General features: G+C 37.1%; 2 protein-coding genes across 2 annotated transcripts in view; one reads left to right on the top strand and one right to left on the bottom strand.

The window, feature by feature from the left end:
- LOC140240888 (caspase-3-like) overlaps positions 1–21659 on the top strand; it is a 25775-nt gene extending 4116 nt beyond the window's left edge. Inside the window, exons 2-9 of the mRNA XM_072320667.1 lie at positions 442–551; positions 2012–2111; positions 5672–5968; positions 14680–14823; positions 15889–16103; positions 18043–18130; positions 20109–20288; positions 21444–21659. Coding sequence (XP_072176768.1) covers positions 442–551; positions 2012–2111; positions 5672–5968; positions 14680–14823; positions 15889–16103; positions 18043–18130; positions 20109–20288; positions 21444–21658 — 1349 coding nt within the window. The 3' untranslated portion in view covers position 21659. The remainder of the gene's footprint in view (positions 1–441; positions 552–2011; positions 2112–5671; positions 5969–14679; positions 14824–15888; positions 16104–18042; positions 18131–20108; positions 20289–21443) is intronic.
- A 19992-nt stretch (positions 21660–41651) lies between these two features.
- LOC140240633 (uncharacterized) lies at positions 41652–69273 on the bottom strand. Its single transcript, XM_072320387.1, has 4 exons — positions 68976–69273; positions 56446–56622; positions 42585–42655; positions 41652–41873 (listed from the first exon to the last, which is right to left on the bottom strand). The coding sequence occupies exons 1-4, from the start codon at positions 69271–69273 to the stop codon at positions 41652–41654; spliced, it is 768 nt and encodes a 255-aa protein (XP_072176488.1).
- Positions 69274–72089: the final 2816 nt, after the last annotated feature.

The following is a 72089-nucleotide window of genomic DNA, read 5'->3' as shown; positions in this document are numbered from 1 at the left end:
ATTAACTTTAACGCTTAACACCATTTTCGGTGACCTCGTGCGCAGTAAAGAATAGTCAGATCTGCGCTTATAATGTATTGTGCATGTTAAGATCATAAAGTTCTTTCAATTTACAGAAAATGAGCAATGTACATGTAACTCATCTAACTTGGCTGCAGCAGTCAATCAAAAATAGCAAATTTTATTTTAAACTCGGTTGTTTTACCACGCATTGGTTTGCAGTATAAAGGGAGTCCGTATCTTAGCAACCATTTGACCTTGGGGCAAAATATTTCAGAATCTCCTGTCAGACACTTGGGGAAATATTTGGTGTTAGTTTAAAGAAAATTGAAGTGGTCGGGTTAACCGCATTGGTTGATTTGACATGGATTGACCCATATTTGTTTTGTATTCATATGCAACGGCTCATTCTGTTCGTTTTGTCTTATAATTTCTTTGCAGGGGAGATACAGCAAAAGGACTTGGGAGGTTTCGGTCCTGGTGAAATTCAACGCCATGTCACAACAATAGACGCTATGTTTGATAGACTTATAAGAAAGCAAATATTCAAGGTAAACTGAAGACTGTTGATCACATCTTAACTTCAAAATTAGTTTCGCATGCTATCATTTTATTACCTGGATCTATGTATTACATTTTGTATAGGATAATGACATTGAAGTAAGATAGATCCAGTATTGAAGTAAAACTAATCCCCTTTACTGCTGGATGGAGTGTCTACTGGTTTCAATAAGAAACCAATGAGATCCAACAAAACCAAGAGAAACTCATGGAAACCAATGAGAGCTTCTTATTCTCAGATTTTAATTGGTGTCTGTGAGAGTTTCGACCTTTGGTGTGTGGTGATGAATATCAAATTATGTGTTTGAAATGACTGGGATCAAAGGTCAAAGTTCAAAGGCTGTGCAGTCAAGAAAATTAATGAAAGTTTAATATGCTGGTCATACAGTTGTACATCCGTGTTCTAAGTCCAATGATTATGTCAATCGCAGACGTACATATATGTAGCACAAGTTGTGGAATAATTGCCTTTTCAAGATGGTTTTAAGGTCAGTCATGGGTCACTAGTAATAGAGCACCTCAACTTCAAAAGTGTAAAAGAACGGCCATATATTTTGTGCCGTTACAGTCATTGTCTGAGAAATTAGAGGCGTCCCACTCTACTGCATGCTACAGATAAATTACTTTGCTAATTAATGACTATGATAGATTATAGTGATATTGATGATTAATATTACTGGTACAGGGGCAGATCCAGAGGGGGGCGCACTAGGCACGTGCCCCTTCTTTATTTGTTGTCAAAACAAAAGAAATAAGAGATGGAACCCAGAAGTAGCACCAGAAATATTGTTTGCGCCCCCCCCCCCCCCTTTACGGAATTTTTGGATCCGCCCCTGCTTGTACATGTACATTATGTAGTTTATCATGATAGTACTAGTGCTGAACTGTTTAAATTCTTCTACTGCTACCTCGCGTACTTCACTGTTGCTGTTACCACAATTTCTGTTGTTTTCACATTTCTGTTTAGAATAGTGTGCAGAAGGTAAATTGATGATTGGTGTTTCATACAGTTTATTGTTAGTCCAATGTCAGTTCTTGTCAGTTTGATGGAATTGCTGAATTGACAGGACTCACAGAGGCTGCATTCTCACAAAGGCAGAACTACAGTGCTGTATAAGTTTGTGATGTACATGCACTTCATTTGTTTAAAACCACAACATGTGCATAATTTACGATCATATACATTTAATGTGGTCTTCATATGCAGTACTCTGAAAGATATACATTTGTACCTAGATACAGTGTACAGCAGTGTACATCAAAATGATGGAAATGTGAGAATTTTACTGTATTGAGATCACAACAACTCGGCTGGTTGTTGTTGTTGTTTTTTTCTTTCTTTTTTTCAAACATGAAATAGTGAATGTGACTGGACTCTCTTGCTTTCCATGAATTGTTATCATGAATTTGTAGCAGTGCATTTTGAAATTTTGCACCATATATTCTGCAGGTTGGAAATTATAAAAAGCTCCACAAACTCTTCAGGTTGATTGAATCCGAACAACACCGCGACACTGTAAGAGAGGCAGAGATGAAGCTTCGCTCAATAAGTAAGTACTGTACCCTTTATCATTATTTTGGGGGAGGGTGGAGGGGCCTTGAACAAAACTAGATGGAAGTGCATCCTGGACATACAATGTATCTGTGGTCAGGACATTGAGTTTACCGGTTTACAAAGAAACATGTATTCAAATTTACACAATAGATGTTTCTTCTGTTCTAATAGTAACGAGCTGTTCTATTAGCCTGTATTTCAAAAATCACTTTTTCAATACTTGGAATCTAATTTGCATATTTTTATATACATTGGTCGTTACTGTTTTGGGCAAACCTTGGGCAAGCATTTAGGTGATCAAGAGGAAACATTGTGTGAAAGGCATACATAAAATTTGAATATGTTTTAGTAGACCAGTCTGTTCAGAGTCGGTGGGCTGCAACGATTGGTGGATCCATTACAGTCCAGTTCTCCTCTTGCATCACAAAACCAACAAAATTGCCCGCCATGATTTTATGTGAGGACTCAAAATATGTTAAACAGGTCAACTCGGTCAATCTGGAGTTTTGCCAGTTTTCTGATAGAACAATTCTACATCATTCTAAAGGTTAGGATTTTTTTTTAAAGAACAGGAAATTGCATATTTAGCAGTTTAATCACCTTTTTGTGAAATAGTTTTAATATGTGTGCCTTAGAGTCCCATTTTCAGTTCTTAAAAACCCTGTACATACTCGTCACTTTCAACTCTAATAACTTTTGAAAGAGTGATGCTGCTGCTTCCAATTGAAAGTTGGTATATAATTAGTTATTGCTAGAATTATGTGTTGGAGCATGCTAAATTCCAGCTTAAAGCCCAAACAAAGTTCTGGTACGCCTGCAAAAGTTGTCAAATTTTGCTCCAAAATGTGAACGTATGCCTAGGAATAACGCTGTAATAATGAAGATATTCGATGGGTAACAACGAAAATGGGAAATATTAACCAAAAACGTTCAGTCTCAGAACTTACCCGAACGGGGTCAGGCTAGACTCGTACTCGGGGATAACTCGGCCTCGCTTTGCTTGACGGCGGGATGAGTTGTATTGGTTGTCCCTCTGGATTGTACAGTGTTGTACTATGCATATGGGAGCGGCCTGTATAAACTACATTGTAGTGTTCTGGCTACTCGCAGTAATGGTCCGAGTTGTTACAACGCGCGCATCAAAAACCTCTTTGGCGCGCATGCAAAATTAGTGTGCGCCTCTCAAGCACCTCTAAAACAATCAAAGACGCTTGATAAACAACAACAAAAACTTCAAAGACCGCGCGTCTCAGCAACTGAGGTGATGTGCGTATACTAGTAGGCTTGAGGACCGCGCGCTGTCCATTTGTTTTGTACAGGATTAGCACGCACTTTCCTGTCTGCTCAGTAAAAGGCCTCGTTTGGTACCCGTAGTATTATAGAGTACTGATGAACATGGCGATCACAAACTGTGTGTAAATTGTCTGAAATACGGTCGAGTTTTCCCTGAGACCGAGTTAGTCTGGAGCCTTCTGGAATAAAAGTCGGTCTACCGACTTTTATTATTATTCTCAAAATACTCCAAAACGACTCATCATTCTGGCAAACCGCGTCAGCCAGGTAAGTTTCTTTGTAGACTCTTTCGATATATTGCAAGCAAATATGAAATGGTGCCAGATGGGTTCTCAAGCCCTTACCAGAACTTTGTTTTCACTTTAATCTGATGATCCCATCGTTGTTACTATGGAGTCTTACATCCTGTTTTTTCCCCATTCATTGCACAGAGCACAGCTTGGCAAAATTAAGCACTTATGTGTGTGTGTGTTTATTTTTTTTCATATTGTAGTATATTTTAATTTTGTTAGACCCTGTTTAACACTGTCAGGCTGGCCTTGGGACTCCCATGCAAAAGGAGACCAAATTTGGTATTTAGGGGTCTTATTAGGCAATGAAAAGAAAAGACACAAACTAGGGAGGTAATCCTAACATTGTATGTTTGGTTGAACTACAAACCATCACAGTGTTGCTCTGAAAAAGACTGTTGAGCCTTCTCCCTATTAAGGATGTTGCAGGTTACAGTGGTAAAGAAAGCATAGAAACAGAAGCAAAGGCAGGTGTTCTTTTTAACAGAATGAATTCTAGCAAGGACTAAGCCTTTCTTCATATCCATGTCTGCAATGCTGCAACTGCTAGCTTTTGCACATACATGTATGTCTTGTATTTTAGAGTTTTGCAGCCAGATTTTATGCTCAGAAGTAAGACTTGCAGGAATACTATACCTGTTGCTTCCCTGAACTTACCAACATTACACAGTTGCTAGTTGAAAAGTAAATTGTCCTTGAGAATGACTCCATGGTAAGTCACAAGCCAGAATAAAGTGTATGTGGGTGGATGCAAGCTGTTCTCCTTTGGAAACAAAGGTTCATCCTTTAAGAATAATAATCCATGCATCTCTTTTTGTAAATAGAGCCAAAACCCCAAGGGTTGAGTGGAAAGAACAAAAACCATCAGAAATGAGGAGGGAGAAAAGAAATACCAAGTTCAGATATAGCAAACATAATATGCATACAGAATTTTTTTTTCAAGGTTTAGTTTGTTATGCATTTATGATACAATTGTACAATGTATGTTATTCAGTTGACATGCACTATTGAACTTGCAAGATAATATATCTTACATGTGAATTAGCACATGTCCAAATGAAATGTTTTGTACATTATGATTTTGAATAAGTTTTTTCTTTTCTCTTTTAGTTCAATTAAGATATCAAGGAGGGGTTTACATTCTATTAAGAAGTGAAAAAAAAAAAGTATTTAAAAAGTTTTTTTGATTAAATGGCATTCCTGAGAAGAAAAAAAATCACAGAAGAACAAGGGCAAAAAAGTTTTTTTTTTTTAATTCCTGATTAAATGGCATTGCTTTCTTGATTGTTATGAAATAAACTCATCGTACATACTGGCAAAAGAGTAAGGTTCTTAATTGTGTTGAAAAAGAATGATATATAGTTGTACATAAAAACTCAAAGAATGAAATAAATTTAGGCCATCATTGACACTCTTGCATGATATTAGTCATGTGGTTAACCAGGAACACATTTGACTTACCCAAATGATCCTTTTGTAGGCTGAAAAGACAAAATATTCACTCAGTAATTACCATTGCTGCAGTAAACTAGCAGGCCCTTTTAATTTTAGCTAAATATCATGGAGTAATTTTGCTGTGGAAATTAATCATCAACATTGAATTGGTAAATGAATCTTTCTGCATATCCTGTCCTGGTGAGATTTTTAACCGAAATTCATCGTACAATCTATCCGAAATCAGACAAATTTACAACTACAGTGAACTCCCATTATAATGAAGTCCTCGGGACTGGCAGTTTTCTTTCATTATATCAAAATTTCATTATAACCAAACAATTAATGAACAGTAGAAATACATAGAGCTGATAATGTTGCGGCCTGACTTCTTACTTCGTTGTAACTGGAATTTCGTTATCTCCATATCTCCATGTCTGCAATTCACATTTTCGCCATCTGTCTATGTTCATCTGTTTGTCTAATTGTCTGTCTGACTCCACATTGAATCTCACTCTCATTAATCTTCTGGTTATAGACTACCCAGTGGAGGAAGATGAAGGTTCTGATTCATCCCAGCAAGTGCCCCAACAAGGTCATCACCCCGCAGTATTGCATCCAGGGAGCTACATTCCACAAGGAGCTACGTACATGCCTCATGCTGCTCCGCCCCACTACGCTCCCCAGCTGCAATACATGGGTGCCTCTCAGTACGACAGTCAGCAATTTGCCGCACCAAGAGGCCCTGCCCTGCAGCCCGTTGTAGCCCATCCTCAGCCATCCATGCTAGGCCCCTATGACCTTCGCCATCCTCAAAGTTCCCAGGTTTCAATGTGTAAGCAGCTAGTTTCCTTCTCCATCATTAAACGCCTCGACACAGATCCACAAATTTCATGTGTGTACAGTCTGACCTCCCTTATCCAAACATGTTTGGAGTGGCACTCATCCTAATTAGGGATTTGGCCGGAAATGGGAGACTACATGTAGCTGCCTACCTAATGTTAGCTCTATGTAACCTATTGCAGGTAGCATACACTTAAGCACTTTCCTTGCTATCAGCACCAAATTATAGACGTTTGTTACGAAATTATATCAATGATTCACCTGCTTTTGTTTGAGTTTGAATTCCCCCTTTCCCCATAATTATTAGACTGAAGACAAAAAGAAAAGTCACAGCGAGATCACGTCTGCATAATAAGAGATCCAGATAAAGGGAGGCCAGATGAGAGAGAGGTTGGACTGTATATGGGCATGAAGAATATTTTATATACTTTTTTTTTAAGCAAAAAGTTTCAAAGTAGAAAGTGAGGTGAATATTAAGAACATGCCAGTAACCAATCAGTTCATTTTCTCACCTACTCTTACAGTATCAATTCAGAGCAAAATCACAGACCACATATGAGCACTTTGTACTTTGGACATTCTAAGAATCACTAGAGAATCGTTTCATCATTAGGCACCAAAAGCACATCTCATCACTTGGTAAAGTGACAGTTAGGAATGAATAATGATGTACACATGTATTAGCGGAATAAGATTCAGAATTACATCATTGTTCTTGTATTGCTCTAGCTTGGGGCTCTGCCATCATTGAATCATCACCTCCCTTTCATTGAATTTCTCTGGTGAAATCACTTTATTTTGATCTTTTTACTATGATTAAAATGAAGTCTAAAAGGTATGCAATGACACAAGGAAGTAAGTTTTATTTTTGTTTATTGCTGTTATGGGTATACACTATGATACCATGATTAGTGAAGACACCCATTGTGCAGTATAGACCCAGAATAAGGACTCAATGAGTGGATATCACTCCCCAGTATAGACCCAGAATAAGGACTCAATGAGTGGATATCACTCCCATGTAAATGACCAGGGCCCTGTTGATCAGTTCTGATTTGCTATACTTACCAGAATTTCAATAATTCAGCACAAGAATTGATCACCAGTTGTTCGTAAGTCGTTTGTAACTTTACAAACAGCTTTATGAAACTCCCCCAGGTTTCAACTGATCTCCAGTGGTATGTTTTGTTGTTTTTATGCTATTTTATTCCTTCTGTTTACCTCTGCTGGCTTCAAAGATGGAGTCCATCATAAAGGTAAGCTGTCCAGAAAACAAGAAACGACACTGATCCCTGATGACAGTGACAAGCTACTACCACAAATTCATCCCAAATTGTCACATGGGTTCCACCAGGGTCAAATAATCATGTATGCCATTTACTGCTGTTTCAACCAATGTGAAGTGTTTGTTTTTTAACATCACTATGAGCCCACCATCAGTGGACGAGGGGTTTACAAACGTGACCGCGCATCACAAAACCAACAAAAAGTTGCACACACTGATTTTGTGTCATGGCTCAAAAATAGCTGAGATGGATTAACCTATTCAATTTTAAGTTTTTCATATTTTCTGAAAGCAAAACATCCTCTACATCAAGATAAAGTTTGGGATCATAAAACGAATGGGAAATTGTGTTTTTCATAGTTTTTCTCCAACACTTTTTTTTTCTCTCAGGAGAATAGTGTGATTAGATATGTCTTATAGTCCTCTTTTCATTCCTTGAAAACCCTTTACACACTCTTCACTTTCAACTCTAATAACTTTTGAAAGAATGATGTTACTGCTTTGAAAGTCTGCATTAGTAATGGATAGAATATGTTAATAAAGCATGGTCAATGTCAACTTAATGTAATAACCTCCGCCAAGGGGGGAGGTTATGTTTTCGTTACCGTTGGTTTGTTTGGTAGTTCGTTCGTTAGTTCATTCGTTTGTCCGTGTGCAAAATAACTCAAAAAGTAGTTAACGGATTGGGATGAAACTTGCAGAAAAGGTTTAGAATGACACAAGTAAGAAACGATTAACTTTTGGTAGTGATCCGATAACTTTGCGGGAATTTATGAAGGATTTTTGATATTTTGGCAGGTAGGGTCAATGAACTTGGGAGTTCAGGCTGCGCGTATTTGAGGTTTGCCTGCGCGCACTAAGGTACGTGCTCTAGTTTCTGCTAGGCCGAGGCGCGCTGTGCAGCTGAGGGTTTATGACGTAACAAAGGCTTCTATATTGGGAAATCGGGCAATTTTTCAGCATAAATAGACCTATGGGTGGAAATCACTAATCTCTATGGAAGAGCCCAAAGAGCTTTTCCCCATTGGTAGAGAGGAGAAAAAATCTCTTAGGGAAGAGCAAGATCATCGGTGGAAAGTAACTGCTTGGCAGAGGTCTGCGCTCTCAGAGTGCTTTTCTAGTTATCATTTCATTTGATGCTGCCAAGTTTCACATCCTGTTTTTGTCCCTTTCATTGCACAGCTAGTATGGCTTGATATCAAAGATTTAACACTTGAATAGGCCCTATGCTTAAGAGCCTCTTTTCTCAGTAAACACTTTTTTTCTGACTACACAGGGGGATTTTGTATTTTCTTTTCAGTATTTAGATAGGTTAGGAGAGTTCATTTGAAATGAGTTATACATCGTTTTAAAGTCTGCTCTTTCAGAATCTGCCCTTAAATAGAAATCCATGTCTGGCAACTTTATGTTGGTTTTGTGGTGCAGGGTCACAAATACCCTCAATCACTTTGGTGTATATCAATTTGCTTCCTTATCACAGTCCTACACTCAGTCTCCTGTTTGCTGTTGTAACTTGCACTATTTTAGATTCCCCAGACCCATATAATGTTGGATACCTCAAGATCCCACAGTTTTTGTGGCATCCTCGCATTAAGGGTCCATCTATCACTATCACTCTCACTACAAATGGTTGTAGATTTTACGGACCCTCCATAGTTATTTGAAACTAATCACTTAAAGGCGGATACTGGGCCTCACTAATATTTGCCTGAGAATTACCCTCATTAACAGCTTCTTATTGCACTCGTAACATTTTACACAGAGGAGAGTAGCAAACCCAGGCCAGGAATAAGGAAGTTACAGCTCTTCTTTTGATTGAATGATCATTCACGAAAAATAACCAAATAGGATGCAAGCTGTGGACAACTTTCCATTCATGCTGTAAATTAAAGGGCAAATTCGCCTGCTTATAAAAGTGGAGTGAGGGACTGCAGCAATATTTAGTAGAACACAATAGTGAAAGTTTGAGGAAAATCAAAAGAGCTGTTCAAAGGTTTGAATTTTTTTTTTTATTTCTGCACAGTCACTGCTGGATGAGAAGACTACTACAGTGCATGATGTCACATGCATAGAACGTTACAGGGCAATTCCATAAATTTGGATGTATATTTTGGACGATAAGATGCCATAGACACAAAGATTATTAGAATATGAAACTTTTATCTGGCCACGATATGACAAGTGTAAGAAGAAAATAAGTATAGCAAAAAAAAGCTGCTGAAAACTGCTTATCCAGTAATGGCAAGCCAATGGAGTCAAATGGAGTCAAAAGGGGCCTGAGCTTACGACCCTAGCAGAATCTTCATCAGAGGCAAAAAGACAAGTAACAAAAAACAACAAACAAGTAACTGAAAAATAGTATCAACACCTTAATGACCTTGGAATCATTGGAAAATAGCATTTGTCTGGACATACACAGAAAAAGTCTGATTTTATTTTTTTTTTACTTCATAAGTTGAGTCACAAATGATGTTGAAATGTAAAAATTATTAGTAATTTAAACTGTCAACTTGGAAATAATTACGGTATATGTTTGTTCTTTGTTTCGAACATACAGTTTCAGATGTACACTATTTGTGTCCAAAATAACACTTATAAAAGATGTAAAAAGAATTTTTTTTTCTTACAGAACTATTATTCATCCTTGGCCCTTCTCAGATTATAACACTTGTCTATCATGTCAACAATACCAGTGTAAATCAATAAAACAGCTTAAGAACACAGGGCCTGTGCATTAACCCGTTGAGGACTGGCTGAGTTTGCAATTTGACCCCCCCTTCAGATCTCGGCCGCGATCGCGCGATCGCTGCAAAATTTTGCCTGAACATAAAGCCGGATGTCAACTACAAGATTACGTAGTCACACGATAGAAAAATGTTGGTTTTATATTTTTTAATAAATTAATTATGCAAATTTACGCATGAAATCATATTTTCACCCATAACTCCATCAAAAAGACTGAAAGATTGCTAAATTTTTGTGTCAGAGTTCCTCAAGACACATCAAACAATTTTCTTGTAAAAGAATAACGCAATCAAAATCAGTTTTTTTTTTGTTTTTTATTGTTTTGTTAATTTCTTATGTATTTCATTGTTTTTTTCAACCTTTTGTTTTCTATTGTTTTTTTGCCCAAATTTGTTGCAGGCACTTTTCCAAGCTTATCTACCTTAGAATTGATTAATTTCAATAATTAAAAGTTGAAATAATCTAATTTATATCAATTAAACAAAAAAACACAATTTGCATTGGATTCCCACACGAAATCATGAATTTGAGCTGTTTTCGGGTTGACATGCATATGCCAAACATTGCGTAACTTCAGAATGGTGTACCCAGACGTCGCAAATTTGGTCTCAAAATATGCGGGAGACTTCAATGAAAAAAGTCATGTAACGACGCGGCGAAATCTTGGCGCGTCGCAGAATCGTGGCGCGAAATGTCGAGGGGGGTGGTCAAATTGACCCCCCCCAGTTAGAATAGGGTTAAACCTTGGTCTATTAAAGTATGGTGGAGTTGTTAACAAGGACTTTTACAAATACAATTAAAAAAAAATCAAAAGAAACCATTTGCTGATTACTCTATGATGGTTTAACAGTTAGTATGGGACCAAAAAATTATCTTTTTTTTTTTACTCTGTTCTCAATACTCTCTGAACTTACAATGAAGTGAGCAAAGCAAAAATTGCATGGTCACATTCAATTTATCAGTGATTTTGTATATCAAACACAATTCAGTCAGTGTAACTAGAACATTTTGGGTTCCTTTTTGCAACGTCAAGTTCACAAAAACATACATGGTAATGTATATACTGACATATGGGGCACCCAACAGTTCTGCATTATGCATCGGATATTTGGGGCATCAACATCTTCAATACAGTCTAGTTTTTGAAAACCTATTGCTGTGACTGTCAGGAAAACAGGGACACTTTTACTATGCAATCTCCAAAAGGCCTTTTTTAACAGAATATTTGATTTAGTGAAATATTATTGAGTACCCGCAAAGCAATGGGCTCTATGTAGGGTATTTTGTTGCATATGGCAAAATCTTATTCACTCAGTGAATTGCTTTACACCTTTACTTTGTGCTGAACCAAAAGCTTCTTTGTCTTGTACCTTTTTCAACAATCATGTTCTTCTGAAGTTTTCCTCTTTTTTGTTTTGTTGTATACAAATTATGTATCTCTTTCAGTTGCATGAATTCATATTCCCCCTGTCTCGATTTCTCTCCCTTTGTTGTACCATTGTAGTACAGTATTCACCGCATAATCGGGACAGGTTGGGAGTAGCAAACACGGCCCCTTTAAGCGGGGTGCCCGATTTCGCGATGAGCACTCACCATACACTAACGGCATACGACATGTACATTATGTAATGCACACACACACACACACACACACACATGCATACTGACGTACTGTACATGTACATGAATACACAACCACGCTACCCCTCGGCGCGACCCTCTAGCTGTCCGTGCATTCTCGCAATGATGTAGAGTAATCGCAACCAGGTTCTTCTTCTGTCACCTCTCTTCGAACGCAAAATATGTGGATTAAAAGCTAGCACTTTCTTAAACATTCGTAGAATTCTTGGACACGTAGGGCGTTCTGTATGAATACATATCCACAACCATGGGAAATGATTACCCAGAACTGATGTGGGAACGTCAATGAAAAGTCCTTCAATCATTCAATCATCACGGCTTGATTGTTTACTTGCCGCGATCACTGCACTGTACATGTGTTGTATCGATCTAGCTCGCCATATATACACATGTACAGAAAAGCGAAGGCGGGCAGCGAGCTGAAATGTACGTGTACTGGATGAGTATGGACGGGGGTCAAAACACACCAGTCCGAAGCTTGCATTGTAAGTTCGATGTAAACGACAACTGATAGGGAATCTTCGAAATATTGTTGCGGTATTTTGGTAGATTTTTTTGTGTAAAATATCAACAAAATCAAAGATCGCTTGAAGAAAAATTATCCCGTTTATCAGAGGTCCCCGCCCAATTATCCAGTGAAAATAACGTGCATTGGAAATGTTTCTGGGAAGCGTATGTCATTTAAGCGAGGTTCCCGATTATCGGATGCCCGATTATGCGATGAATACTGTACTTTTAGTTTCTTTCCTACCTTGAAGTGTCTTAATCAATTTGCTTCAGCAATCATACAGTATTTGCATTCTGTTCCTCTTGTGCAATTTTCTTTCTCTTCCTGTTATATTATCTTCTTGGCTTTTGTTTTGTTTCTTTTTTGTTGTTTGTTTGTTTGTTTGTTTGTTTGTTTGTTTGTTTGTTTTTACATTGGTTTTGGCCAAAATTGATCTGGGTTTTGAAGGAAAGAAAGACAGGTATTCAAAATTATTTGTGACAGTTGTTTACTGAAATTAAAGCAGAACAAGCACAGACAAAACTTTCAACATCTGAAATATTTACAATTATCACTAGCACTATCATAACCATTCTTTTGGCATCACCCACTCTAGTACTCCTTCAGCATCAACATCAGTCTATTATTTTTTATCATTATTACCTGTATCAACTTTCAAATGAATGTTTATAAATGCATGAAGATAAATCACAGGAATAGGATTGTAAACACAAGCTGACAAAAATGGCAGGGAACAGTACAATACATTGTAGTATTGCAGTGTCATCTAAAGGTGATTAGGTGCTAAAATATTCAGTCCTAGGCAATTATGAAATTGTAAAAAGGAATTTCTTAGAACAAGCCACCTACTGTATGTGTTAAGAAGCAAGTAACATCATCACCTATCCTGAAATGTAAAGACACATTGTCTAGCATCAGAGTGTCTCAGAAAGTTGACATGACCATTCCCTTCTGTATATTTGTAGGTGGTCTTCATACATTCCACAATCAACTTCAGACCACACTTTCTGTTCAACCTAACTTGTTTGTGCATACATATACATGCACAGAGTTGGTTTATTTAAGAAATAATTATAATTTTATTTAGTAACCCTAAACCTACATATATATATAAGGATTGGATACAGAAATGTATTCTTTAAACGTGTAAACTCAATACGATTGCTTTCAAAGGGCTCTGAAGTAAGGCAAGAAGTCAACATGAGAACTGTTTTGGATGTACAGTAAAAAGTGCATATCCCAGCACACATTTTTCATTGATTAGAGATAATTACAAAGTTACACGTTTGAAAAGCAACAAAACCTACTTTGCGTTGAGATTTTACAGTTTACTGGAATTCGAGTTTTTATGTAGGATTTCTTTTTTTGAAGTTTTTTCGGACATACATTGCACTAATGCATAAAATAGAAGTAGAGAATGCAACATAAATTGTAATTTCACTTTCTCTTCCATATGGATACGGAAAAAGTGATACACTACCTTCATATTCAATGATGTAGTGACTTGAAAAGTTTTCTTTTCCTTTACAAAAAAAAAAAAAAAAAATAAGCTAGAAAGTGCATTATAAGAGTAGTTCCAGAGCATTGTGAAATGGCTTCATTTAAATCACTCTCGTGACCTTGACCTTGGTTAAGTGCATTTCTGATTTACATTTTCGAACAGTTTGAACAATACCCTTCAAAATTATAAATGCATGTAATATGTGCTCATAATTTCATTTTGAAAAAGTGACCCTCTAGTTGACAAAGTTATGGAATTGCCCTATAAGCAAAATATAAGGAGAATTCCACAAGTTTAACTTTTTAAAGAAAGTACACATTTCCTCGACTCGCTACTGACATACGTGAAGGGTAATATTCTCCCTGTCTTCTGAAAGAGGCGAGTCAAGTGCTCTTTTATTATGCGAGAAAAGTGAAAAATATGTTGAATTTTCTTTACATTTTCTGTATACCCTTCTACACATGTGACATCACAAGCTGTAGTAGTCTTCTCATGTAGTGATGGCAGCATTAAAATTTCAAAAGTTCATAACTTTTGAACAGATTGTCTGATTTTCCTCAACTTTCACTGATGTGTTCTACTAATATTGCTGCATTCCCTCAGTCCTCATGTATATATATGACTGGTGAACTTGTCCTTTAAATAACATATATAACATATAGCATAACAAAGAACATATTCATTTTACATGTTAATGGGGGGGTGTCACATTTTTGCATTGGCCGATTTCACGTCTTGTGTACATGCTTTGCCTTTGTTCAAGACAAGGCTGTGTGAAGATAAAAAATGGAAAACGAAATACAAGTATATGATGTGGAGAGTTGCTGCCACCTCATCAATTAAGTTGACTGAAACACTCAAATACATATCTTTATTGTGTGCATGATTTTGTCCCAAATTTCTATTGTTCATTTAGATTTTTTAACTTTACTGTATGACAGAAACTTAGCATCAGGGCTGTTACTTCCTTCAAACAAGAAAGCAATGTGTTGTATCTTCATTCTTTTTTGCATGGATATCTAGCGGATAAACTTCCGCGGGGCTCATCGATGGAGGAAGATGTCTTCCGGAATGTGGAGTTCGATCACCGTGTATTCTACGAGCCAGGGAAGTGCTACGTCCTTTTCATCAACAACCTGTTTACAGGCAGGTCAGGCTATCGTGAAGGTGTGTATGGCTGTAATACGGATACCGGTAACTCGAAAGGTGGGGCTATCAAGGCAGATGTGTGGGCAACTTTCTGAGAAAAGTTTCCTTTCATGATTGAATGCTGAACAGTCGTGTATTCCTCATTCTACATAAAGCATCCTGAAATCATCAACAATTCTCTCGATGGGATAAAAGAGTAATAGTTATATAAGTTTAAGAAAAAAAAAAAGAAGAATTGATTCAGAGAGTGTCATATTTTAGGCCTATGTCTAAGACAAAGCTTTTAAGGTCTTTGCTAACAACATCAGTCATACAATACATACAATGTATCAACAGCCATGTTGTATGCCCATAAAACAAGACAAAAGACAGGTCACTGAGCTTTCACAGGCAGAAAGTTTTTATTAATTTGTCTAATTTTGCTCTTGTTTCTTTTTTTTTTCTTTTTTTGAAGCAATGGAAGTGTTTTCTTGTTTTTGTTTTTTTCCCAAGAGGACTGTAAAAGTGGTGAAAAATGAGGAGTTTTGTACCAGGGACAGCACAGCCACAGCCCATATGAAAGTAGAGATAGAGTAACAGGTTCGATAATGTCATCAGCATTATCGTCATCTTCATATACATCAGATTCTGCAGAAAGTTGAGTGTGTGCGAATGAGAGTGTCTTTGTTTTGTTGGTTAGTTTATAGTTTTTTTGAGGGATGGGGATGTGGCACTGCTTCTGATCAACATGAAATTCCATCCAGTTTGACTCCTTTAATTGGCAGGCTCACTTGACAGAAATGCTGTAAGATATAACATCAAAGTTTGAAATCTGAAAGGGATAGTATAGTTACCAAACGATACTATGAATCAATGGCAATTTGGAATAGAAGGCTTGGATTTCTGCAATCTTTTTGTTATAAAGAAGCATGCATTATGAATGTGTTCAGAGAACGTGTTGCCAACCAAAGCTAAACAGGAGAGAGTGCCAGCCGGTAAGACAAATGTCTCCCATCATTTTTTTTTTTTCATGTTTTCGTGCCATTCTTTATATTTCCTTCTTTTTGCTCTCTTGTTTCCACATCAAAAACTGTGTCATTGCAGGAGCTGAGAGGGATGAAGACAATATTCGGAGGCTCTTTAGAGACCTTGGAGAAAATTTCTACCTACAGTATACGAAGGATGTAACCAAGGGGCAGCTGGAAAGCTACCTGAGTGCTTTACAAAGCACTCTGGGAAGTGGATTGTACAAGAGTTTTATTTTGATCCTTGGAAGTCATGGGGAACCGCAGTCATCAAGGACTGGTGGACCAGAAAAGGTAATCTTGATTTTTCATATTATCCATGCCAGGGTGTAGCCTAATATTGCATTTGACAGAATTTGTGTAAACACAGCTAATCAGGGACAATATATGTTTATACCCCTGCATAAACAAGGTGTAAAAGGGGGTATGTAGGAATCAGGTGGTTTGGAGGTTGGGTGGTCAGTCGAGCAGTCCGTTGCAAAATCTTGCATCATGAACACCAGTCATGGTTTTGAAACAATTTAGATGAAACGTAGGGTACATGATGACATTGAGGTGTAGATATGCAAGACATGTTTTTTGTGTGTGTTTGTTGGTAAAAGTGTTGCCTTGGCAACCACAGTTTTCAAAAATCTTGTTGAATGAAATTCTTTCACAGTATTTAAGCAATGTATTTAAATTTGATATGTATAATGATCTGTAGGTGTAGTTATACAAGTCACTCTTTGTGCTTGTACCTGACGAGGAGTTGCTGTGGTAACTGCATATTTTCTTGAAAATCTTGTGGAGTGAACTACTTCCACAATTGTGCAGCAGTTGAAATCAAATTTGGTTGGCATGGCATTGAGGTGTAGATGTAGACCTGTGTTTTTGTGTTTGCCAGACAAAACATTGCCATGGTAACAATAATTTTACCAAAACCTAGTGAATTGTATTACTTCCACAGCGTTTCAAGCAATTTAAGGTCAAATTTAGTATACATTTTTCAGGCGTAGATTTGCAAGATAGTATGCATCAGAAAAAAAGTTTTGCCTTGGTAACCTCACATTTTTGCATCGAACTGAAGCATTAAAGCTATTACAGTCAAATTTATAGTGTGTATGAAGATCTACAGGTGTATATGTGGGTCAATCCACTTCAAATCAACTAATTTTCAGACATTTTGTAACCCGACCCCTTCGATTTTCTTTAAACACGCACCAAATGTTCCCACAAGTGTCTAATGGAAGATTCTGAAATATTTTGCCCCAAGGTCAAACGGTTGCTAAGATATAGCCTCCCTTAGCAGCTAATGCGTGTTCGAACAATCAAGTTTAAATAGAATTTGCTATTTTTTATTGACTGCTGCAGCCAAGTTAGATGAGTTACATTGCTCATTTTTTGTAAATTGGAAGAACTTCATGGTCTTGACATGCACAATGTAGTACGGAGCGGATCTGACAATCCGTTACTGCGCAAGAGGTCACTGAAAATGGTGTTGAGCATCAAAGTTAATGTTTTTGGGTGCATGTTTGGAAGCTGATAACTTCAAAATTCAAATAGCTCAGAACCCTATATTATGCATATTCAAAGACTCTCACTTGCTCTTGAGACCAACCAAAAATTGGTTGCTAAGGGAGGCCATATCTTAGCGACCGTTTACCTTGGGGCAAACTATTTCAGAATCTTTCATCAGACACATGGGGGAACATTTGGCATGAGCTTAAAGAAAATTGAAGGGGGTCAGGTTAATAGCATTGGTTGATTTGACAATGATTGACCCATGTGCAAAATGCCCTTTGTATTTGTACTCAACAAACCCTGGTCCAATTCTTTTTCATAGAAGTCTGACCTGCTGGAGCGGGGGTGTTAATCACCTTCATTGATAGTTCTAGTTAATGTCAGACATACTGTCTAGTATTTCCATGTCTATGAACGGAGGACACTGTAGAAACATAGATGTATAAATTGATAGATTGTATTTTATGCAAACATTGTTGCCCCAAAGAGACAAAATTGCATCTGTGCTTATGGAGTATAGAGCTTACAAGCTGAGACCAACACGTCTATTAATCTTTACAAAATAATGCTTCAAGAGAGGAGGTTATACAACAACAATTGATTGCAGACTAAGAATTCTGGATCCACATTGTGTTGTAGGAGAGGAGTTGTGGATGAGGAAGATTTTAAACCTTCTGTTTCATATGGGTTTTCTTGTTCATTTATCATTCACTTATCATACACTGACCATTAGGATGGAGTGCTAATGGCTGATTGCAGATGGATGTTGGTTGATGACATCATAAAGCATTTCCATGGCGACAAGATACCAGCAATGAAAGGTAATAGATCACTGACCACGTGATGTGAGAATACAATGTACATGTATTATGCTACATATTGTCCTCACGTACCGAACAAAAGGTGTGATTTCACGGACCATGCGAACAATTTGCGAAGGACGCAAATGGCAAAATCCAGCATTCGTATTTTAGTCTGCAAAAGATGGCCAAACGAACGTGAGGGATCGAAAGCATCGTCAATTGTTCGCGAATGTCGTTTTTACTTCGGCAAAAATTTCAAAAAATTTTGAAATTTTGTACAAACCTTTTCCGCACACTTGGTTGTGATTTGCTCATGATTTGTTCTCGAAAGTGTCTTTAAAGCCTCGTCACATGCGCAAGACCTTCACAAGACATGCGCTATGTTTGCAAAATGTTCATGAAACCCCAAACAGACCGCCAAACTTTGGAGAATGTCTCACATAAGTTTCGCGAAAACTGTGAAGTTTTTACGATCATTTTACGACGTAACCGCAAACTGTTCACTTACCTTTTGAGACATTCTCATGAACGTTCAGCGCACATTTGGGGAATGTTTGACCTACGTTTTCTACAAGTCAAAATCATATAGCATACATCTAGACATCAATTATTAACAACTATATAGTAAAAACGAAATTACAGACTAGCAAAGAGAAAGAAATGTTTGATGTACAAAAAATTGCAGAATACACTTAAAATGAATCTAAAGTATGCCCAAATTACATTTGAAACTAGAGATTATTTGTCGGAGAAAACTGCAAAAAAAATATAATCAAATGCTTTACTAGTGGAGATAGGTCCTAAGAAAAAAACTTTAGGCACACACACAACTGTAGAGAAATGAGAAAAAAAGAAAGGACAAGTACAGGAAAGAAAAAAAGACAGCTCCCACCTCTCCTTGGGTACATTTTCTCCCATGATTATTGAAAAATTTGTGTTGTTTCGCATTTCTGTCACGTGTTCTTCGTATACATACCATGCTGTACTTTAGCAATGATACACACGATATTTGCACATACGTCGTGAGAACTTTACACAAATTGTGCAAGAAAGGTTTTCAGCTTCATTGTCGGAACACATTCGGAGAAAAACTTTTCTGAATATTGGATTTTTTCCATTCGCGTCCTTCGCAATGCTGTGGGTGAGACAACTTGTCCAAAAATAAAACATATTTGGGATTTCCTTTTCTCAATTCCATCAATGTACATGTAAGTGATGATAGTGACTTCAACCACTCCAGAAATTGTACAAGTCTCACATTTGCAAAATATTACTCGTGAAATATTATATGTCATGAGCAATGATGTTATGTCACAATCAATGAATGCCATACTGATTTGTTGAAATGTTTTGGATCTATTGCCGGTGGATAGCACAGTCATAGTTCAGATAAAGCTATCATGTGTGTCCTTACGTTGGTAAGTTGCACATTCTGTGCCTAGGACCGCCATTGAACTGTCACAGTGTTTAATTCTAACTAGGCCTGGCTATTTAGATAGATGATAGGGCCGGGCTCGAGGGCCCCCCCCCCCCCCCCCCTTCAGATGTCAGCCATCAACCGCCCGATCGCAATAAAAATTGGCACAGACATTGCCAGTGACGTAATCTAAAGAATCATCATTCATGCTAAATAACAGTAATTTTTGCATAATGATGCATGAAATTAAATTATTTGGTATAAATCACTACAGAAAGCTCAAAACAGGCACATTTTTTTGTGTAAATATTCTTTATAACTAGTATCCTTATCAAATTTAAGAGATAAAAAATTGTGCCATCAGAAAAAATTCTTAGCTTTTTGCAATGGTTATGCATCACACAGAACATGGGGGAGGGGCCTCGGAGGCCCTCCGGCCTTGTTAGGGTTAAGTTTTCTTCAAGTTTTTATTAGTACGTATATTTCCAAGTTTGTCTTTCACACTTTTCTGACAATTCTAAATATAGTACTGTTTTCTTTCTGATGAAATAAGAACTTTCATTTATTTTTCCTTTCCAGACATGCCAAAGATATTTATTATCCAGTCTTGTCGTGGCAAAGAGCATGCGAGATCAGTTAGCTACTCTGATGCCCCAGCGGAATTATCTACCCCAGGAATGCTTCATAGCGTGGAAAATCCCGACTATCTGACCAGACCAGTCAACTCAGATGTTTTAATAGCTTATGCAACCACGGAAGGTGAGATGTTTGATGCTTTGTTCGAGGTTTCTTCAGTAGACTTGAAAATTTACAAACTTGAGGGTGGGAAAAAGAATAGAATTATATATATATATATATATATATATATATATATATATATATATATATATATATATATATATATATTTATTTATATAATAGACATGGGCCAGGACACACACACACAAAGAGCCCTTAGGGCATAAAGTGCTGAAAATGAGTTTGGTATATTGTAAAAGGAATTCTGACGTATTTAGATATAGTTTTCTGAAATTCTGCTCCTAAATCCCTCTATATATGTATATAATGTAATGCCTGTATATATAATGCCTGTATATGTGACCCGCTACAACAAAAGGATCCTAAAGTTGCTGACGGCTGAGCCAAGAAAATCGAGTTTGAAGTCACATCGTCAAAATTGGTCAAAACAACCGGATTTTCGTTTTTGGCATAATTTTGTAGTCTAATGTTTTGTCTATCATCAGCCGAAATTTCGAAGCTAAATGATCAAACGAAAGGCAAGAAATGAGCGTTTTTCTGGGCCATGATTTTCTGACTTTCAACGTAACAGACACGTGTCCGAGGATTTGGATTTAGTGCCGCAACTAGACTCCGCCCCTAGCAACGAGGGAGTAATCTTATTGGTCAGTGCGTGGCATCCTGATTACTGATTGGTGGTGCGTAGACCGCTCGTGCTAAAGCTTGAATGAACATCATGGAGGTCGCTAGGAGCATTCCTTCTATCGTCAAGCGGTGAAAACTGTTTTGCCTCCCCTTGATCATGTTAGCGTCAGTAGGAAAACTTTCAAGGCGTTTTTCTCGAAACTCTGATTTTCTCAACCACTTGCCATGCGCTAATAAAATCATTGACATCTCTGCAACGGAGTACTTTTATGAGTTGTGTTATATATGAAATTAAAGTGGAAGAGTAAGGGAATAATGTCATGTCATTTTCAGAAAATTCAGAAAATTGTCCTCCCGACTTTCGGATCGTTTTATTGTAGTGGGTCACATATATAAGGATACAAGCATCCATAAGGGGAATATGTGTCTGAATATGAGGTATCTTAAGGGGAATATAAATAATAATAGACTCATTCCATTCCCTGCAAGAGTACTGGATCGGCCCTTAAACCTGACTCTTCCAACTTGCAGGAACGAAGGCGTGGCGCAATTCAGATGAGGGTTCCTGGTTTGTCCATGACCTGTGCGACGTCATCGCCGAGTTCAAGGACAAGGAGCACATCCTCGACATCCTCGTCCGGGTCAACAACAGGATGGTGTGGAGGGAGTCCTCGGAGGGGCGGGCCAAACAGATGCCATGCTTTGTTTGCACCTTCACCAAACGTTTCATGTTCAAGTACAAGTAGGATGGGCCATGGCACAAGCACAGGTGTGAGATTGTACATGAATATTCAAGAAGAGAAAGGGGTGTGAAGGTGCAAAGGGGGTGGTGCAGGGAGGGGAGAGTGGGGATGAGGTTTAAAGTGTGGTAGATATAATTATTTGAGGATGGATGGCTATTGTTTAATTACAGTTGTTTGTGGTTTCAGAATGGATAATGTCTTTAACCCTATTCTAACTGGGCTATTTGAGACCAAGTTTTTACTGGGGGGGGGTCAATTTGACCCCCCCTTCAGATCTCGGCCACCGATCGCGCGATCGCCGCAAAATTTTGCCTGAACATAGAGCCGGATGTCAACTACAAGATTACATGGTCATACAACAGAAAAATTTTGATTTCATATTTTTTAATAAATTAATTATGCAAATTAACGCATAAAATCATATTTTCACCTATAACTCCATCAAAAAAGACTGAAGGATTATTAAATTTTTGTGTCAGAGTTCCTCAAGACACATCAAACAATTTTCTTGTAAAAAAATAGCGCAATCAAAATCATTTTCTTTTGTTTTTTATTGTTTTGTTAATTTCTTATGTATTTTATTGTTTTTTCGATCTTTTGTTTTCTATTGTTTTTTTGCCAAAATTTGTTGGAGGCACTTTTTCAAGCTTATTTACATTAGAATTGATGTATTTCAATGCTTAAAAGTTGAAATAATCTAATTTATATCAATTAAACAAAAAACCACAGTTTGCATTGGATTTGCACACGAAATCATGAATTTGAGCGGTTTTCGGGTTGACATGCATTTGCAAAACATTGCATAACTTCAGAACGGTGTACCCGGACATCGCAAATTTGGTCTCAAAATATGCGGGAGACTCAAATGAAAAAAGTCATGAAACGACGCGGCAAAATCTTTGCGCGTTGCGGAATCGTGGCGCGAAACGTCGAGGGGGGGGTCAATTTGACCCCCCCCCAGTTAGAATAGGGTTAAACTCTGTATGAATTGTTTGACTGATGGTGAAGATTTGGAAGATGCCTGTTCCATGGTTACTATGGAACAGAAGACGAAAAAGCTGCATTGGTAATTAGTTTGTGCTGCAATGGAAGGGAACTTTGGAGAATACATGATAAAGATGTATGGGGCAGTAGTGACAGGTGCTGTAACTGTTGTTTCTATAACCCTTACTGTGCTTTGTTTGCCTGCTGGCACATACACATAAGTGCATTTTAAGACACAACATGATGGACACCCTCCAGAGAAATCTTGTGCTGCAGTCGACCAGATACGGGGTAGCCTCCGGAGAACCACTGGAGAACCACTGGAGAAGACGCTCATGAGGTGAATCTTTCCGGGAGACGTCATGTGACTAGCACTAAGTCAGGTGACCAGTGCTATGCCACACACAAATCATATGAACTCCTGTGAATGTCTGTACATCACTTACAGGGCAGGGCTGTGTGTAGGATGGGCCCTATACAGTCACACTCAAGTTCTGTGGCTGAATGGTATTGTAATAGCCTTGATCTGATTGTCAAACACGTGGCTGATTTCATAACTTCTACTTTCTTTACTTTTTTTTTAAAGATCCTTAAGAAAAGAGAATAAAATGTGTTCGCACAGTAAACATAATTTAAGGAAAAACAGTAGGCCTGATTGAAACATTTCTGTAGATAATAGGGCCTTCATGTCTGTATGAGTGCACACATTAGTACGCAATCACATATGCTAAGCGTACTGCAATTGCAATAATGACAGCATGTCTATAGTAACTGTAATGATTAGCCAAGGAGCACGTATTCTCCCCAGAGAAGAAATTCTAGCAATGCCTGTCAAAACAGGCCTCTTGGCGCTTAACCCTCATATATGGAATCTGTGGAATATAAACACGGGGTGGTTCTTCGCCGGAGAATGTACAAAGAGGTCCGTTAAGACGGGGCGCAATTGACAAGGAATAGAGATTAATTAATCCCATCAATCCCTATTGTGTCAGCATGGCCGTCATGTTGGACTGAGGCGCAATTGCCGCACCTGAGTGAGCTTGCTATCATAACTTTTGAAGCTACACTTAGGTCAAGTGTGGATGGCTTACTGAATGCTGATAAAACAGCTCAGTGTGTTTTCAGTGCGTGGGCACATGAAGGGGGGGGGGGGGAGATGACATGAAGTGAGAGGAGAAGTTTTGGAACAGAAGATGGAGAAAGTGCATCAAATAGAGCCTATTTTTGCCTATCTTTACATTTCCATGTTCTTGAAAACACACAGTCAAAGGGTTATTAGAGAGATAGGGCTATGTGTGTGGGGAGATTTTTTGCTACAGTAGACTTAGTATACAGATATTTTGTGGGAGCAAATGTCATGGTAGTGCTCCCTCCTCTCTGGGACCCCAAGGGGACCCCAGAACCCCAAACTTTGAATAATGTACACTAATGTATCTATAATGTACTAAGAATAAGAAATACTACACCCGTTTGAGCAATTGTACTTGTAAGGTTATCTACGATCCACAGATGGCCCAAGAGAGGGGGGGGGGGGGGGGGAGGGGACAGAAGGGGGGCAAGTTTTTACACTTTGATCTTCTATGTGTAGTGCCAGTTGAATTTGTATTGGCAGGGTTTTAGCTTTTTGCCATTGTGACAGAATATGCAAATGGACACCATGCCCACCTGGATCAAAGCCCCACTGCCTGCTGTCTTCTCAGGTAATAGTCTGCAAGAATGCATCAAAAGCAAACTTGTGATACTAGGGTGAGGACTAGACCCCCAGGTCTGTTGTATATTACATTTTCCCAGTTTGTTTTTTAATAAACATCACGTACAGAAATGTTATTTGGAGCACTAAGTCTTGTTTTCTAGTTCGCACTCTTACTTTCCTTTTTTTAAATGCTCCAACAGTGTACTCTTTGAGTCATGATACAATGCTGCTATCTTTGTAAATATTCACCATGAATTTGAAGGGAGTTCTTATCCTGCAGAACTCTTCACCACCAGTATTTGCTCACAATAATGTAATGTCCATGCACTGTATATAAGGACTTGAATACATGTATGTTACACAGATGTAAGCAAGGAAGTGAACAAACATTGCAAGTTTACTGGAGGGGAAGGGGTCAAGGGTTCCTGTACAATTCAAAAATTGAATTTAGTCTAGACTTTTTAAAAAGATCTGTCCATACGATTTTATGACACCTTTGAGCTGCTAAGACTTGCAAAGGCCATAATCTGGATTGACTTAGAGCTTGTCAATTTGAGCAGATTGTTTTCTTTGTGGTGACTGTCAGGTATGAAATTTATAAATTGTATGGTGTAGGGTTTCTCAGGTGTCCTCCTCGTGTACAAATGGGGAGCAAGCTACAATAGATCAGAGTTGTCTTTGTGCATGTAGTTGTTGAGTTTATTTTGATGACTTTCCCCCAAATGTTTTAGTTTGTTGTCAAATTGGCCGTTCCAGTTATCGTGTTAGTATGATTAACAAAAAGCAATTCTACGGCTTTTCTTTGTGACGTCCTTCTACATGAATTTTAGATGCTTAATAGATGATTGGATTTTGGAGCAAGATGTCTTTGAATCAAACTTCAAAGGTCATTGCAAATTGGCTTCAAAGTTTATTTGGCATATTTCTTTGGTGACCTCATGCTAAACTCTTTGATTGAAATCAGGGCAACAACAAAGACTTGTGCAAATTAATTAACTGTAAGACGCAGGTAAGACGTAGCTACTGTGTAAGGCCCCCTGTGTAGGCTGAACAGTTGCTACCAAGTATCTGCAATTAAACACAGTGACACACACACTCACACAGATAAAGATGCAAACCAATTCACATCTATTGCTTCAGTTTTGTAATTGTTTAGTGTACTTTCTTCTACTGTTTATCAGTGTAACTCTTACGGGGAATGTTTGATAATCATGGACAATAAGAAGGGTCACATTGATTTTGTGAAGTTGTATACAGATCCAGTTTAGTCATTGTTGCTGTCAATGCCTTGACATATGCAGTTCTACATATGACTTCGTTATCCTTAAATGGCTATTCGCCTTTAAAATCTGATTGTGTACTGTATTTTATTCATATGTCTCTGAAGAGATTATGAGTTGCACATGTCTCACGGCAAAAAAAAAAAGGCATTCTATTTATTAAAAAGAATGAAAATGTACAAAGTCCAAATGCAGTGTGCTTGCTCGGAAATGACATGTGGTTGTAGTATTCAACAACATGTTTTTAATAGCAAATATTGATTTGTTGCTCGCTACTTGTGCTTCTACATTTCTGAAAATTCACACAAAACCCATACAAGATTCGTCAATTCCTGATGTCACATTTTCATTTTTTTTTTCTGGCTAGAAGAGGACTGTGGGTGAAAATCATTAGTCACTTTTCCACAATCTCAATTCAACTCAGCTCTTTATTGACTGGTATAATCTTGTCTTATTTTTCCTAAAATGTTAACGTGACATAACTAAAGATTTAGTTGAAGTAGATGCTCTGCTTTAATTAAACTTTTTTTCTTGCCAAATTTATACTTCCTGCTGAAATTTACAAGACTTTGGTTGGTGTCAACATTGTTATTGCACATTTAAGGTCACTTTGTGAAATGTTAAACGTTTAAACAGTCAACTTGTCATTAGCAATGCCTTGTAAAGGCATTGTGGTATGAATTTAAATGCCAGAATGAGATTCTTCCAGGCGCAGATTTTCCTTTATTTATCAATTTGTGTAGAAAGTTAATTTGTCATTCCAAGTGGCACAGCTAGACAAATATTTCTATGAACAATGCAATTCTAAATTGTGAGATATTTTGCACCTTGATACTCATTACAGTACTGTTACAAAATTCACATATCAAGGTTTTTATGATGAAATTGTTCTTTTGCTGCTTTTTTTGTTTTTGGGGTTTTTTTTTGTTTGTTTGTTTGTTTGATTACCATCAAAGTGGCGGATGGTCAGTCTTTACATGTATATCTTCATTTCGGTAGCTGGCTGCTGTGCTGTAATTGTGTGATGATATCGTCTGTTGAGAATGAGAAGGGCATTAAGTTATCTTGAACACTATGGGTTTTGTGACAACTTAACGCCCTTATCATTCTCAGCCGACGATATGATACTGACACAGAGTTTTCTTCAGTTTTCTTATGTCTGCAGGATAGATGTCATAAGTGTTCATTCCATACATGTCCATTCTGATTATCATCTTGCTCTCCAGTACACAAAACATATTTGATGAGTATTGCAAAGGTATTTGTGACAAGCAGCCCTGAAGCTAAAGACATTGACAAAGATGTTTTTGTTACCAGTTTATGATACAGCACTTTTACATTATTAATAATACACTTCTACTTTGCCAACATTTTGTATGATTACAATTATATTGGTTAACATTTGTAGCTGTATACCAGCTACATATTCTGTTTTATTTATTCCTTGAAACTTCTGCAGTACTACAAATTTTAGCAAATGGGAGATAATCTATAGAGAATTTTTTTTTCTGACATGTTCACATGTATAACCTCTTTTTGTGGTTAGATTGCACTAACAGCATAATACACAATGTGGGGACACTCATGCGGTCAGTCTACATTGATTTCATTGAATTCATATCTTTCTTGCCTGCACAGTTATGATCTTGCTTCTACTGTGCATTCCCGTTGTAACGAACACGGTTATAACAAAATTCCGCTTACAGCGAAGTAAAAATTCGGGCCGCAAAATTATCCGCTCTTTCTTCTTTATTGTTTATGTGTTCAGTTGTAATGAAATTTCGATATAATGGAAGAAAATTGCCGGTCTCAAAGACTTCGTTATAACGGGAGTCCACTGTATTCCAGCATCTAGCACGTTATTCATTATTCACTCTTTTGTGCTTGTAGTAGCATGGTTGCTGTTTGTTACTGTCTGGTAGTGATTATTCAGTATTGAATTGACTCCTCATTGATGTACAGTCCATTTACTTGTAGATGACAGTACACGAGATGAGCTATATTTACAAGACACCTATACAATTACTGCAGGGTTTAGCTTCATTTTCTATCTCTCAATTGTGGCTGATATGAATGTTTTCAGGAGAATGTATGAAAATTTTCATTTCTACAACTGTCATTTTATTATAGGTCAAATATTATAAGAAATTACTGTCACTGTGTAGTGGTTGACATTACTCTTACCAAAGTCATCATGAAAATGGGGTTGGGTCTCAATCCATAACTTATGTAGGATGATATATCATAAGTTTACATGGCCAGAAAAAAAAAAATCATTACGGGTAAATTTAATATGAGTTACTGAAAAAAAAAACAACTGCTACTGTGTTTTTACTCTTTGTATGAGACAGTGACCTTCACTGAATTATTGATTTCTTCAAACTGGAATCCCCAGCCATTATTCAGCTTCAGAGGAATGTTTGATAACTTATACCAAACAGACCTCACATGTGAAATACGCTTGGGTTTGTGTGAATATTCTGCAAATACATTTTCTCTGCAAGACTGCCAGTGATGGCTGTGGATAATGACACCACTGTTACATCATGTGTATACAGAGTGCTTAGTTAGAACATGTCAGCAGAAGGAGAGCATCTGGAAGTGGGTTGGTTTAAATGTTTTTGTATTTGTCATCCCCCCCCCCCCCCCCCGTATTGTCTTCATGTGCTTGAAAGTTGAAGCAAATTCATGAAATATGTTCAAAATTGTTCAAATTTTATTGCATTTTTTAAACGACGCTGTAAATATTGAAATTAGATATGTAGAAATGCATTTTTTTTATCTTATACACCTCTATACCAGATCAGCTGTGGTAGACGTAATTACACATACACATTTCCAAAAACATGTTGTACTTTTCTGTCTTTGTGTGTGACGTAATGATGTTGTGTAATTTATTAACGTGTAAACTAAGATTTGAATTTTTGCACCAAGTGATTTGTTTGTAGATTGGGTACACTAAAATCTATCATCATGTCTTATTCTTTGTTACATTATTTGTTTTAATCGTGTGGAATTACTCTCTGTGTATGATCTCAAATACGTTTGTATGCATAATGCATAAATGTTTAATTGTGCCTGAATATCTTCAAAAGATCGAGAGGACACACTAAATTTGAATGTTTAATCATTGAATGGAGTATATATTGCAATAAATCATGGTTGCGTTAATCATGAAGCCTATTTGAACATTGTAAACAAATTGTTGATAATAATACTGAATTCTTCCCTGCAAATCATGTCTGAAAATGCATTGTTGGTTTTTTTTTTTCTTTTCTTTTCTTTTTTTTTTCTTTGGAAATCTGCAATTCGTCCCAGACGTTTAATATGTAACTTCATGATTGTGCCTTGCTTTCATTAATGTTTCATCTGTTTGTCCAAACAGTCATTGTAATAGTAAATAATGTAAATGCTTGAATAATTTACTCTCGTAATATGAATGTTTCCCTTAAAATCATGTCTGAAAATGCTGCGAATTTCACTCTTTGTCTTTGCGTCCCAGACGTTTTTTTTTTTTTTTTTTTTGGTCTCTTTGATTTTCTTTTTTTTCTTTCGATATAAATTCATGACTGTGTATTGCTTCCTGTGGATGCTATCATGTATTCCAAAATATTCACTGGTAGTAACGTAAGTTTAACTTACTTTTGTAGAATTTGCTATTCCTGTTTGGGTGTTTGTTTCTGATCTGTAATATCGATTAACTCTTGCATACAGTCTTGCAGATGTCTTATATAGTACTACATATTGCTCAAGTGAATAAACTCGAATCAGCAAATGTAAAAGCAATCTGCGTGCATTTTAGCGTCTTTACCCCTGTATGAGTTCTGTCAAATGTGCGTGGTTTAAATGAGGATTTGAGGGTATGTGTGTGTGTGCCCCTGAATATGTGTGTGGTGTGCTACTTCATGAACATAACGAGTCGAAGGCACTTTTTTTTAATGTAATTGTGATAAAGTTATTGCATACTGTTACATTTCTGTTATGAATATCTTTACACGTATATACTTCTAACTTGGTTTTATAATTGGGAATGTCGGAAAAGCAAAAACAAGCCAACAAAAACAGTACTACACGTAATAATGATAATACTGATACATGTCCACAATGAATAATGCTTGGTAATGTTTTATTTCTATTGTACTACAGAGTACTTGCAGGCTTTCAAGTGGCCCTACTTTTCCTACTTTTTCCTACTTTTTTACTGCTGTCCCTACTTTTCCTACTTTTTTGCTCAAAATCCTACTTTTTCCTACTTTTTTGGTGAAAAATCACGCCAAAAAAAAAAAATGTGCAAGGCTACCCGGTACTTGAATATTTTATAATCAGAAATGATAAGTAGACTCTAGTTGCAGATTCTTACTGGTGGGGAGAGCCTCTTCAGTATGAAAGAGGGATAACACAGACCAATCAACCACAAGACTGCTGCCAGCCTCAGCTTTTGCTCCTGTGCAGATGTGATTGATCCCACTGATATTGCAGACTAGGACTTACAGCAGTGCTCAACCAGCTCTCATCATGGCTCAAAATTACCAGGTAAGCTTGCCATATACGTAAAAGTAGAATTTGACATGTGACTTCCAAAGAATACAACTGAGGGAATAATGCTGCCTACAGCCAGTTTAATGAATGTAGAGTTCAAGCATATCATGTCTAATGCATGTGCTGGCATGCAAATCCTCAGAAAACAGAAATTTCCTTTGCTAAAATATGGTTTACTACATAAATCGTAAAGGTCATGTCAAAACAAGAAATGACACCTTCAGATCCCATTTGCCTGAAATCCTTCAGTAATATATGTTTTGATAATAATTAACAATGATTACAATATGAAAAACTTAATATAAAAGTAAGCTTTTCACCACAGAAACTCGATCTGGTTGATGTGAGGATGAGTTATTCCAAGAAAGCATGGATTAGTAGGGACCCATTTGCATGAAACTTGCATATTACTGAGGCTAAATCAAAAGCACTGCTCCCAAAGGTAAACTGGACCTTTAACATGAGGCATATGACTTGTGATATCTATTTGAATCATGGGCAGGTGGTACATGTAGATATGACTACTAGAAACCTTAATTCATCTGAAGGTAAACAGCTGAGGAAAGTTAGTTGCTGAAAAATCAGATGAACAAGAAGAAATGTTTAATTAACAGATCCCACAAATTGTTAACAAGGAGTGAGAACAACAGTAATTACATAGCCATCGTGAAAGATAAAGACTAATAGAGCAGAAACCTCTTTATGGACAATCTTAAAAGTTGATAGCTTGTAATGTATACATCTTACAAGTATTGTTTAAGAGGTTGAATTGCATCATAGGTAAGACATACATTACCTCGAAGAACTTAAAAGAAAGTAGGAAATGGAAGAACTTCACAGAAAACGAACACAAAAATAATATTTCAGTAACGTTTAAAGATTGATTGAAGTTTAAACCATGAGACGTTGAAGTTCACTTCCTGATGACACTTACAAACTATCAGGAATATGTAGAGAGAAAAGCCATCTAAAGCATTACCTGAGAAAAACCCTAACATTTAGGAAAGATAATGAATGCATATTCCACAAATAAGAGCAAGTGTGTGGATGTTTTAAGTTGAACCGCCAAGAACAGTTTGGTAAGTTTGGAGGAAACAAGTTGCAGTAAAATTAGAAGCCATGATGTCTTTTTATTCCACAGATCTTGCAAATTTTAGTTAAGGCTGAACATCTTTTTATTACCCAGCTAGTTTGAACAAGATATGAGAAAATGGTAGAACAGAAATCTCGTAATGAAAGTGGTCAAAGTGTGATGAGTCATTTGAAGTGACATATCAAAAATATTGAACCATCTGAAAGAGTCTTGGTAAAATGTGAGACAGGGAAACTTCTTAAAGGACAAGTTCACCTTCATAAACATAAGGATTGAGAGAATGCTGCAATGTTAGTAGAACACATCAGTGAAAATTTGAGGAAATTGGACAATTTAAAATTTTTGTGTTGGAACCGCTGGATGAGGAGACTACTAAGGCTCGTGATGTCATATGAGTACAACAGTATAAAGAAAATATAAAGAAAATTCAACATATTTTCACTTATTTTCACATAAAAAAAAGAGCACCTGACTTGCCTCTTTCTAAATGCAATGGGAATAATATTACCCATAACATATGTCAGTAACAAGTCAAGGGAATGAGTACTTTTTTCAAAAAATGAAATTTTGTGAAATTCTCTTTATATTTTCCTTATATTGTTGTACACATGTGACATCATACACTGCAGTAGTCTTCTCATCCAGCGGTGACTGCACAAAAACTTCAAACATTCATAACTTTTGAACGGATTGTCCAATTTTCCTCAAACTTTCAATGATGTGTTCTACTAATGTTGCTACATTCTCTCAATCCTTATGTTAATGAAGGTGAACTTGTCCTTTAAAGAAGAAAAAAAGTGAATGGATGGATGTGTATGCCAATTGTGTCAACATACAAAACTTTAAGTTGAAGGTGAAAACCAACAGAACAATGGAGAGTATCAAAATTGAAAGGGCACAAATACACTGTATTTAAGGGGGGGGGGGAATGGGAACTGCATGGTAAATATACAGATCTCCTAGAGTGTATTTGTACTCAAACAACCAGAGAAATCAGAGAAGCTAGCAAGGACTAAAATGATAATGACAGTCACTGTTTATTTATTCTCCAGATCTTGCAAAGAGTAGTTTATAAGATTAACATGCTGAAATACTGAGCCAGCAAAATATCTGGAGAATGAAAAGCGGAGTCTCAACCATGTAAAATTTCAAAGGCGGAAGGATGTAATATTCTCAAAAGATATGAAGAAGTTTGATTTCAAGAATATTGAATGAACTTAAAAGTGGCTGGAATAATTGCAAAATGGAGAATCTTCTTGAAAAGGTCAAATAGCTGTATGTGTATTCAACAAAAAGGGTCATGATGAGCTGAAAAAAAGTTGAATGTAAAGAACTATTAACTATGTCCAGTAAATGTGGCAAATATTGCAAACAGTAGTAAGTCATTGGAAAGTACAGAATGATTATTTTCTACAACTCTTTCTAAATTAACAAATGTAAGTTGATTCAAGAATATTGATGGAATCTAGCATCAACAGAACACCAAAGAAATGAAAACTTATTCATTTGTTATCTACAGAAAATTATCAAAAAATAGAGTCATTTTTTGCTACCTATAAAGTCGGTAAGACTACAGTGAGTGAGAAACAAAAAGCAGATGTACATGTATGCTCCTCACATCTTGTAAAGTGGAGTCATTTGGTTATATTACAGTCTTATATTACTCTACATGCAAGAATACTACATTTCTCTAATGCTGAAATGTAAAGTATTTACTTTTTTTCTCTCTCTCTGTGGCTGTTTTGTGTTCTAGTGGTTTAAGTGTTTCAAATTGAGCTTGCCTTGTGTTTCCATCTATATCATATGATTATGAAGATAATCTATATCACTGGAAATTCAGTTGTGGACACTGCCATAAACTCACAGTATCTGAGTGTGTAGATTTGTAGTGGGTCAGGATTTGCAAAATAAAGATGTCAATTCATTGGTAGATATAATTTCACTTCGTAAGGCCTCACTGTCATGAGACAACCCATTTTTCATGCATGTCTTGCTAGAAATGTAATATGATAACACATGCTCTCAGAGACTGATACTGAGCACTACATATAAGTAGTTTAAATTATCCTGTTATTTTGAAATGTTTGAACACATGTTAAGTGCTTACATGTATTTGAAATTGAAAGTCTTTTGGAAAGTAAGTATATTGCTTATCTCATGGTCATTCAGCTGGAACCTGAAAGCATACTAAGTTGTTGTAAGCATCACTTGAATAACTTCAAATGAAAGTAGATAAAAGTGTCATGTTTTTAAGTTGCTTTTGTCAAATATCCTTATTTCCAATCTTTTTTACATTTTGGAATGAAACACATATCTTCACAACTTCAAAACATTCAAATGTAGATAAAAGATGCCATCTTTTAATTATGGAAGTGTATAACATACCTTTGGCATAGGTGTATAACTTAACATCATGGAATGTTTATGTCATATTTTGTGGGATGATATGTGACCGTCCATCACAAAACCAACGAAAGGTTGCATGCACTGATTTTGTATTAGGACTGAAAATAGATGATATGGGCCAATCCCGCCAATCTTGAGTTTTTCATATTTTCTGAAAGAGCAAGTCTTCTTCTATAATATTATACTAAAGTGTAGGATCATAAAACAAAAAGGAAATTGTGTTTTTTAGCAGGTTTTTTTTTTTCTGGAACACTTTTTGGTAGAATAGTGTGATTAGGTGTTTCTCATAGAGTCATCTTTTCATTTCTTAAAAACCCTGTCCATACTTTTAACTTTCAACTCTAATAACTTTAGAAAGGACGATGCTTCTGCTTTGAAAGTTGGCATTGATCACCTACAGAATGTGTTAATAAAGCATGCGCAGCTTAATCTGATAATCTCTTCATTGTTGTAGCTCCAGTGGTTAACATTCTGGAGCCCCTTTTCTCAGTTCACATTTTCTGGAGTGTGTGCTTTCATTCCAATATAAGGATAGGTTTGGAGAGTCCATTTGAATCGAGTTATACATCATTTTTCATATTTAAGTTTGCTCTTTCAGAATCTGCTCTTAATTAAAAATCCATGTTTGGCAACTTTTTGTTGGTGTTGCGATGCAGGATCACATATATGGTAGGTGTTCATGTCAATCACAAAATTATGTCTTTTCTATATAAGTATTGTAATAAGTGATCAAGATTCATATTGACTGTACAGTTGAACATGCATTTGTGCTTGTTTCCTGACATTGTTCTAACGAACGTCTGCCTTGTGTTGTATTTTTCAGGCTCTCCCAGGAGCAAAAGTGAGGCTGAGGCAGCAGGGTTGTGAGTACAAATTAAGATTTACATGTAACATCAAGAGTTCTGGTGAGTATCGACGAAAACTACTCCAAAAAGCCTGCACATGTCCTGATTTATTCCTACTTTTTTTCTTTAATGCCCTACTTTTTCCCTTTCATGTCCTACTTTTTCCTACTTTTTTAGAGATTTTGTTCCTACTTTATTCCTACTTTTATACATTATCCTGCTTGAAAGCCTGTACTTGTCATCCGGAACTCTCAACTTACAAGACATTAAATGAGGTAGATACGTCTTAAAGGGGAAATGAAATCAAAATACATGTACTAGTCATATAATACATTATATGGATTTAGTGAATACAGAAATATCGTACTACATGATTGTATAATATCGGGATAACACAGCGAAGTTTGAGGAAAACCAGGCTATCCGTCGATGTCTTTATAGTTTCGGTGCAGCCATCGCCACCACTACAAATCATGACGTCACGTTTGTAATTAAGGAAGTACAGCCATGTTTAAATAGTTGGATCATGTGAAATGCCGAAATATTAATGAAATTGAAATAGAATGATGAAAGAAAATATAAAAAATTCCACGAATTTCATGTTTGTGTGAAACGTACACTTCCCTCGACTTGTTACTGACAAAGCGTAATTCCCCCTACTTTCTGAAAGAGGCATGCACAAAGCTCTTTCTTTGTACATGTACTAGAGAAGTAAATATACCGTATGTCAAAAAAAAAATACATTGGGGCCCTCCACAATAATATCTTTAAAAATAGTGAATCAATCTAAATACAAATTCAGGGTATGAAACTATAACTCATTGCCCACATCTTACAGAATACCCCATTCGCTTTGCTTCAGTGGTCAAAGAGAAATGAGGAATTTTGTAGAGGATGTCGGGAATCGCTTCTGTCCAAATTCTGTCTATTATTCACACACAAGAGCATTGAATTGCTAAAATTGGAAGAATCAGACTCATGACATCATTACAACAATCCACATTTCTGTGTGACTGCTTAACCAAAGTGAATGGGGTTTTCTGCAAAATAGAGCTAAAATGTTATATTTTAAGACCCTCAAGTAACATTAAAAAGAATAAATCATATTGGGTGTTATCAATGCGAAAATCTGATTGTAATTTTTGGGGGACATACTGCAGTAAGTCGCCCCAAAAATTACAATTTGATTTTCGAATTGATAAAACCCAATACGATCGACCTGTCTAAATGCTACTTCAGGGTCTTGAAATATAACATTTTAGCTCTATTTTGCAGAAAACCCCATTCAATTTGGTTAAGCGGTCACAGAGAAATGTGGATTGTTGTAAAGCATGTCATGAGTCTGATTCTTCCAATTTTAGCAATTGAATGCTCTTGTGTGTGAATAATAGACAGAATTTGGACAGAAGAGATTCCCGACATCCTCTACAAAATTCCTTGTTTCTCTTTGACCACTGAAGCAAATCGAATGGGGTTTTCTGTAAGATGTGCGCAATGAGTTATAGTTTCAACCCTGAATTTGTATTTAGATTGCTTCACCATTTTTAAAGATATCATTGTGGAGGGCCCCGTTGTAATTTTTTTTTTTGACATACTGTACAATGTTGAAGTTAAGTTATATTTTCATTACACCGTTGTCCATACCTGACGCCAAAAGGCGTGGTATTCTCATCCAGCGACGGTTGCACCAGAGCTTTAGAATTTCATAAATACTTTTGAACGGAATGTCCAATTTTCCTCAAACTTCGCTGATGTGTTGTACTAATACAAAACGTGTATTCGTAAATCAAAAAACTTCAAATCGGAGAATTTGTATTGCGGTTACATTCTCTTTAAAAGCTGCTTGAAGCCTTTTTTTTCGTTTTTTTTTTTTTTGGGGGGGGTCGTTTGTTTGTGTGTGTGTTTTGTTTGTTTGTTTGTTTTTGTTGATTTTTTTTTCGGGGGGGGGGGGGGACATATCCAAAATCGGCCATAAGCAGGTCTCTGCGAGTCCCTATGAATAGCTAATGAATGTATAGAGAACGCCAAGCATGCTACGAACTATTCCAGTATTAGCAATGGAGGCTAACGTGTCTTAAAATTTTTCGAATTCATTGGCCATTCCTTGGCTCGACACGCTCTGGTAGTGTGACACGGCCTGAGAACGGTACGGAGCCCACCATGGTTATAACTCCGTCATTACTGGCGGCAGCGTGTTTTCATGGCATGTCGATGATGAGTTTTGTCTCACCCGCCAAACTGAAGCTTGACATAATACACTGTATAGGCGTCACTTTTCCATCGCCGCCGTCAGTCGTCGTCTGCTTCATCAATAATTTAGTGTATATACTCTCTGTATCTTTCCGCAACTTTGAGCTATGACAATCAAACTCACACCACAGGTACATCACCAAAAGATGCCGGTCAACTTCAAATATAGGTGCAGTCCAACAAGGTCAAAAGTTAAAATGTCGAACTGTCAAACCCTGTTAACTTTCCACACCTCTGGGATATCACCTAAAGATGCCAGTCAAGTTCGAATAATGAACAGTCAGATAAGGTCACAGGTCAAAAAGTAAATGAACTTATATTGAAAACACTGTAACATAATCACCAATGGGGGGGGGGGGAGCGAGACATCGCATGAGATGTCTTGTGAGTTGTTTTACTGGGCTGTCTTCAGTGGGTTAATCGTTTCTTTTAACAGTTGTTTAACTCATGGTTTGGTTGCATTTTTTTTTTTCAGGGGAGATCGGGTTTCACGCGGAACACAGTCTTACTGTTTACTGGTCTCTCATCGAAAAACAGTAGGCCCTACACTTTTTGTTTAACGACTTCGTCATTATCTTTGTGCAGTCTTACCGTATTTTCGCAATATGAATGGGTTACATAAGCCGAAGCTTCGTTATTCCGAAGGTGTTTTCAGTCCGAAGGTTCGTTATTCCGATGATTCCTTGTTCCGAAGGTTCGTTTATCGGAAAATGTGATAAGGTTTGTTATTCCGAAGGTTCATTAATCCGAAAATGAAATAGGGTTCGTTTTTCCGAAGGTTCGTTAATCCAAAAATAAACAAAGCTCGTTATTCCGAAGGTTCGTCACGGACCATATTTCATTTCGGATCAACGAACCTTCGGAATAACGAACCCTATTTCATTTTCGGATAAACGAGCCTTCGGAATAGCTAACTTTATTTCATTTTCGGATTAACGAACCTTCGGATTAACGAACCTCTAGGTATAGGGAATTTATGTGTTTCGGATTAACGAACCCTCGGAATAAAGAACCTTCGGAATAACGAACCTACGGAATAACGAACAGCACCCATATGTATGTACTATCTATGACATCTAATTCACTCAAGTGTTATATCTTATTATTCTACATCATCTGATTGTTCTAAAATATCACAATAGAAAAAATATATATATATTTATATAGTCAGCTTCAGATGGTACTTCAGTACTTGAGCAACGATAAATGACAGCAATCTAAAAGGAAAGTTGCTTTGCTATTAAAGCCAAAGTTATTTTCGTCATAATAGACTGCAATAGTTTATATTCATTTGTGTCTTTCTGCTATACATTGTATAAAAATGTAAACATTGGCAAATGCGTGTTTAGAAAATAGAATGAACGCTCAATATATACGCTTCACGTCGAAAACACTGTTTGCAAGTTGATTGTCATAGAGGAAATGAATTGATTAACAAATTAATGAAAGGTCTGTGTATTTATACATCAATTTGGCCTCCAAAGTGTTCAATGTCTTTCAGCTCATAATGAATTCTTATAGTGTTTTCCAAGATCTACACCGATGTCACGTTGCTAACGTGCAGTCATGTACTGTAACAGATAATGAAACACTATAACTAGAAATGTCGCTACGGCGACTAGTATGCCTCCGCCATAATGCATGGTTCTCCCATCAGGTCTATACAATACTACAATGTCTTGACAATGTGTGATGACAGTTTCACATAATTGGCAATATATTGAAATGACAGGTTTGTCACAAATGTGCTGAATGTTCACTTTCCTTGAACTACATAGGTTTAATTGGATGAATGACTAAATTGTCAGAGTGCAGGTATTTGGGAATTTGAGGATTTTACGCACTAATTTGAGTAATTTGCAAGGTATGGAGAGAAATTGTAATTTCAGTATTAAATGATAAAATGTTAGTATTTAAACCTAGCCTTTGACCCATGACCTTTGACCTTAAAGTTTCAAAGAGAACCACTGTTAGGTATTACATGCATAAATATGTAATAAGTTTCATGATGAGACCTTCGGTTAGTTTCGAGATATGGAGGAAGAAGTAAAATTTAGCACTTTCACTGGACCTTTGACCTTTTGACCTTTGACTTTTTTGCAAGAAACTTCCCACAGAATATCTATTGGGTAGTACATGTGCATATCAAGTTTCAAGAAAAATCCTGCAGGCATTGCATAAATATGAGGGAAGTAGTGACATTTTGAGGAGTTGATCTTGACCTTTGACCCCCCTGACCTTTGACCCATGACCACCAAATTCCCTAGATAATCACTGCCAGTCAGTACATGCATATATATATTAAGTTACACAAAGAAACTTTGAACAATTTGCGAGATATGGAGAAAAACGTACAATTTTAACATTTTAACTTGACATTGACCTCATGACCCAAAACTCTCTGGCGAATCTTTATTTGGTAGTACATATGCACTAAGTTTCAGCAAAATACTTCGGGCATTGCATGTATATGAGGGAAATAGTGAAATTTTGAGCATTTGATCTTGAACTTTTGACCTTTGACCTCGAGCATGTGGACCTTAAAGTTGATAGGCACAACTTCGCCCACTCGCACATATACGTACCAAGTTTCATTAGGATACCTTAAACGGTAATTTTTTTTTTAGTTACGCTGGCACAAAATTCATTACGGACGGAAGTACGGACGGACGGACGGACTGAAAGACGGACGGACAACCCGAAAACATAATTCCTCCGGCGCCACTTCGTGGCGGAGACATGAAAAAAAAAATCAAAATCAGGATAAATAATCATATTGAACAGTTTGTTTTGTAGTGCAGCTCATAACATACACCTATTTGTATTTATTAACGCAAGTTACTTGCATGTATAAAATGTGCATCAAAATGTACCTTTGCATTTATCACTGCCGTCAGTCTAAGTACGTCATCCATGTTATACGGTATTCACGGCTATTTTTAATTTCAAGATCAAATTCCCCCATTCCCCTTTACTTCGACGGTATAAATTACGACTTACAGGTTTTAAATGTTAACCCCGATGTGATATCTATAATACTTGGAAAAATTATCAAATTTCGCAGGCTGAAGATCAACATTCCTCCAATGTCTTTTCCCCTCAACATGCCAGAGGGAGTTACTTGAAATCCCTTGATTTGCACAAAATTGATTCACTTCAATGAACTAATTATTGTTAGGAGTCTGGGTTTCATCTATCCGAAGCAATATGAAACCATACCATTCATGCCACAAATTTGAATTCTTATACATTGCCTTATATTCAAATATTCATCATCAATCCATAATACTCTGAGTATTCATCTATACATTACAAGTTCCATAACAGTATTACCGCAATATTCTCCGTCATTTCCTAAAAGTTAAGCCGTTCCCCATGGAAGTCAGTCCTGGCATGAATCGTGTTCATGGGAAAGTATCAAATTCCAAAGGCCAAGTGTTTTTCAATGATATCTCGTCATTCAGAGAAAGTCAATTCTTATAAAACAACTGTGTGACCAACTGGTCAAATAGTTAAAAAGTCCTAATTGAACACAATACAAACAATAGTAAAAACAGAGAAGTCTTGTAAAAGGAGGGAAATGATCAAACCAATCTTCGAAAACAAATACAAATGGAACTTTGCCATCAAGTACATACAAATAACTTCCATAAAGAATACAAAAAATTAATTTGAAATAGAATTGATATACACCAAGACGTCAGACAGCTGGGTTTTTTTTTTTTCAGGAATGTACTCTATAAAGACTGCGCTACTCTTAATGATGATGATATTGACGACAGTGTAGAAATACGGATGACAATACATGTAATTTACTTTACTCCTCTTGCTCCTGTTTAGCTCTCTCACCCCTCTTCATTATTGTAACAAAAATGGACCTTGGAAGACGTAGAAATAACTTATACATGCAGGCCACTCAATTTTTTTTCCTGACCGATATATTATGCAAAACACTTATCTTACTGAATGAGACATGTTTAATCTTAACAAACAAAAAAACACAAGGGGTAAAAACATGGGTATACCAAGAGCGGAACAGAAACAAACAGGTAAACGTTATAAGTTAAACAGTATAGATATCAGCTTTCATTCGCATTTCATTGTCAGCTTATTCTTTTTCACAATCGCGACTTTTGACTGTGGTACACAAGACCATCTTGCATGCACTATATTCAATCAGGAATCGCTGAATATAGTATGTTTCAAACTTGTATATTTTATTGCTTTCATTGTGTGTTGTTAAAAAGTTGGTTGTGTTTTTTTTCTTTTTCTTTTACATGTTATCAGACCGGAATAGAGCAGAATTAATGGTTTGTCTACCAGAAATCCATACTATTTTCCAAGAATATCTATCCAATGCCTACCAAGGAACTTATTGGCTGTGCGACTTTACCATGTTATGCGAGGCCAGATTAATATCACTTAGGCTACACGGCGAATCCTCGACGTGTGCACACGTCATAATTGGTACATCCAGTACACCGTAACTCTTGAATATAAACAGTACGTGCAAGCATTTTACTGAAGCATCCTTGTACACAGCCTCAACACTGTAGGGAGGGGCTCACCTCCCTGGCTACACCTGAATCCGTACAGAAAGGGCTTATAAAGTTCACACTCATCTGCACAGCTATAGTTGCAATATTCTTTGGTGTTACATGAATTGGAAGAGAGAAAGTGAGAAAGAAAACAATCTTTAAAAAAATGTTAGCAATAGTGAGTTTCTGTTGTGCATGCACACAATTGATTTGATATGGATTGCGATTGTGAATGTGAATGAATTTATGATGAACAAACATATGATTAAACACCATATGGTATATGATTTTTTTAAAAGAATGTTTGCTGCACAGATATTGGAGTTAGCAAGGTTCGTTGGTTAAGCCTGCAGAGTGACTGTATTCAATTACTTGCCCCAGAGGGCGAATATCACTGCCAACATTTCACCAACAGATACAAATTCGCCTCTCTCCTGGTTGTCGTTGCAGAGAGACCAGTCTCCACTCTCCTTCTCACGCTGAAAGCCAACGCTGACCAGCAGAGTCTCTACGTGGGGGAACTCCTCGATGAGACTGTTGACCCGGGCTTGGTCCAAGGGAAGACTGTCTACCGAGAGAGAGTCAGCAAGCTTAAGACAGAGAGGGGGGAAATCAAAGAATACTTTTTGATTACAGACGTAGGGTATCGGTCGATAATCCTTTGCGATGTTTGTCTTTTAGCAGGAAGGTGATATGATGAGCACGAGCAGACTTGCGTCTTCAGTAATCGAAAATACGACAGAGCTCATGCACAAAATCCATGAATTTGATGTGATCACTGCATGGTAACTTCTCTGGAGAGTTGGTTTCTTCATTTGGCCCTTACGAGACATGTGTAAAAGTTGGTTCAATTCTGCTATAATTCCGAGGTAGGGGAAGTTGACTCTTTCAAATCATATCTTGAATTATCACACAGTCAACGTCAGCTGCGCATGGCGAGATGGTTACGTTACAACTGACGTAATACACGTAATATTGATCGATTCACTGCATAATGTTTAAAGTGCAAACTTTATGAAAATTCAAATGTTGCGTAGTTCATCGAAAACAAGTTGCTAAAGAACATTTTCTGTTACCCCTTCTCCACGAATTTTGCACTTCTCATTTTATATTTCCCATCCACATGCAGGAATGCAGACGTTGATAACGAAATATCAGTTTTAGGTATTATGCTAAAAACCACTTATAAGCCTCCTTTTCCTTCTCTGAATATGTCACTATATCGAATTGAAAGAAGGCGCGCTCACACACACACACACACACACACACACACACACGTCATAAAGGAAAGGAAGTATTACCATTTTCATTAATGCTGTCCTCTCGGTCTCTGAACACTGCAGCAGTTTATGACACTGGTCTTCACTGAGGGCTTATATATATAAGAAAGAGACAGATAATCTGAATGAGGTTCATCTAATTGGTAATTTCAGAGAAATATATTCTTCTTTCACATCACGAACATTATTTTGAAGTGAGTGCTTTCGCCTCCTACTGGTGGCTTCTTCAGACTGATCAAGCCCTTCAACGAGTCTTCAAGGAGTTTGAAGTTTCCACTGTGGTCAAGCCACATATAACCATCAGAGGTCTGCTGGTCCACCCAAAAGACAAACGAATGTAGACGACATAGCATGCAGGAGTCGTACGAAATATATGACATTCCCTGCAGTGATCGTTCAGCTACATACACGCACACTGGAAAAAAAGGCCGACAATTTGTCATAAGAAGAGACGAGCATAAGGACGAAGTTAGAAACATCAACCAAATTCCTAACTTTCAATCAATCTAGAAAACAATCGGCAGACAACATCATCCACAAATCAGCCACTGGGGATCATGTTGCCATCAATAACCAAAACTAAAAAATGTCATAATTTCCTTATTTTTCACCCGATTTCGCTCAAAATTTTACCGTTGAACTCGTAAGATTTTCTTCTTTCTTATCATACAAACTTATATTATTGAACTGGATTTCTCCTTTAAGAACTTATAGCGCAGTCTCACCCGACATGATATTCAGAAGGTCAGCTAAACAAGTGAGCACACCGCGGTGACACCTGTCAGATGAATCCGGATACGTCACTTCAGATTTCTGTGAATTTGAAACAAATCATTTTTATTTTTTTTTCAACTTTTCATTTTGATCAAAGAGCTGTTTTGACTCACTTGATAAAAGCACTGACTAGCAATCATTAGAGCGCCCTTGAAGCAGGTACTTCATCCCCATCACTTATATTTTTCCGCCAGAAGCAGCTTAAAAGGGCATTCCAGGCGATTTTCATAATTTCACATCATTTAGTACATAAATCGACAGCTCCCTGTTTACCTTTGTGGAATTTGTTGTGGTCCTTGAGAAATCAATACTCTGAAAGAATTTTTTGAAAATATACCGGACAATTTTGATGGAATAGAGCCTCACGTATTTCAGAAATGTAGAAGTGTAATGCCATTAACAATACGGTACAATGTTATACCACTAATTGCTTAACAAGTTCACCAGTGTAGAATCTACGCATGCCCTTTTTCTTTTGCTCTACTTCCTTTAGCCTCAACTCAGGCATTCTTATGGTGAGGCTGCTATGTCATCATCCTTTTTCATTGCACTTTGCACCAAATTTTGAAAAAATGTTTTTTTAAGAGGGGGGACGGTTTGTATTTCTGGTGCCACTTCCGGGTTTCGTGAGCTACCAAGCAAACAAAACAAAACAAAAAAGCCTTCAAGCGCAAAATAATTTTGTTTTGAACGAATATCTATTGAGAAATTAATTAGCATTGTCCATTTTCAATTAAATCTTTCAAAACATAAAGTTCTTTTGACTTGTTTACAAGATTAAGTGACGTTAAAGCGGTGGTTGGAATCAAATGGTAGCGACTATCTGACTATACTGTCAACTTCTCTGAGCGAATCGTATCCGATGGAGATATAGCTCCGCGATCATACAAAATAGATTAATCATATCACGAGTGTCTAGCAATCAAGTGAAGCAAGCAAGTCTGTACGCGAGCAATAATCTTGTTGTCATGTTCTTCTGGAGCAGAGGTCACGACACGTGAAGATCAGCTGCTGCAGTTTTTATTATGCTAGTGAATTTCCATGCCAACCGACCTTAATATGAAACTCCCACTTTTCCATATTGTAAGATGCTTAGGTTTTGCTGCATGTGTTTAATCAACGCTTTCTACCAATACTTCCTGAAGTCTACCGTGCAATACGATACTCATTTCAGCAAGGGGCTGGAGTGAATGAAAATAAAGTGAAATTGAATCGAAGAAATGAATGACTCAGACGATATTAGATTCTCTACGCATTTGAGAATATGGAACTCCCATTTTCCCAAACTGTAAGATGCTTAGGTTTTGTTGCATCTGATTTATCAACGCTTTCTAGCAATACTTCCTTACGTCTACCGTGCAATACGATACTCGTTTCAGCAAGGGGCTGGAGTGAATGAAAATAAAGTGAAATTGAGTTGAATAAATTGGATGACTCAGACTATATAAAATTCTCACCGCAAAACGAAATCCCGTCATTTTCAGAAGATCTTTAGCGGTGTTGAGACTGACTCGTCCAAGCATCTCGTCCAGGGCATCTTCTGACACTTCTGTTTTTTCCTCGCCAATGAAGCGAAGTTTAACAGCCGATTGCAGCTGAGAAAAAAAAAGAGATGATAAGAATTGCAGAAAAGCATCATGTTGTCATTTCACTTTGATATTAACAAGATAATCTATGGAAATAATTGCATACGTTTAATCGGTTGCCATTGCACATGAGGCGAGCTAAGACGAAAAACGAAAAGGATTTCAGTCGCGTAATTCTATGATGTCAAATCAGCTTTAAAAGTTTCCTCACGCAGTCGCGCTCGGCCGGTGTGGTAGGAAGTAATGTCCGTCCGGAAAAAGACTCCGGGGGACCTTATTTCCGGGTTCGAATTTAGGAAATAGTATCCTAGGACGAAATATCCGTTTCGCAAGGACCTAATCGCCGCCGAGGGGGATCGAATCGCCGGGTTTGTACGAAGAAGCCTATTCGGGGGACCAAATCGCCGCTGAGGGGGTCGAATGGGCGGATTTATACGCAAATTCGGGGGGACCAAATCGCCGCCGAGAAAAGACTTGATCGGTGGGTTTAGAAGAACAAGCCTACTATTATACTGTAGTATTCGCTAGCGTCAAAGTGCAAGGGACTTAAATCAGCAGGTCAGAAGGATGATTTGCCGCTGAGGTGTTGTTATTTGATTTGTTTAGTGGATTCAAGAAATGATAATATAACTGTTCCATAATAGTCCCTTCATGGTGGGGTTATTGACAAATGTGATTCCTAGCAGTAGGCTACTTTAGAGTTAATGTTGGGAATTGGGCTCTTTTGGCATAGGGTTAGGTACGCTTAATAACAAACCCCCCCCCCCCCCCCACAAACTAGTATGATTTTCAGTGCAAGACCAATTATTGGCATAAAAAAGGAAAATCATCACCTTTTCTCCATACATGCAATCTATCAGCTGTTTCTCGACAGAAATGACAAATCCAATAACACTAATAACATCCTGCACTAACAAGTAGGTAATACCAGGGGCCGCAGAAAAGAAGTTGATGCTATTCAATCCTTTGTCGAAATTATCTCACAATATAGGCCTGTTATCATATTGTCTTATATTCTATATACAATGTTATATTTACCTCATTCTCTGTTGCCTGAGAAATTGAAATGTACATACTATGTTTTCGTCGAAAGACGAAATGAACTTTGAATGACATACAAATTATGGGCAAAATATGCAAAGAAGGAGCTGCCATGTAGGGACCTACTTCTAAGGGCAGTATAAATATCATATTGTCCATGAATGTTTTCACTATTTTTATTATTTTTTTTTTTTGCACTTCATCGTATAGGGAACAGACTGATTATCAGGTGTAGAAGTCAACGAAGTAGGAAATTTGTAAAGTATTTGCAAATAGGTTTCCCTTCTCTGCATGCTCCTGATCATATATACGGTATGATATCTTTTACCGCATAATCTGGACGAATCAGATCATGAACAAAGGATTATTCAATTCAATTTGATTCAATTCATTTATTTTCATTCTTCTTTTTCCAACAAACATAAAACAGAATAAATCAGGAATTACATCATGAACATAAACATTCGCCTCTGCAAGAGATAAAATGATACAGTTTAACATAAGAATGCTTACTGGCAAAAATGCAAAGTTATGTTTTAGTTAGTTTTTTAGTCCACTAACAAGCTTGTATACTGTTAACCACTCAAAGAATCTTATGAATTACTTATTTACACATACTTATCACAAATATAAGTTACGACAGGACGGAACAAAACAGGAGAAACACAAGACGTCTTGACAGAATAGATGGAAAGAACGGAAGGAAAAAAAGAAAAAAGAGAATGCCTATACACGCTGAACAAGGGAAATGAAACAGGGAATTGGGGTGCTTCAGAGCTCACAGCTGTGGAAGTATCATTATAGCTAAATCATTGCGAAATAATGAATTTAGTGACTGATTGATTGATGGTGTATTGAACCCTGAGGTTGATGAGACCTAGCTAATAAAGAAAAAAGATATCAGAGAGGATTTAACAGAAAGAATTTCAACTTGCACTTAAAATAATACAAAGATGAATATATTTTTGTTTGCTTCACAGCTTAATGAATTCCAAAATCAGGGGCCGGTGTAAATAAAATGTATTCTGAGCCAATAAAGTTCTCAGGAGGGGTAAATGAAACTCATCGATTGTCTAGTGGGATGTTTGTGAAAAAACTGGTTCCGTGGGAACATTGAATTGAAAATATTGGGAAGTGCATTTGTGTTGTAATTAAACACAAAACTTGCCAAGATGAAAAAATAAAGGTACAAATCTTTGATTTTCAAAATCTTATATTTAGTGAATAATGGATCTGAATAAGAACGTGGCGGGATGCCACAAATAATACGAAGTGCTCGTTTTTGTTTTTTTTTTTTTCTTTTGTAACAGTAGTATATCTAGTATAGTTTGATGGGCACTACCCCATGCTAGGAGTCCGTAATCAAGATAAGGTAAAATTAGACAAAATACAACCGCAACAAACAGGGTAATTTGATATGAAACTTGAGTCTATCAATGATATCAATATTAGTCGAAATTATGCGGCCTCCACGAAAGTTTATCGTCCATCGTGATACGTGCAGAGTCATCAGAAATAACCTATGCGCAAAGCTTCTGGAATTGCTAAAAAGCATATTACTCGGTTTTCTGGAGATTAAGTGATAATTCAGTAGCTCTTATCCACTGAAACACTTTTTCTTCAATTCGGAATTAACGATTCGAACGAGAGTATCTGGATTTTGGCGAGAAAAGAAAATATTTGAGTCATCAGCAAAGAGTATAAATGAGAGTATGTCACATGATCTGCAAAAGCCATTCATGTAAATAACAAAAAGTAAAGGTCCTCTAACAAGCTACCCTGTGGGACGCCACAATGAAGATCGACTTGAGTTGTTCTCGTTCAGAGTTATGTATTGTTTTCGATTTTGTAGGTAATTCCTGAATCACTCCAAGGCCTTCCCCCGTATTCAATAATAAGACAATATTTTGTGAAGTAAAATGTCATGATTAATTGTATCGAAGGCCTTGGAGAAGTTCAGGAAGATACCAATAAGATGAGAATGATTATAAATAGTATGCGCGGTGTGTGGTCAATAAACTTCAAATGGACATGAACGGTGCTGTGTTTCTGACGAAACCCAAATTGAGAATTGGTTAAGAAAATTCATTGTTTTTGTAAATATTATGAACCTAAGACCCTAAGAATATGAACTTAACCAGGGAGGTGTCTCACCTCCCTGACCTAACTATTATAGTGTTGATGAAGAATTCAATAAGTGAATACATGTATTTACAACATGCATCTTTTTCACTTCTGCCCTTGATGATAATGATAATAACAATAATAATAATAATAATAATAATAATAACAAGCTCTTATATAGCGCATTTTAGACTTGAAAAGAATTTCAATGCGCTTTACAAACAAATAAACAAATTATACCATAATACAAAATGTAGCAACAAAAATTACAATTTACCAAGCACAATATATTACCCTACAATCACTATTTCTTAAATATACGTACATTGAAGGTCAGAGCTGCCAGTACTACTGAAAAATGACTTCAAGTTTAACAATCATAGGCTATTTCGTAAAGACAGGTTTTGAGTTTTTGTTTGAAATTGTCTATTGGCATCTGACTTCTAAGTGGGTCTGGCAGAGAATTCCATAGAGTAGGTGCAGCAAAAGAAAAAACCCTGTCCCCATACAGACTTCGTTCGAATGGTAGGTACAACAAGCAAGTTTCGAGCAGAGGATCGGAGACATCTAGTAGGCTTATATGGGGTTATGAGTTCTGTAATGTAGTGCGGGGCTGTCCCGTGTAGTGCCTTGAAAGTAATGAGGAGGATCTTGTATTGAATACGATATCTTATAGGAAGCCAGTGCAGATCTTGAAGGATTATGTGTTCACGTTTGGCAAGTGTAACAAGGCGGGCAGCGGAAGGTTGATAAATATTAGCACATGAGAAACGGCTCAAGGTTTATTCACCCCAACGCTTTATGGTACCATACCCAAGAAATAGCTCGAGCAAATCTTCGCTGACAAATAAAACGAAATTTAAGGTCCATAAAACGGGAATTTCACACGCAGATATTGTACTCAAAAGCAATATGTAAATGCCTTCATTAAGTCTTCATCAAATTACCCTTCAAAAGCATTACGGATTTTCTGAAAGACACAAAGAAACTGTATAAAGCTGTTATTGCTTTAACTTTTACCAAAATACCTCACTCATGGTGATCAGACTGAGCTTGAAAATTGTTTTAATCAGAATTTTGTTGGTAGAATCCTGGCAATTCAACAGTCTTTCCAAACTTCCATCGTACAGTCAGATGACATTGTCTGTGAGGCCAAGTAAGAATTGAGTGAGTTACAGTATGTCACTATAGATGGTATAGAACATTAACTTATTAATCAAGAACTCACCAAACAAATCACGTGAACTAAATGCAATCCCAACAGACAGTGGCGTATCGGTGTGGGGGGCAAGGGGGGCACTTGCCCCGGGCGCCACTTCTTCGGGGCGCCAAAAAACGAAAAAAACAAAACAAAACAAACAAAACAAAAACGAAGAAGAAGAAGAAGAAAAAAAAACCCTCGACCCGACGGGGGGGGGGGGGGTGGGGGGAAGTCAAATCAAATAAGATAAAAACAAAACATGATGATGACGCGGACAAAATGACAATGTATATTGTGTTCACACATGTCATTTTATATTTAACAGGCAAAATGTTTCACGTAGCAGCGGCTGCAATTTCTTTTATTCTGAAGAGATCGCCGATTGGATCAAAGGAGGGCGCCAACTGTTTCGAACATGGGCCGGGGGGGGGGGGGAGGGGCAAAAAAAACAAAACAAAATAAGAACAAAACGTAATGATGACGCAGAAATATACAAATTTCGGCTCACTCGCTCGTACTAATTCAGAGGATTTTTTCAAGTCCTCTGTTTGTTGGTATAAATCGTTATCTATAACGCCGTCACTATTATTATTTTGACTAGAATTGTAAGATTTAATAAGCAAAAATGACAAGAATTCCATGTTTTGTAAGCTGGAAAACAAAAATTTTCGGCTCGCTCGCCTAATATCTGTCATAAAAAAATATACGAACAAAACGTGATGATGACGCGGAAATAGGGCCTACGCAAATTTCAGCTCACTCGCGCGTACTAAGATGGAGTATTTTTTCAAGTCCTCAGTTTATTGGTATAAATCGTTATCTATAAGGCCGTCACTATATCTTGATTAGAATAAGCCAGTTCGTAATTACCTCATTTACACATTGGTACAAATGACCTTTCTTTTTTCTCTGCTGGTTAGGCACTTCACTCGTTTTCAAAGGGGGCATAATGCATAAGCGTGCCCGACGTAACAATTTATGGAATTCATGTTTTGTATTTGAATGCAATAACAGCCTATTTCCTTATAGCGATGATTGCGAAATTACAGTGTGTTGTCAGGTGGATGTGCTGGCAAGCCTCATTGATATAAGGATCACATGAATAATTATTGCATCACGGATGCTTATCTCAATGAATTTACAAACCAAAATGCCTGTTGGTAAAAATGACCTTTTTCTGCTCATGCGCAGAGTGTAATTACGAACTGGTCTATTGTAAGATTAAATAAGCTGAAATGACAAGAATTCCATGTTTTATAAGCTGAAATACAAACATTTTCGGCTCGCTCGTTGCGTTCAATCGCCAAAATTTATTACATTTAAATCACCCTCAAAAGACCTCAAAAGCATATGATATGAAAAAGCATAAAGTCTCTATCGGGATGGGGTTTAGGTTGAACACTTTTTCAGAAATTAGGGGCGCAGATTTTCGCGCTTGCCCAGGGCGCCGTTTTCCCTAGATACGCCACTGACAACTGATTTGGTTAAGAATTGTAGCACAGTTTTGGTATTATACCCGTTATTATAAGAATCACAAACATGCCAGCCTGAGATAAGGTGTATTCCCACAGGATTGTAAAAGAGTTGCTATTTATCAAAATTTAAGAAATAACAATAGGTTTGGAGTTTCTCTGAGACTACCGTCTAATCTCACTTTTATTCTTTTTGAGTAAACTGCTTGAAAGTTGTTGTTTTCTCAGAATTGACAACTATCTGCAAGATTGGTTTTCTTTTATCCATTTAGATCTGCAATTTAGCCTGGTCGAATGATGTGGAAACACTGTTAGTCAATTTAACATACATTATTGTGCTCAGAGAATTGGATCATGGGAATATCACTGTTGTTATCATGCTTGATATGAGCTCAGCTCGTGGCACAGTAAATCACGCTATGCAGACTCAAACGTTGAAATATTTGGGTATCGAGGAAACCGTCCTTGATTAGTCCCATTTCTCTGAACAATCCCAGTGGTACGTCAGAATCACATTTGTTATTTTACCCCTGGTCATAAAGCTACTGCACAAGTTTGGCAATGTTTGATGTACCAAAGCCAGGAAAGGGTATTGTTGGAAGCCCGCTATCTTTTTTACTTGTGCACAATAAATCAGTGAAGTGTATTTCGCTAACATTGTAGTAGTTATCATTGTTATGCAGATGATATAAAACTCTTTGTGTCTTCAAACCTATACTACGTTTACCGTGTCATCCGCCAATGCAAAACTGTCTTGAAGAATGTTTCCCAGACCTGAAAATCTAGTTTGCATCCAGTGACCTTAAGCTGACTAATGGTAAAGCTTAATTGTTCTTATTTACTATTAGATTCAAATGACATGCTAAGTAAGTATGTTCACATTGCTAGCAATTTTACATCATTCCATCAAAAACAGTCCGTTATAGGTGTTATAGGGGTCCAGGAAATGTCTTTTCCAAATCATATTATTCAAGTTCAGCGGAGTATTAGATATCATGCAGTTGCATAATTTAAGTTTCATAAAAAAGATATTCTCTAAATCTGCAAAATGAATGCTTTTTCTTTTTTTTTCCTTTTTATATTTTCTCATTTGGATTTTTTTTTCGAATTTGCTGCTATGTAATCTCCACAGGGAGATGTTATAAAACTTCAACAATACCAAAATTATTCCTCCCGCCTGTCACAAAAAAAGTTTGATAACATATCACCAATCTTCCGTTTTTTACGTTGAAAAAAAAAAAAATATCATTTTCAAGATTCTGTTATTAGTACATCATTCAGTTCACTCTCTTTCCCCGCATACTTGCAAGTCTCTGTGCGATTCCCAAATACACATTGAAGCGGAGACGAAGCCTATACGTTCTTCATGTGAGATGCACTGTCCATTCTAATACCAAGAAATTAACATGGATTGGGATCGCTCTCTCTCTCTCTCTCTCTCTCTCTCTCTCATAGGATCATGCAACTGTAACATATTCCACTGCGCCAACTTCCATCTACAGGAACATTCAAATCTAAACTAGGGACGTATTACGTGTTGAGGATTACATATAACTGCAATCCATGATATATATATATATATTTTTTTTAAATCTTGTCAGGGATTATGCTTCCTTCTTTTTTTTTTTTTTTTTGTCATTTACTTTCCTGTTGTCATGTTTTGTACATGTAGGCCTAGGTAATGTGTGTATATTTTTCTTTCTTCCTTCCTTTTCAAAGCGCCTTTGGCACCAACATTGAATATGTGCGCCATACAGAATACATGGAGTGACTGCAGGTGTATTATCATTATTATTTTTTCCAAAATGAATTTCACGAAAGTCGTACCCATGGTGGCATTCAGAATGCAGACGTAGAACTTGTGAAACGTTGCATGGTAATGGGGATGGGGTTAACTTTGAACCCCCCCCCCCCACCACCACCACCACCACCACCACCACCACAGTGTAAGCACCACTAAATAAAACAGAAACATACTCAAGTGATACAACGTGTACATACCAATAATAGGACGATTTTCTTGCCCAGCAAAAATAGGAATGTGTGGGACTGAGTGTTATGTAGAACGCAGCGACTTAGTCACCACGTAAGTCTGGAATCAAACACTAATATTCGGATATGAAGTGTAATTTTGTTATCCAAATCACATCAGAACTTCCACTCAACTATTAATAGATACGGTCATGGTACCAAACAGACACCACTTGAAATGTAGATTTAAAATGATTAAATTTCGACCCAGTGTCCTGTACTGTCGCAGTACACATCGGCCACTGGCGCTATCGCTGCTGGCAGAGTTAGACACTATTTCCGTCAGTGTTGAAAAGACCTAGGACCATATCGCCGGTTGAAATCAGGATATCACATCCTAAGACATTAAATCCTGAAACCTGACACGGAGATTTGGTCCCCCGGAGTGTTTCTCCAGGGGGGACATAATCGCCTACTACACCGGACTCTCTTCGCTCGCCCATTATATCCCATCATATAGCTATAGGGGCTTGTCAAAAGGCTAAAACTTCTAGAACTTCAGATAAAATAACTTGAAATTAAATGACGGCATGAATTACCTCCTTCCGATACTGTCTCAGAGTTACAAAGTAAGCGCTCTTTTGGACGTAAGATATAAAAGTATGTTGAGATAATTTTCCTATATAGGAACTAAATTGTAAAAGGATAGTCTATATTATGGAAAATCGATGTATAGTTTATGTTCATGAATATAGAGCACATCTTACCACGACATTCAGCTTGTTAAGAGTAAGCGGTGTCGTCATTAGTTCCAGAAGAGACTTTCTTAAGGTATTCAGTCCGTCTTCTGGCAAATCAAAGATGGCCGTCATCCCTTCTCTGATTTTAGCCAGAAGCTCCTGTAGTCCTGTGATCAGTGACAAAGAGGTTTACATATTATACAAAGAATGAATTGCCCCTGTTGACAAGAAATTTCGAATTGGCGTTTATTCAACACTGGCGGCTAAACTAGGCAGCACTTCAACGCTTTTCAGCAAGTTGCAATCTACGGACAATGTATGATTCAAAATATTTTTGATCGTGTCTCAAACATAGGTGTGTGTGTTTGTATTTGTGTGTGTGTGTGTGTGTGTGTGTGTGTGTGTGTATGTGTGCATTACACGTACCTGTATGTTACTCCTAGATTTACAACTAAAAGTGGACGGTTGCGAGAAAATGAAATAACTAATAGGCCAAGAGTATCATAGTTTTAACCTGGACATTTTCGGTAACAAGCTGATTTTTTTTTTTCAGGATAGCCTCAGGCATATGTCTAGAATAACATACTAAAAGTCCTCATAACTCATTTTCAAGATGGCGTCCAAAATGGCCGCCATTTCCTAAAGTTCTTATAACCTTTCAACCAGGTAAAAGCTATTACCACGTTATTGTTTTTGTTTATGAAAGAAAATTAAAGTTTTAGTATTGCATTTACGGAATATAAGCCTAATGCACACAAACAGCATATGTTTTAAATATATATAGGCTTATTCACAAGGGCGCTCATAGCCAGTGGCGTATCTGGGGGGGGGGGGGGGGGGGCAAGGGGGGCACATGAGCCGGGCGCCACTCCTTGGGGGCGCAAAAAAAAACAACACGAAATAAGGCAAGTGCCAAAATGTGTCCAACATAGAAGACATCTTTTATGTAAAGTCAATAATTATTATGATTATTAAAGAAACGTGCCATAAAAACTTAACATTGGGCCCTTAAAGTTCGTTGAACCCTGCCTGTGACCTATGACCTTGTGGTGACCATCCACAAATGGAGTTATGGATCAAAAGTTATGACCCATAATAGAAATGCGCCATAAAAACTTATCACTGGGCTCTAAAAGTTTGTTGACCCATGCTTGTGACCATTGACCCTGTGGTGACCATCGACTCCCCACGGGACATCTACCATCCAAGTTTAGTCACAAACGGACCTATGGATCAAAAGTTATAACCCATAATAGAAACGCGCCATGAAAACTTAACATTGGGCCCTAAAGTTCATTGACCCCTGCCTGTAAGCTTTGACCTTGAGGTGATCTTTCATAATATATGGTAAAATGTGAAACTTTGTATGACCCCTCTTCCCTCGAAGTTTGATTCCAATTGAAGCCCAGAGTAAAGAGTTATTGAAGTTTTTGTAGCGTTACGGACAGACGACGGACGGACGGACGACGGACAGACAGACGCCGCAGGCGATCCCTTAGTCTCCCCTCACCTCCGGTGGGCTCGACAAAAACAAGCAAAAAAGAAGAAAGAGAAAAAGAAAAAAGAAAAAAAAGAAGAAGAAGAAGAAGAAAAAAAAAAACTCGCCCGGACGGGGGAAGGGAGAAGGGGGGGGGTGCAGAAAACCAAATCAAATAAGATAAAAACAAAACATGATGATGACGCGAACAAATAACAATGTTTATTGTGTTCACACAAGAATTCCATGTTTTGTAAGCTGAAATACAAAAGTTTTCGGCTCGCTCGCCAAAATTTATCCAAAAAAAAGAGATAAGAACAAAACGTGATGATGACGCAGAAATATACAAATTTCGGCTCACTGCGCATACTAATTTAGAGTATTTTTCAAGTCCTCAGTTTGTTGGTTTGATTCGTTATCTATAAGGCCGTCACTATATCTTGATTAAAATCGTAAGATTTAATTAGCAAAAAAGACAAGAATTCCATGTTTTGTAAGCTAAAATACCACATTTTTCGGTTCGCTCGCCAAAATTTATTTCAAAAAAAGATAAGAACAAAACGTGATGATGACGCGGAAATATACAAATTTCAACTCACTCGCGCGTACTAATTTAGAGTATTTCGTCAAGTCCTTAGTTTGTTGGTATAAATCGTCATCTATATATCTATCTATATATATCTATATATAAAAGCATCTATAATGCTGTCACTATATCTAGATTAGAATTGTAAGATTTAATAAGCAAAAAATGACAAGAATTCCATGTTTTTGTAAGTTGAAATACACAAATTTTCGGCTTGTCAAAATTTATCAAAATTTATTTCATTTAAATCACCCTCAAAAGACACCTTTTAGGCGCTTGAAATTCATATCATGTGGACTTTTTTTTTAAGTCCCTACCGGGATGGGGTTGGGGTCGAACACTTTTTCAGAAATTAGGGGCGCAATTTTCGCGCTTGCCCCGGGCGCCGTTTCACTAGATACGCCACTGCTCATAGCAATAGAAATGTGTCCTTTTAACATCAATTTGACATGGGGGATTCAAGGTTAAAATTATTGGGGGTTTTATAGTCAGCAGCTCACACGCTCGTTACAAGTTTTTCTCCTTCCATCCCGATCCCCATATTTTCATCGAAAACATTCTTGCATTTACTTCAGTTGTATCAACCGACAAGTCACTCACGAATTAAGCCATTCCATGGATACGTTTAAACACAAACAAACAGAAAGATGGATCCAAGAGATTAATTACTCAAAAAATAACAACATCTGTAAGACACAGGTGATGGCTTTCAAATTGTGAATGCATATCGTGGACAGGGTAGAGCGGATTAGACGGAAAACTTTACGCTTTACATCTTTATATACCAATAGACAGGTTTAGAAAGACCTTCATTCCTTCAGCATGATTTCCCCCAGGGTGCGATAATAAGAAGAAAAAAGGAAAACACGCAAGTGTTTTGAAACTGAGAGTGGTGGGAATACTTTCTTACCCCAATTTCCCGCTGATGTTAGATTACTTTCCTCAGAATTGTCCTCACTGTCCGGGAAAAGAACTAGCTGTATGGCTCGGTCAGGCTTGATGCGTAAATTGAGCATACAGAATGCGATGGCCGTATCAGCTGGAATCTTGAGAGAATCTTTGCTCTTCTTTACCACGTTCCCGTCAACTTCAACCTGATATAAAACAAGGAATTAACTACCAGTGAGGTATTGGATAAATTTGACCATGTGAGCATAAAACATTTGTTATGTTCTCTAGTTGTGAACGACAGCGAAAATAGGCTAGCAAAGGAAGCACCGTTACTTCATCCCCTCCCCCAAACGGAGTGGGGGAAGAGGGGCAAGCATTCTCGAACCTACCATGGACAATTTTGTAACTACAGTCACCAAGGTTCTTGATCTGGAAAAATTTAGAATCTAGGATTCAGAATTATATATACACAGTGGATAGACTTGCTGTCTTCAAATGCTTATTGAAGATCTACCTTTTTTCAGAAGCCTTTGATTAATTTGTTATCTATTTTTCGTGTGTCTAATTAGTAACAATATCAGGAGCTCTGTTACATCACAGCGCAGTAGAGTATATTTACATTATAGTCTATGGGCCAAGACCCGAAAAATGGGTTATTGGTACCATCTGAGGTGGCAAAACCATTTTGGTGTCATTTTGTTTGTCGGGCATAGATATGCTTATCAAGCTATGATAGTATTTCCAAATGAGTAGATTAGTCATAATAAATTGATTTTTAACCAATTTGGCCTCGTTTTTATATCCCTATACTTCTGAATCGAAACTAACCGCTATACAAAGAAGATCACTGTCTTCTGTATGTCCACAGGTGTTCTGTTGTAAACGCGGTGCTCTTGGTCTTTATTCAAGGCAGCGAAGGGAATATCCAAAGGGTTATGATGTCCATAGCGAAGGGAATATCCAAAGGGTTATGATGTCCATAGCTGTCGCGCGGTGCGCTTAGTCTTTATCTAGACCAATGTACCGTTATCATATCTAAAGTTCCTAATAAAAGGGGTTATCTATACTGTTTTATACTACCCTCTCAACAAATACATCAGTTTTAAACAAAAATCACTCTGTTCATTTACAATGTTATTTATCATAATGTATTGTAGTGTACCGGTACATTGTTTTTGCATAATCTCTCATTGTTGGATGGAAATAAAGCGACATTGGCGTGGTATTAGTGTTTTCACCGTATGGCGCTTTCACCGGAAAATGACAAATAATTGAAAAATATGGTAAAATTCACAATGAATTGCTTTTTTTTAGGTTGTTTTTAGATAAAGGAATATACACTGTATCATAAACTTTGGATATTCCCTTCGCCGTCTTGAGTAAAGACTAAGTGCTGTGGACATCATAACCTTTGGATATTCCCTTCGCTGCCTTGAATAAAGACCAAGAGCACCGCGTTTACAACAGAACACCTGTGAACATACAGAAGACAGTGCTCTTATTTGTAAAGCGGTTAGTTTCGATTCAGAAGTATAGGGATATAACAACGAGACCAAATTGGTTAAAAATTCATTTATTATGACTAAGCTACTCATTTGGAAATGCTATCATAGCTTGATAAGCATATCTATGCCCGACAAACAAAATGACACCAAAAAGGTTTTGCCACCTCTGGTGGTACCAATATCTGGCCTGGCCCATGGACTAATAATAGCTGCGCTATACAAATTTGTCTAATGAAATAAAAAAAAAATAGACTCCTAGGTTGAGCAGTGTGTTTTGGCATTATCATTTTTACTACCTCTTGTTTATTTATTATTCGTTTCATGTTAGGACATACCTGGGAACAAACCAAATTTACCAACTTCCTACTAAAGAAAATTTTGTTTTTTCAACCAAATGATATAAGGAAATTTTGCTTTACATCATGCGATGGGTGACCAGATCTAATGCAAGAAACCAAAAACAATGATTTTTATTAACACTCTTTCGTCTTATGGTTCTGTATCTTGTGCAGTTATATAAATGTAGAAAAACTGAGTGAGAAATGTAGGCCCTATTCCAGATATCACATTGACTTGAAACCGTAAGTCAGCCTGCCTGTAATGGTCGCCCATCTTTAAATGCCTTGCTTTAATTTGAATTGAGTAACCACTATACAATGGCTTTGATTACTTCTAAATAACTGAAATATTAATTATCAATATGATATCCCATACCGTCCTTGAAGCGCCAGCTGTATCCAAGTCAACCTTGGCTCCACTATCTGCTTTCTTCACAGCTTTTACCTCAACTCCCACTTTATTGTTGAATGACGTCGTCACCAAGTAAAGGGAATTCCGAGAATCCGACAATGCCTTTCGAACGACGCAATGCGAAGCGTCTACTCTTCTGTGAAATGAATACGCATTCCGCCAACCAAAAAAAGGGGGGTCATGTGGAATTTGTGAGTACAAAACATAGACAAAAAGCAATCTGATATGCAATAATGTAACTACAAGCAAATGCAACGAAGCGGTAGGGTATGATACAAAAACAAGGAAATTCTCATTTTGGAAAATCGCACTTGAACAAGATACCATGGATAATTGTAAAATAAGCTATGAATACAAAAAAAAAGAAGCAACTAAAACTTGCAAACCTGCATAGAGTAGAATTTCTGAATTCATCAAGGATTCTGTTCACACATACGTCAAGACCCTCCAAACGGCCAAACGTTTCTGGCGACTATCGACAAATTATCGGCAACCACACTATAAAGGTGTTGATAGGCGACAGGTTGGCCGGTTGCTAGAACCGGTTGCCGAGCGGCTGCCGGCCGTTTGCAAAGCATTTGACGACCGGTCAACTACCAGTGTTTAATTGGTCGGCAATAGCTTTCGAGCGAATTAAGCTACCCATGGAAAAAAAAAAAATAAGTAATGAAGGAGAGCCCTAAACAGGTTCGCGACTAGTGGGCGACAGGTTGCGACCTTTCCGATTAAAGACAAAACAAAACAAATCTTTTGAAGACGAATTTGGGAAAAAAAAATCTATCTAATCTAATCTAAATTTATCGTCGAATGGTTGCCGTCTACTGACAACCATTTGCCTGCTGATACGGAGCGTATCAGGGCAACTCCCCCCCCCCCCCCCCTCAGCTAAATACCGGTTAGTAAGGTTAGAGTAAAGATTTTTATTAGGTTTTAGGATTAAAGTTAAGGTTCAGGATTAGAATGTAGGTTAGGAGAAGGGGAAGGGCCCGGGGTGATGTCATTGCCCTAGACCCAATTAGGAATTTATCATGATAAACTCATTCAAAATTGAATTGAAATGGGGAAAAAAGAAACTCTTCCACAGTATTTAAAGAGTTAGTGCTCGTTACTGTTATGTCCTGCATAGAGGGTGACTCTGTACAATATCAGCCAATTTCCTCACAAGCATGTTATAAAGCAGATAAACTACTGTTAAAATAGCAAGCATTTAATTCCTCTTTTCATAATAATAATATATGTTGTTTCCTCAATGTTTCTCATAATCTCTCATTAATGTACCTGTTGCGAATGGCGCGCTCAAGACTGGGGACGTTAAGAGAGTCTTGGACTATGTCACCGAGGTTGATCTCCAAGGTTTTATTGCCTCCCACCCCTACGCATCCGAACCAATCAAGCAACGAACCAGGAAAAGATGCTTTGAGTTTTCCTGGAAGGCAAGAGCACAAAATAACATACAGGAAATATCACACAGAAATCACACTAATTGCAACGGTACCATCAGAAGTCAATTTTATGTCATTTCATCAATCCGTATGCAATTTGTCATGATACTTGAGAAGATGAGTGTAATAATTGCTAGATTTCATATTCTTAGATTGAGCAGGTAAGCTTCTGCCTTTATTTTCATTAAAAAATAAAGTGAAGGAACTGACTAATGACAGTGCAAACACAGGTATGGTGGTAACGGGATGTGTGTGTGTGTGTGTGTGTGTGTGTGTGTGTGTGTGTGTGTGTGTGAGAAACGGTAGTGAATGAAATTAATGAATTTTAGAAATTGACAAATTCTTTTTAGGCTAAAATGTATGTTTGTGTAAGATTACCAAAGAGTAAAAAACAAACAAAACAAACAAGCAAACAAATAAACAAACAAAACACTTTCCTGGGGTCCGTTGCATAAAAGTTACTATCATGGTAACTGCCATTCAGTATAGTAACTTCCATGGAATTCTTAATTTTGATTGGCTGTTGAGTATTGTTGCCATGGTAGTTACCATAATAGTAACTTTTATGCAACGGGCTCCTGGTTTCCTAAAACTTATTTCTAAAAATTAACTAACTAAAAACTAATTCTGACTAAAACTAATTTCGACTTGAGAACCAAGACGATTACTCTCCGGCCAAACCTATGATTATCAAACTATTAAGGTTTTGGAAAGTCTTCCTTTTTTTTTTTCATCTCGGGGAGTTTACCCCTGAGCTTGCCTATGAAAGCGGATTTTTTGAAAAGTTTAGAAAAAACTGATAACAGCAAATAAGCGAAAAAAATCCGTAGCCTTTACAAAATTGACTGTGTCCCCAAAGCATAATGGTAAAATAAGGGTTTAGATATTGTTATTTCATAGAAAAAAAAAGGAAATCTTGCCATCCATATGGAATTTTTTGAAAATATTGCGCTTGCTTTCTTGGCATTGGGTGGGACTTTTAGAAAGTGCCTTGTAACAACTACTATAACATACGACACAATTTGTTTGCAAACAGGCAGCTTGCTGATACTGGCAGGGGTGAGTACTGCATCCTCTGTGAATGTCATCATACTCATGATACTGCTTGGATACCCCTAACCCAAGACCATGCTCATAAGATCATGAATGATCAAACAAGCAATACGTTACATCCATTCACCAATGTCATTATAAGAAGATAACCTCCTCAACCTTCTCTTGCTAGGAATTTTGGAATAGGATAAGTGTATTGCAGGGTGTGCTCAGTACAATAGGCACACACATACTGATGAGAATAAAGTGCATGAAATGAAATTGTACTCACAAACATGCGCGCGCACAGACACACACACACACACACACACACACATGCGCACACACAAATACAAATATGCAACGTCTTTAAATAGGCCTGGAAAATAGGCTCAGTCAAGGTTCAAAACCCTCCTTCTTATTGTATTTAACAGAACAACATGTATAGGCCAACATTTCCCTGTACCGACATAAGGGATTGTCGGTTGTCCGTAGGCCAGGACTTGTTTCATTTTTGACTAAGCTTCTATTTTCAGATTTTCAGATTTTCAGATCCCTGCTATTACGAACATCATTGTTTCTTTCGGACCTTGCCTTGTTAAGACTTTCTACATCTACATCATGGAGTGGAACGCCCTGATCAGCAGAGCTTGTTTCCCTGGATGTTGTGCGTCATTCCAAAGGTTTGTTATTCCGAAGGTTCGTTGATCCGAAACACGCAAATTCCCTATACCTATAGAGGTTCGCTAATCCGAAAATGAAAAGGGGTTCGTAAATCCGAACATTTGTGGCGTTATTCCGAAGGTTCGTTATTTCGAAGGTTCGTTTATCTGAAAATGAAAAGGAGTTCGCTATTCCGAAGGCTCGTTTATCCGAAATTGAAATAGGGTTCGTTATTCCAAAGGTTCGTTAATCCGAAAATGAAATAGGGTTCGTTATTCCAAAGGTTCATTGATCCCACAATGAAATAGGGTTCGTAACGAACCTTCGGAATAAAGAACTTTGTTTAATTTTCGGAATAACGAACCTTATTTCATTTTCGGATCAATGAACCTTCGGAATAACAAATCTGATCACATTTTCGGATTAACGATCTTCGGAATAACGAACCTACGGAAAAAAAACGAACCGTAACCGTTTCCCTAGGGGTTCACATACAGAGAACAAAATAACAATAAAATGCATGGTAAGATATCAGAATTCATACAGAATTCTGTTATACAAGAAATAAACTTAGATTCAAAATTTGAATAGGGGCATATATCCCAGCTAACAAAAGGACGTTTTCTGAACGTTCTTGAAACATTCCAAGTTCGTTATCTGGCGTTTTGTGAAAGCGTTTTCAGAACGTCTTTTTGTGGAAGGTTTCCGACGTATTTAAAACGTTTCAAATGGACGTTATAAAAACGATTCTTAAACGTTTAGAAAACCAACAAAAAACCTTTCGGAATTTTTAAGGAACTGCAGAAAACTTTTGAACGTTGTGGACGTCAGTAAAACCTTTTAAGAATATTCAAAATATTCTCTGGACGTTTTGCAGACGTCCAGAAAACCTTTGAAAACCGTCTAGATCGTTCAAAACACGTTTTAAGAACGTCTAAAAAGCCTTATGACCCTTTCCAGACCGTTCAGAGAACCGTCCATATCCGTCTAAAACGTCCAGAAAACCTTTTAAAAATGTCTGTTTAATTTTATACGGTATTTAAAGAATATATAGTTATGAGATTATAGACGCAATCTAAGATTAATGTATCCTAATCATTAACCTATATAATCATATCCTAACCTACTCCTAATGTCCTACTTCCTATACTACATCCTATTCCCAAATGATGAATCTGTATCACATTCCTTTACTGTATATATCACCAAAATGTTGTGATGCATGAAGACATGGTGTCAGTCTCGTGGGATGACCCCGTTTTTTAACCCTTAAGTGATAAAGGATTACCTGTATTCTATTATGACTGTTTCATAATTTCTGTTGTTTCCCATAGTTTCTTTCGGACTCCATTGGGTACGTAAGCTTTTGCAAGCCGTATAAAAGCCTCCTTATGTACATTCCATTTTTTTTTTCAGCGGTTGTTAGCTGATATTATTGTGTAATTTGTACTAATCTGTAGCCTAGCGTGTTATTGTTGTTTTGCTTTGTTTATATGTTAATTATGCTTCTTTTTGTCTTGCTTGAATGATGAAAATAAATAAAACACAATGACACAAAATCAAAAGAAAAGGATGGTAGGGCCTCTTACGTATTACGGGTACTTTCGGAATTACGTTTCGGAATTACCGTCCGTTATTCCTATACAGTTTCTCAATCCGAATGTCTAAAAGTGAAATTCGTGACACCATACACGAGGAATGGCAGAACAACTGCAGTAAATGCATGGAAATGCAACACACGACATCAGAGAGTACCTAACACACCTCTAGACTGAACGTTACATCACATCTGGCTCTGAAGCGACTTGTTAAAGTCAGTCCTGTGTTACCTGTTGACCGGTTTTGTGAAAATATAAGCCCGGGAGACAATTCATATAAGATTCGCCTACATTGGTGACCAACTCCATTCTCGTGTCTCTAGACATTGCTACATCGAAGCGGTGACTGGCTGAATTCCTATATAACTGGATATGATTTTCGGGACTATAATTCACTTATTTACTGGAACCGGTCGTCACAACGTCTGGATTCTACACGTATCGATGTTGATTTAAACCTTGGATTACTGTAACCTGTGCCCTTTTATTCGGAATTTCACTGTTAAAAGAAAAAAACCCAGGGGTCCATTATTAGGACCACTTTTGTTTTTGATTTATTTAAATGATATTGTAAAATGTGCATCGTTTTTTCAGTTCCTATTATTTGCAGAAGACACTACTTTAGTAGCATCCCATTCTGATTTTTCAGTTTTGATTGATTCCATCAATGAAAATTTGAATTTAGTTCATACTTGGCTTCTCTGTAATAAGTTATCATAGAGTGTTCTCCAAGCATAATACGTTGTATTTCGTTATTCGCAGAATTTGAATGAAAATTATGACAACATAGCATTGTATATAAATGACACTGAAATTGAACACTGCTCGGTAGTGACATACTTGGGAGTGACATTAGATTAACATTTTGCCTTGGATTCTCATATTAATCAATGCAGTTTGAAAGTATCCAGGATCATTGGTATACTTCAATATGTAAAGCATTTTGTCCCCCTTTGTATTTTTCACGATGTACAATGCCTTCATTCTTCTATATGCAACACCGTGTGGGCCACTGCTTCATACCCGTCCAAACTCTGCAAACTGCATCGTCTTCAAAAACGGGCTCTGCGTATCTGTTCTAATGTCGCATTTTATGCTCCATCTTTGCCTTTATTCTATAGTTTTAACACTTTAAATGTGTATGATTTTTTATAGATAAGTATTTATATGATATTGCGTGGTTATCTTTCCAATACATTATCTGAGTATTATCTGATGGAAATGTTTTCTTTGAATCTGGATGTACATAATGATACTAAAAATAGACAATTTTTTTTACAAATCTAGCGTAACTTCCCATTCCCTGTATAAATCGATTCGGTATGCTGGGCCAAATATATGGAATTTTCTGCCTCCATCTCCACGCAATATTTGATTTCTAAACTCATTTAAAACTAAGTGGAAGTTTCATCTGTTGTCTTTTTATGTTTAACGCAATCTCCTACATGCACTCACATTCACACACACGCTCACACAAAAACGCATATTGAGTAATTCTGTGCTGCAGTTATTTTCATGTCATACGTTATGGGTGTATCTACCTGTGAAGTCTCATAGGCTTTTACTGATACATCCTTTTTCATTTTTCTTTATCATAGTGCACTCTGTTTGTTCTATTGTATTTGTTCGCTGAAATACTTTTTTAACATTTTATACCAGTACATACTGTGTATACATGCATGATTGTTAGATTCCAATCTTTTTTATCTGAAGAATGAAATAAAAAGAATGGATGATTGAATGAATGAATGAATGAATGAATGAATGAATGAATGAATGAATGAATGAATGAATGAATGAATGAATATTGGTTCAGGACTTTATGTGCAATCATGGACCCTAGGGTCCATGGTGCGATCATTCTCAGTCTGATTTTGGTCGTAACAAATGCACTTAATCTTCGCAGCTATGGGCTGCGATTATACATTGGTTGTCCTGAAATCAGGTTCCTTGTTCTTAAGAGAATATATGTGCAACTGGGAGTCAACGAAAGTGGAGTTTTGAAAAGGTTTAGAAATTAATCATAATTAGAATAAAGCCATAGTGCAAAACTAATCTCAGCAAAGCGTAATTTTCATATCCTCTATAGGCCTACACCAACGCTTCATACTTGTTGTTTATTCATGTAATTCGAAACAAAAAGATACCTTTAACCATCCTTCAACCAAGCATCAACCGTCAACCACTACAAACATTGTCTAAAAGAATTACACTTTTGCTTTGCATTGGGTGTTGGGGACTTCTCAGAAGTGCCATTCTAAGCACTTTCCTAATCGTAGATCAATAACGACCTATTAAAGGGCATCGTTATTTGTTTGCAAGCTTGTTGTTGCTGACATGGGTGCAGCATCCTAAGATAAGCGTATGTTAAAACCATCACAAGCATGATACCCCAGGTCATGCTCATAACATCATAACATCATGAATGATCAAACAATACATAAAATCCATACATCAATGTCACATATTGGAAGGCAACCTTTTCGATCTTCCTCTGTCTAGGATTTAGGAATAGAATATAATAGATGCAACAGGTCTGCTCCTGCATTACAGGCACACACACCCTGATGAGAACAATGTGCACGAAATGAAACTGTACTCATGCACGCACACGCACACACACACACACACACACACACACACACACAAGCACAATATCTTTCAATAGGTTCAGGCAAGGCTCAATACCCTCCAGTTTATTTTATTCGACAAAATACAATGTGTAGGCCAAGGTTTCACTGAACAGAAGCAGATCCTATTCTTCGAAGAATGCAATAGGTATTGCTTCATAAACACACATTGAAAGTAAAGAGGAGCTCATTATCCTGAAGATTCGTGAATAAAAAAAAATAAAGTTTTTTTTTTTACCTCGAAAGTTCGTTTATCCTACAAGTACGTAAAGCTCGTTATTCCAAATAATTAATTAGTCTGAAAATAAAAATAATATATTTTACTTTTCCCAAGGTTTGCCAATCAAAAAATAAATAGTTCCTTAATTCGAAGGTTCGATTATGTATGATTTGTATGAGCTTTGTTTTTCCAAAGGTTCGTTCATCCGAAAAGAAAAATAAAGTGGTGCGTCGGCACCTACTTTGGAAAAGAAATAACGTAAGATATTTCGTAGATTAAAACTAATGAACTAAACATCATTTCATAAGATTTTCTCTCTTTTTGTTGTGGTTGAACATCGTGCCCACATGTGGGATTCTAGTGAAATTTTAATACCGGCATTTTGTTAAACATGATGACATATTTTGCAGCTTTGCCAAATTTCAGAGCAATTGGTTAAGCGTTATGGAAAAACAAAATAGGAAACAAAGCTTCAAGAATAGGTTGGGTTTTTTTATGGTTAATGTTTGATAGCTATCATGACTTCTCCGGAAAGGATACCATGCAGCATGTCACCTACAAATGCATGCCATTTCAAAATTGTTATAATGATTATAACTTACCACCACAGGATGTATGCCAATCGTAGTTTTTTTTTTCTTTCCTTTTATCATGGCTAAGACCACTGAAAACGAATAATTGGATGTTGTTTATGCCTATGAAGGTCAAATTGTCAATCAGTTTATATTTTTGGAATATCATTTTCAGAATGTGACGTCACGAACTGAGGTGGTGTTTTATCTAGCTATGGTGGCACTATAAACTTATCATGATTTTTAATTTTGAACGGATCGTCCTTTTGTTTTTCTACCAGTATTGTTGCACGCAATAAATCATCATGCGTCATGTAGACCAAAAAGTGGGCCTCGCTTGGGCCCAATATGTCTTCAAAAATAGGCCCTATAATGTAAGAGATATAAGGAATACGTAATGTCGCTATAACGTGGACTCCCTTTATAACGAAGCCCTTGGGATCGGCAGTTTTCTTTTCTTATACAAAAATTTTCTTCTGACTGAACAAATAAACAGTAAAAACAAACAAACAACAACAACAACAACGAGCCGATAATGTTGCAGCCTGAAATTTTACTTCGTTGTGAACCTGAATTTGGTTACAACCATGTTCATTATAATGGGAGTGTACTGTATCGAATAAAGTCATTTGTCTAGATATTAATTCAAGTGTTAAATTCTCCTGGACATGATTTGTGATAGTTTTAGAACCGTTATAATACACGGAACGCAGGAAAGTACCATTCTATTCATGGCAACGCAAATAAAAAAAAAAAAATGAGCTATAGAAGAATTGGAAGCAGCAAGAAATAAGTATTCTGCAAGACCCACTGTGGATCTAGGCCTTCCTGGGAGGAACACCAACATTAAATGAATAGACCATCTTAAGTTTTGCACGATTAAAGGCAGAATTTACCATTTGTAGACGAAACAAAAGCACAGTTTTTGGGCTTAGAATATTTCTAAAATGTGAGCGAGAAAAAATTACAGTATAGTTACGGTTTAGTGAGAAAATAGGGATAGCTCGGTATATTTTAGGCTTTATTGCAAAAGTTTTATAAGGTGAGATGTTTTGTGATACAACTGTCCTTCATATATTATGCATCAAATGTAATAACTTGAAAACATTTGAAGGCACCGTTCCCGATTGTAAACAGTACCTTTAAAGTTCCAGACAAAAGAGAAAACTTAATGCCTGTCGGAAATGATTCCAACTGATAACTTTGATACTTGGCACAAAATGGTAAACTTGTAGTACAATAAAAATACGCAAGATCCAAATTGTATTACAGTATTAAAAAATCAAAATGGGGTTGTATCATGCTTTTATTCAATGTAATCGTGTTATCTAGTTCAGTGAATGGCCATGTAAACTACTTATAATGCTTTTGACTTTTCATACGTGGCTTGTTTGTGGAACCCAGGACAAATGACTATCGAGAATGACGCCAAGGTATTCACATTCCAAGACAAACTCCAGCTCTCAAATTTCAATGAAGAAAGATTCCTTACGAAAGCGGGATAATCTCTTTGCGATCCCATCAGCACAGCTTTACGTTTTTTGTTGTTGTTTTTTTACATTCAAAAGTAACTTATGGCTCAGCCAGTTCACTACTAAGGCTAACACATCGTTTACCATTCTTTCGAGCTCATAGGGATCTTTAGTTGCTACGTATAAACAGTATATCATCTGCGTATATGTGACCACGTATTACAATGATGGACAACATGAGGTAGATCGTGTAGGCGTAGGATTGTAGGAATATTGTGTTTTTCACTGTAGAAAATTTTGAGATTTGTATAGGTGTGACTGACTTACTGTACATGAAATCAAGCTAATGATTTCACTACAAAACTACCCCAACTCTTGATAGTTTCAATTTCATCCATTTTACGTATTTTCCCTATTGAGTAGCTAGGTCAGGCGTTTTGTGTTTAAAACGGAGAATGCAAGAGAAACTCACTCCAGATTCTCTTCATCTTATCCCATTGATTGCATGATGTTACAGACCTCTTAATGTTTATTTTTTATTCATGAATTTTTCTATCTGTGATATCAGAGAGGATCAAACTCTTGCGGTGTATCATATTATCAAGAATGATTTTGAGTATACTCACGAACATAATTGAGTTGCCAGAGTGGCATTAATTACCCACCTTTGGACTTTAACTTCAGTGTTCTGTTGATAGTTGCGCTGTCTTTCGGAGCAAGGCGGAAAGACTCCAAATTAATGGCGGCGTCTTCATCGCTCAGTATGTCGGAGAGCTTGAAATCGGTTGGAAAAGTCTGCTCCCGTTGCCAAAACCACCGCTTGTGCCGCTTCATGACTATATGACCCGGCCTACAGCAGCAGGCTTCGGCTAAGCCTCTCACGGGGACGAGACTGGACGAATGCTCACCCGACATAGCTTCCATAAGTGTGGATGCAGTCGAGCTGAAAATGGTGTCAGACATCTCTAACGTTACTTTTATCCCAAATGATTGCTTAAGCTCTGAAAAAAAAAAATGCCGTCCTTCTTTTATAATCGCATATAACAAATGACGATTAGGTGGCTCAGTCGGTACGTGTCTGATGCCTTGTAGTGACATGGCGCTTACTCGAGGCCCAGTATAAAGACATAAGTGAACAATGTTCAGTGTTTTGAAATACGTTTTCTCTCTCCCTCTACCCCCGCCAGTCTCTCTCTCTCTCTCTCTCTCTCTCTCTCTTTACTCACCATCGTGCTCTCAGCTTGTTTCCTTCTTGTTTGTAGTGGTGCTTGTCAGCTCTGATAGTAATAGTTTCAGTTGAGTCACTTTCCCTGTTACCATGTTACATATTAAAGGACAAGTTCACCTTCATTAACATAAGGATTGAGAGAATGTAGCAATATTAGTAGAACACATCATTGAAAGTTTGAGGAAAATCGGACAATCCGTTCAAAAGTTATGAATTTTTGAAGTTTTTGTGCAGTCACTGCTGGATGAGAAGACTACTGCAGTGTATGATGTCACATGCGTTCAACAATATAAGGAAAATATAAAGAGAATTTCACAACATTTCATCTTTTGAAAAAAGTACACATTCCCTTGACTCGTTACTGACATAATGTTATGGGTAATATTATTCCCATTGCCTTTAGAAAGAGGCAAGTCAAGTGCTCTTTTATTATGCGAAAAAAGTGAAAATATGTTGAATTTTCTTTACATTTTCTTTATACTGTTGTACTCATATGACATCACGAGCTTTAGTAGTCTCCTCATCCAGCGGTTCCAACACAAAAATTTTAAAAATTCACAACTTTTACATCGATTGTCCAATTTTCCTCAAACTTTCACTGATGTGTTCTATTAATATTGCTGCATTCTCTCAATCCTTATGTTTATGAAGGTGAATTTGTCCTTTAATAGAATGCACCTCTCGAATGGTCAGCGTGCGATGGTACAACAATTTGCGGAATAAAAGAAGTTCGTTATTGTGTATTGTACTTCTGAAAATGATATTTTGAGGTTCCTTTCGTGACAGCATCCAATTTAGTTTATAAGCTCTTTTGGAGTAATCATATATCGTATTCCTGTTGATTATCTATACCGTCATCGTTACTGTTATCAAATTGATGATCTGCCATTGAAATGCCATGAAATGCAATTTTTTATGGATATAATAATTCATTCAGTATGACGGCCCTAATAATATTTTTATATGTGAGAAACCGTGTAACTACGCACACAGGAAAACTTAACCTGTAGGGAAAGAGAAAAGAAAATCGCCGTTTATCACGTTACGATTCGTCACCAAATGTAACAGACCGATTCAAAGATCAGCAATAAGGTCCGCACGATGCCTGCATTAAAAGAGCGACCTTTGACAGAGTTAAAGAGGCTATAACATGGCATAGTGTCGTTGTAAATTTTGTGTAGGTTATAAGCTGTGAACAAGATAGCAATAACTGGTATCGATTGTTCTTAATGAGTAAGCCTAATGTGTTACATGCATGGCATGTGACTTCCCCAGTCTAATAACTTCATGAGCACATTGTATGGGCAAATGTATCATCAGAGTATCCCTGATTGCAGATGTATAATTATAAATGTGAAAGAAGGAAACTTGAGCTAGGAGTTAGTCATCGGTGGTATATGCTGACTAATAATTATTGATAAGTATACTTTGTAGGCCCTGCTACACTGTATTTTACATTGACTGGATTTGATAGGGAAAAAAATCGAAAAGAGCTTCATGAGACATACATCATCAGATGTTTTGATCTGAGATTGCTTCACACATCACTTTTCTTGAAAAAAAAAAATCTTACCTCAATTCTACTTGTGACTAAACACACCTACCATATAAATGTTTCTCATTATCAATATGTAACTCTCAATTTCAGATGTGAAAATACTTTCTCTCAAAAACAAAGGTTCTCGTAACTTCCAGTAGCTTCACAAAGTTTATTTGAGTGCATTATTGTTTGAGTGCCTGTTAGATTATTCATGAGTTTGTGAAACAAAAAACTCCCTCTTCGACTCCCTCTACCGTCCCCCATAATGCTTAATTTCACGCAGAAAGTGTATAAGGTACGATCATATTTGATTTAAAAAAATCAACTAATAAAATAAACTGAAGATTGTTTATCCATTCTCTGATTGGGAACCCTGGGAGAGTATTAGTGTCTTCTCCCTAGAATGATAACACGACACGGGAAAGTGTTTCTCGTCCTAGTAGATAGTCTGTAAAAACAAAGAGGCAGAAGACACATATCAGCAGCATACGAGAGCTCGTAATACTATACTCAGGGAAATTTTGACAGTACAATGAAAAACACGCAAGAAGAACACTGGCTGCAGCTTTCGATTTTAGAAAAAATGGTAAAGAATAACATGCTCAAACTCTCATAACAGCATTCTTGTTTGTTTGGGTTTGTTTGTGTGTGCATGATTGTAGAACTCATACCATAAGTACTACATAGCTTAAAACGACCTAGACAGTCGCTATATACCTATTCTGTTACAAGTTAATGACCTGTTGCCTGATAATTATTTTGCATTGTATGTCGATCGTGCCAAATTTCCCGTTAATCGCCGAACAAGCCAAGACAAACACGGAAATCTACTGGATTATGGATGTTCCACTCCACAAAAGAAACTACCTTGGTTACGTTTGAAAGAAATGAATAAATAAATATGGGCAATTTAAAAAAAAAAAAGGGTCACACTGGTTAAATACTCCCTTCTATTAGGTTCATCATGTCACTGCTTACAAAGTACGAGCTCTACATGAATATATACAATAA

The sequence above is a fragment of the Diadema setosum genome, chromosome 17 (assembly GCF_964275005.1).
Source record: "Diadema setosum chromosome 17, eeDiaSeto1, whole genome shotgun sequence".
Lineage (NCBI taxonomy): Eukaryota > Metazoa > Echinodermata > Echinoidea > Diadematoida > Diadematidae > Diadema > Diadema setosum.
The sequence above is the reverse complement of the archived record's forward strand: the minus strand, read 5'-3'. Positions and strand labels throughout refer to the sequence as shown.

Coding starts and splice junctions, on each gene's coding strand:
- LOC140240633 (XM_072320387.1), bottom strand. CDS start 69,273: ATGTCTGACACCATTTTCAGCTCGACTGCATCCACACTTATGGAAGCT. Junction 56,623..68,975: donor ACTGAAGTTAAAGTCCAAAG/GTGGGTAATTAA, acceptor ATCAGGTTGAAG/TTGACGGGAACGTGGTAAAG. Junction 42,656..56,445: donor AACATCAGCGGGAAATTGGG/GTAAGAAAGTAT, acceptor TATATATATAAG/CCCTCAGTGAAGACCAGTGT.